At 45.4% G+C, this 68,006-nt stretch overlaps 7 protein-coding genes, 1 long non-coding RNA gene and 2 pseudogenes across 35 annotated transcripts in view; 6 read left to right on the top strand and 4 right to left on the bottom strand.

Annotated features, from left to right (window-relative positions):
• Positions 1–2,332, top strand: part of LOC120643685 (F-box/LRR-repeat protein At3g26922-like) — a 4,164-nt gene extending 1,832 nt beyond the window's left edge. The window contains exons 4-6 of one of the 6 annotated variants that reach the window (XR_005663113.1): positions 513–591; positions 870–1,114; positions 1,774–2,332. Coding sequence is in view for 4 of the 6 variants with exons in the window: in XM_039920141.1 (XP_039776075.1) it covers positions 513–550 (38 nt within the window). In the remaining 2 variants the exon portion in view is untranslated. Of the gene's footprint in view, positions 1–512; positions 592–785; positions 1,394–1,773 lie in introns of those variants that run through there. The other 5 variants (XR_005663112.1, XM_039920141.1, XM_039920137.1 and 2 more) reach the window with 5 other exon arrangements.
• Positions 2,333–29,388: 27,056 nt separating this feature from the next.
• Positions 29,389–33,758, bottom strand: LOC120646112. Its single transcript, XM_039922821.1, has 3 exons — positions 33,329–33,758; positions 32,858–33,075; positions 29,389–29,951 (listed from the first exon to the last, which is right to left on the bottom strand). The coding sequence occupies exons 2-3, from the start codon at positions 33,011–33,013 to the stop codon at positions 29,400–29,402; spliced, it is 708 nt and encodes a 235-aa protein (XP_039778755.1). The 5' UTR covers positions 33,014–33,075; positions 33,329–33,758; the 3' UTR covers positions 29,389–29,399.
• A 426-nt stretch (positions 33,759–34,184) lies between these two features.
• LOC120643682 lies at positions 34,185–43,364 on the top strand. 15 transcript variants are annotated; one of them, XM_039920133.1, is made up of 7 exons: positions 34,185–34,321; positions 34,405–34,529; positions 34,716–34,762; positions 35,773–35,825; positions 37,572–37,681; positions 37,772–40,478; positions 40,594–40,907. In XM_039920133.1, the coding sequence occupies exons 5-6, from the start codon at positions 37,581–37,583 to the stop codon at positions 38,934–38,936; spliced, it is 1,266 nt and encodes a 421-aa protein (XP_039776067.1). In that variant the 5' UTR covers positions 34,185–34,321; positions 34,405–34,529; positions 34,716–34,762; positions 35,773–35,825; positions 37,572–37,580; the 3' UTR covers positions 38,937–40,478; positions 40,594–40,907. The 15 variants fall into 15 exon arrangements, 9 of the variants coding, with proteins under 9 accessions (XP_039776067.1, XP_039776065.1, XP_039776063.1 ...); XM_039920131.1 differs by having other exon boundaries at positions 34,716–34,785; XM_039920129.1 differs by having other exon boundaries at positions 34,716–34,790.
• A 257-nt stretch (positions 43,365–43,621) lies between these two features.
• LOC120643684 lies at positions 43,622–44,884 on the bottom strand. 4 transcript variants are annotated; one of them, XR_005663110.1, is made up of 4 exons: positions 44,732–44,884; positions 44,453–44,587; positions 44,023–44,192; positions 43,622–43,880 (listed from the first exon to the last, which is right to left on the bottom strand). It is a non-coding gene; the product is annotated as an uncharacterized LOC120643684 (long non-coding RNA). The 4 variants fall into 4 exon arrangements; XR_005663111.1 differs by having other exon boundaries at positions 44,453–44,583; positions 44,732–44,872; XR_005663108.1 differs by having other exon boundaries at positions 44,673–44,833.
• A 768-nt stretch (positions 44,885–45,652) lies between these two features.
• On the bottom strand, positions 45,653–47,013 carry LOC120645351 (annotated as a pseudogene).
• Positions 47,014–47,495: 482 nt separating this feature from the next.
• On the bottom strand, positions 47,496–48,550 carry LOC120645350 (glutathione S-transferase T3-like). Its single transcript, XM_039922149.1, has 2 exons — positions 48,485–48,550; positions 47,496–48,374 (listed from the first exon to the last, which is right to left on the bottom strand). The coding sequence occupies exons 1-2, from the start codon at positions 48,548–48,550 to the stop codon at positions 47,496–47,498; spliced, it is 945 nt and encodes a 314-aa protein (XP_039778083.1).
• Positions 48,551–49,764: 1,214 nt separating this feature from the next.
• Positions 49,765–52,506, top strand: LOC120643681 (proline-rich protein 13-like). Of its 5 annotated transcripts, XM_039920126.1 has the most exons (5): positions 49,765–50,344; positions 50,384–50,436; positions 50,930–51,111; positions 51,239–51,983; positions 52,244–52,506. In XM_039920126.1, the coding sequence occupies exons 1-4, from the start codon at positions 50,078–50,080 to the stop codon at positions 51,262–51,264; spliced, it is 528 nt and encodes a 175-aa protein (XP_039776060.1). In that variant the 5' UTR covers positions 49,765–50,077; the 3' UTR covers positions 51,265–51,983; positions 52,244–52,506. The 5 variants fall into 5 exon arrangements, 4 of the variants coding, with proteins under 4 accessions (XP_039776060.1, XP_039776059.1, XP_039776058.1 ...); XM_039920125.1 differs by having other exon boundaries at positions 49,766–50,436; XM_039920124.1 differs by lacking the exon at positions 50,930–51,111 and having other exon boundaries at positions 49,782–50,344.
• Positions 52,507–52,943: 437 nt separating this feature from the next.
• LOC120643680 lies at positions 52,944–54,344 on the top strand (annotated as a pseudogene).
• Positions 54,345–57,937: 3,593 nt separating this feature from the next.
• Positions 57,938–64,234, top strand: LOC120643679 (protein-tyrosine-phosphatase PTP1-like). 2 transcript variants are annotated; one of them, XR_005663100.1, is made up of 11 exons: positions 57,938–58,048; positions 58,153–58,350; positions 60,585–60,666; positions 60,762–60,829; positions 60,931–61,065; positions 61,174–61,296; positions 62,256–62,398; positions 62,491–62,632; positions 63,061–63,144; positions 63,636–63,987; positions 64,124–64,138. XR_005663100.1 is itself a non-coding variant. In XM_039920121.1 (10 exons), the coding sequence occupies exons 2-10, from the start codon at positions 58,177–58,179 to the stop codon at positions 63,831–63,833; spliced, it is 1,149 nt and encodes a 382-aa protein (XP_039776055.1). In that variant the 5' UTR covers positions 57,938–58,048; positions 58,153–58,176; the 3' UTR covers positions 63,834–64,234. The 2 variants fall into 2 exon arrangements, 1 of the variants encoding a protein (XP_039776055.1); XM_039920121.1 differs by having other exon boundaries at positions 63,636–64,234.
• LOC120645349 lies at positions 64,082–66,073 on the top strand. Its single transcript, XM_039922148.1, has 5 exons — positions 64,082–64,142; positions 64,234–64,814; positions 64,922–64,974; positions 65,048–65,111; positions 65,439–66,073. The coding sequence occupies exons 1-5, from the start codon at positions 64,082–64,084 to the stop codon at positions 65,754–65,756; spliced, it is 1,077 nt and encodes a 358-aa protein (XP_039778082.1). The 3' UTR covers positions 65,757–66,073.
• Positions 66,074–68,006: the final 1,933 nt, after the last annotated feature.

Here is a 68,006-nt window from a genome sequence, read left to right as displayed (position 1 = left end):
ATTTATGCAAGCATTCATGTTGGCAAGTATTGTCCCATAAGCAGTCCATTTTGATTGAATTGGTGCCATCAGTTCCTGCTCACACAAATAAATATGTGAATATCTGATTCTTTAGTGAAGCCTTGTTTCCCTTTGGGAATCTTGAATATTCTTCTCATGCTTTTTCTATCTTACCCTTTTACTTGTATCTTTTATGTGTGCCTATATATGCATTTTTAGTTCTTGTACAAACCCATTGCTCCTTATATTTGTTTAGATAATCTTATTTCTCAACTCACATATCAAAGAAACAAGGTTTATTTATTTAAAGTAGACATCATATGTTGGTAACATCCATCTCAGCCTGTGGTATTTCGATACTGTTGCATGCTGGAACATGGGCGCCTGTTACTTTGCAAACACCTTTCAGTACTTATGAATTGCTTCTCATGTCAGTTTTTCTTTTCAAAAAAATTATCTCTCCAAAATTTCCTCCCCAAGTTAACTGTGCTGTCATTTCCCCTTTTGTTCAGGCTATAATTTTGTGAGTACTGAAGTCGAAATGGAGTGAGAAGTACTGGGATCCTGATGGCCCTAATAGATTATCTTAAGGTAAACAGAACATTTATTAGCTGCCATTTGTCCATCATGTCCTGTTATTCCAGTGTAGTTTACCTTGTTTCACAACCTAGTTTCTTTCATCGTATCACTATTAGTGGCTTTGCAAGGTAACTTATCATATTGAAGTTGCATTGTTGATCTGAATCTTTGCATTATTTTTCACTTTTGGAAATACCATTTTTCAGTACCACTGAATGAAACCGATGCTACTGTTAAGTCTGGCACCTTCCTTATTTCCTCCCTTGGGCATTGACATTGGTCTGCTGCAGCCAGATACAGAGACTGGCAACAAGATGTACAATGGTGGTTTCATGCCAACTCCCCACAGTTGTCATAAAACCACCACCACCCACCACTGATCAGATAGACTTCTTTTCTGCTCTGCTTCAACTGGTGACAACCTCACCACCATCTTCACTTGGGGCACAGTTCTTAGGAGAAAAAGGAGAGGTTATGGCTGAAGAGTCCGGAAGTTGGTTCTGTGTCCTGGTATTAAGGATGAATCTCTACTAAGGTAGAAATAATAGTAATTTCCTTTTGTTTCTACTAGGATGAGTATTCAGGCGTGTCCACTTTGTAGAATTCTTCTACATACTCGTTCTTCATGCACTCATTAGTCAGTAAGTTGGGACAAGTAGACCTATATCTAAGGTGATTCTGATAAGATCTTGTTTATGAGCACCTTAATATGAATCGAGGTCAGTTAGTGCAATGTTCGTACTGCCTTTCGAGCAACTATGCATGACTACCATGCCTACAATCCCATGACTGAACTCTTTTAAGAGGTTAATTTAAAGGCTATGATTTATGGACGTTCATGTACTCCATGTTTAGGTTGCGTTACTGCTGAGCCTCAGAGAGAAAATGATATAGGACATGTGATCCAGAGAGTAAAACCATATCACATTATGTACCTACCGAAAAATTCACCATTATTACAAGACACGACCTCTGTAGTCTATACAATGCTTCCATTTCACTAAGGTGCATCCAACAGTAGCAAAGTAGCAAAGCAACTTCGGGCTAGATGGAAAACGTGAGGAAACTAGCTGTTCGGAGTTGCGTGTATTGTCTCATGGGAATAGGAGGCAAGAGGGAAGCAGCTAACCTGCTTCTACGCATGCAAAGTAGATTTTCCCAGTTACCCTAATGCCTTACTCCTGCGTGGCGCAGGGCACCAACGCTGAAGCTCATCAAGAGAGGAAGAATGTGGAGTGATTTTGATGACTGGAGAGTGTTGGGGAAGCAAGGGATGTGGATTTGGATCTTGATGACAGTAGCTGCCACTGCCACTGCTCAAGGGTGGGCTTAGGGAGCCACTAGAGATCTTGATGATCTCGACGAACCCGGCTGGCATGGGTGGCCTTGTGTGCTCGTCCCCGCTCACGAACTTGTGGGTGTGGTTGACGCAGTACACAGTGAGCTGCTGGAGATGCAGGTGATCTGAGCAACAAGTTGATGGAGTGGCCAACTTCGTCGAGAATTCGAGTAGATGGCGGAGCCACTAGCTCCTTAATTGGTGCTCCATCGGCCTAAAGATATAGTAGTTTCATCGCATTTCCAGGATTAGGAGTTTATTAGGAAACATGATTGTGTCTACTTAGCAGAGAGCTACTAACTGCTGGCTGCTTATGCACTCATTAGCCCTCAGTCTGGGATAACACAGGACCTTATCTAATTTTATCAGCATTTCGTGTGATTGAACTTTTCCAATGATTATTTTTTTGCACAAGTACTGTATTTATGTTATATTGTCAAGCCACAGATATCAATGCTAAAGAGATGTACAAATAGACCCATCTGAAAAATAAAAATAAAAACACAGAGACAGAGGGGTGTATATGTCCAAATCTTTCCATTATTTGTTATTGGCGACACGAGACTTGCGATTTGTGACCTGGAGGGTAAATGCATGCCTAATGTACCTACCAAAAATTTCGCCATTATACTGGCATGCCCTCTATATAAGGTTTCTTTCTCACTGGCAACCCAAGATGAAAAATGCAGGATATTATAGGTGAAAAAAAAAAGAAAATGAGAAGAAATGACTAGGGTCGGGAAGGTGCTGATATTTTGTCTCTGTGGGAATAGGAGGCAAAAGGGTAGTAGCTAGCTGTCAGCACCTGAAATTATTTTGCCAGGTCAAGGAGTAGTGATTGTGATGACAGGGCACGCATAGCTACTAGCTAACACCAGCGACGAGAATACGCTTCTGTGTTGGATAGTCGATCCGGCAAAGGAAATAAATACACTGCAGGGCTCCGATCATGGAGTGACCTCCGATCGAGTTGTATAGTTCGTACGCGTACCATGAGTAGCAGCCATTATATTATCGAGCAAGTCGATGGACAATTGCAAGGTGACACCTATATATATATATATATATATATATATATATATATATATATATATATATATATATATATATATATATATATATATATAATCTTGTTTTTTTTGCGGGTACTTGTTTGATCAGCACTTTGTATATGAGTCCGATCCATGTTTGTCATCAGTACAATATGTGTAGATGCATTCGAGCAACTATATGCATGATTAGTTTTATTTTGTATCATGCCTATAATTCACCGAATTGCATGCACTTCTCCAGTGAAAAAAAAAGTGCTGTATCCCTACTGTATTTATGTTGCATTGCCGCGCCGCAGAGAACAATGCAAAGGACACAAGTACAAATAGATCCATCTGAAAAACAGATCAGATGGAAGAAAAAAAGACGAGAGGGTCTAATTCCAAAGCCTTCCATTTTTATTGTTAGCCACACAAGATTTACGATATGTGACGACCCGTTGAGTAAATACACAATATCACAATGTGTACCTACTAAGATTTCAACATTATTTACTGGAATGGCTGTATGCATAAAACTGCTTATTTCACTATGGTACACCTAACAGTACCAAATCAACGAAGTTACGTCGAAAACTACTAGAAGAAATGGAAAAAGGGATGTATCTTCCTGAGAGGAGGCAAAAATACACAGGTTAGGCATGGAACTGAGAAATAGTTATTACTCAAGAAAAAAGGTGGGGTAGAAAAAAAGAACAATGATAGTTTCTGGAGGTGTCTGGCTGTCCAACTACAAGTAAGCTTATTATGATTTCAGTTAAGAACATGATAATAGGTAGGACTCGACTGTCACAATTATGAGGTGAAGAAAGAAATTTCCATGTGAGACAAGAGTTGTGGACTATGTCTTCACCGTGGAAATGAGAGGCAGGCTGAGGATGCCATATGCATGCATCCCATGGACAATTAACCCAATGCAATATCTAAACAAACTCCCCAACATGTGAATTCGCCCCTAAACACCCCATTCCTTTTTCGCATTCTTTAGCTTGAGGGAGAACTCCTGGACAGGACCAAGAATAATGCAATTAGAACAGCATTAGTGCCTGGTCGTACAGTACCATTGTCCATTGATCAGGAGAGGGACGTGTCTGTTTTATTTACATTGGCTAATAAGTCGAATAATTGCCTCTAGTCACAACTTGTTCATTCCACGTACATTCCTGGAATAGGATAACTACTTGAGCTATCCACCATTGTATTGGTTGTTGATTGTTCCACGCTAGCCATTATTGGTGTTAGAAATTTACACAGTGCAATTGCATCTTCCTCTGCTAGGCATTCTAACACAAATGTTGGCAAAAATAAAAGGAAAGGAATAATACATGCATGTCTCAGTTCAGAAGAAAAGTATCGCCCTTTTTAACATTGTTATTACACTGGTAGTATCAAACGTGGGGGGGGGGGGGGGGGGGGGGTCGGACCCACTGTTTTTCATTAAGAGGAAGCAACACGGCTTCTCCCGGCCGCGGAAAAACCTCCAAACCCTAAGCCCATGGCCAAGCCTTGCGATTTGAACTTGCGACCTCGTAAGGGGCGACCATACCTCAACTCTTCTAACCAACTAAACTAGAGGAGCTTTGGTTACACTGGCAGTATCTATTGCAGTATCTATTGCTGCAACTTTTGTGAATGTTGTGCATCTATTTATGCAGCAACCAACCGGATACGAACTTTGGCAGCAGGGTGTATACGTACAACACAATTGTGGGATCGTGCATGTCAGGTTCTCCTGAATGTAGTGGTCACAAATAAAGCCACCATCACCACCGATCAAATAGACTTTATCACTGCTTTGCTTTGCTTTGACTCATCACCTCCCCCACCACGCCCTCATCAGTCATCGCTGTCAGCATTATTGTCCTGGGGGGGGGGGGGGGGGGGGTTGTTTATACGTAGTCTTGTACTAAGGTAGAGATGACAGCTGGCGCCTATACATATAAGATCTTTTTTATTAGCACTTTATATATGAACTGATATTATTTGTTAGTGCAATGATGTTTACGTGCATCCATTCTAGCAAAGTATGTAGAAATTTTCAGCATTAGTGCTTACAAATTTTCACATGTTCTTTGTTTAGGTTCCATTATTACTGAACCACATAGATTATTACTGATCTAGGGAGTATTATGTATGTGATATAAAGAATAAATCCATATTAATTAGAAGTAACAAACAATATAGTTACCGTGTTTTTCTAGTGTAACTATAAGTTTAGTATTGGTCGTAACTAAATGTTTGCACCTACCGAATTTCCAACATTTTCGCCATATATAATGTTTCTTCCTCACACATCTCACACCAAACAGTAGAGGAAGTAGCACGCAAGGGTGCGAAGAGAGAGGGATCGGTGGTCACTCACAGGCATGGGAATAGGAGGCAAATGGGAATCAGAGCATAGAAGGAACTATGGCTGTGCTACTTTGTTGTCCAAAGCGTCAGGATACCTGGACATCCGTAGCGTTCAGTCGGGGTTCCATCCACCATAAGCGACATGCCACAGCTCACCTCCCTCAACTGCATTCACAGTTGAAGTGCATCTAGGCCCATAGATATTAATGGTAAGTTTCGGTGATTAATGACAACCGTATGCGACTAACGTGTGTTTTAAAGGAAAAATTAATGTTTGATTTAGTCACATATGAAATGTGAAAAGAGACCCCTCAACTCGAAACAATCATGCGTGCCAAGGACTCAATTTCAAAGATTAAGGACCTTTCTAGTCTCAAGTGTCACAAGGAGATGAATGACACTTGATTTAGATAGGGTTTATAGTTTTTAGTTCTTGACCGTACTATTAAGAGGGGTTCATGAGTTAGTAGCTTGATCAAAATTGAGTTGGCCTTAGAAATCTTGCACACTCAAACGAAAACAGCTCAAGATAGTCAATAGAAGTTAACACAATACTTGGAAGAAGAAACAATCGAAGTAACATTGAAATCCAAGTCAATTCAGCTGAAAACCAGGAAAAACAGCAGCACCGGTTGAACCGGTGCCCTAGCATCGGAGCATCCGATGCTTGCCGGAAGGACCGATGCCCTGTCGGTCTATCTTCTCTGGATGAAGGTTGAAATCAAGTATAGCACCGGTTGAACCGATGGTCAGAAAAGTAAGCACCGGTGCAATGAAAGTTCTTTGTTCCAGAGAGCATGTTTTGGTGGACTTCAACTTCTTTTCAGCACCGGTTGAACCGACGCTTCGGAATCAAAGCACCGGTGCATTGAGCGTCCTATGTTCCAGAGAGCTTGTTTGAATTAATCAGTAAACCTCTTCAGCACCGGTTGAACCGATGCCTCTACGGAGCGTGCACCGGTGCATTGAAGCAAGCCTGGACACTGTGTCAGAACTCCAACGGCTACAATTGGGACACAGAGAGACCGGTTGAACCGAAGCCTCAAAACAGACACCCATCGGTTCAACCGGTGCTCACGGTTTTTTTCTGCAGTGGACTTCCAACGGCTATGCAACTCCTTCCACTCTATATAAGGGCACTCCATGGCTCATTTCAGTTGCCTTTGACACCCTGAATACTTGAGGCCACCCTTGAGAAGAAGAGAAAGTGCTTTGAGCAAACAAGAGAAGATCTAGCATTTTGTTTGTGCTTCAACCTTGAAGAATCCATCCTTTGCAAGTGTAGCAAGTGTGCTTGAGCTAGGGCCAACTGAGTGTAGGTCAAGTGAAGGCTTAGGAACTTGTTACTCTTGGTGTTTGACGGCACCTAGCCGGTCTTGGTGATCGGGAGGTTCTTGGTGAGCTCTTGGAGTTTGTGGGAGCCCCAAGACGAGAAGTTTGTACACGGTGTGAAGCTCGCCGTTCCGGAGATGGAGAAGGAGCATTCTTAGTGATCACTTGCTTCTTGGTGGAGCAAGGGAGCTATATCCTTGTGTGGGTGCTCCAACGTGGATTAGGGGGGAGCGTCAACTCCTCGATACCACGGGAAAAATCTGGTTGTCTCATGTCCTTTACTTTTACTTCAAGCATTTAATTCCTTCCGTTGCTCTTCTTGCTTGTAGTTTGACTAGGACAACTTGCTTGTTAGCGTGAGCTCTTACTTAGGATTTGATCTTGCTAGTGTGCATCCATCTAGGCAAAATGATCATGATAGTGTGTTTACCTACCTAAGGACCCTTTGCTAGCATGCTATAGTGACTAGGTTTCGAATTTATAGATTGGGCAATACTAGTCTAGGTTAAGGACTAGTTAGAAATTCGAAAAAGTCCCAATTCAACCCCCCCTTCTTGGGCCACGATCCTTTCAATTGGTATCAGAGCCCGGGCTCTCTTTGTGGCTTAAAATCCTAGAGAATGGCCGGGGGAAGTGGTGGTCCACCCAAGCTCGATGGGAGAAACTATGCTTATTGGAAAGCTCGCATGGCGGGTTACCTTGAGGCTATAAATCCCATCGCTTGGGCGGTCACGGAAAAACCTATTGTTGGTCCGTGGAATGAGGATCAAGTCAAATATGGTGCTAGAGCTAAGAATGCTTTATTTGATGCTCTTAGTGAGGAGATCTTTGCTCGTGTTCATAGCAAGAAGACCTCTCATGAAATTTGGGAAGCACTTGAAGCTATCTATGTTGGTTCTAAAAAGCTTCGTGAAGAAAAATATCAAGTGCTTAAGGAAAAACTTAATGAATTCAAAATGCTTCCAAATGAGTTGGTTGAACAAATGTTTGCTCGATTAAATGTGCTTATTGAGGACATTAACGCTCTTGAAATTTCTCCCTTGTCTAACAGTGACATCATACGGAAGATCCTACATTGTCTACACAAGCCCAAGTACAACATCGTCACCTCATTGCTCTATGAGAAGGATCTTGAAACCCTTGAAGTGAGTGATGTTGTTGGGAAGATTCGATCTCATGAGATGTTTCTCTTGGGAGAAGTTGATCCACCGCAAGACAAGAGAGATCTTGCACTCAAAGCTAAGAGTGATCACAAGTCCAAGAAAAAGAACAAGTGCAAAGTTCCATCACCAAGCTCAAGCGAAGATGAAGCTAATGAAGATTCAAGTGATGAAGATGGTGATGTTGAGCTAGCACTTCTCATGAGAAAGACCTCCAAGATGATGTCAAGGTTGAACAAGAGAGGGTACAACTATGACCCTAAGAAAAACAAGTTTCGTACCCGGAAGAGCAAAGACAATGTCAAGAAAGTTTGTTACAATTGTGGCAAATATGGTCATCTCTCATATGATTGTCCGGAGCCTTCAAAACTCAACAAGAAACAAGAAGATGGTGACAATCAATACAAGACTTCAAAGAAAAATCATGAGAAAAAGGACCACAAGAAGAAAGGGTCTTTCACAAGATAAGAGAAGGTCAAGGCTTTCCTTGGAGAATGGATCACGGATGGTGAATCCTCAAATGATGACTCAAGTGATGAAGAATCAAATAAAAAGATTGTGGGGATTGTCATGCATAATGATGAAGATGATGGTGATGAGGCATCTCTACCTCCACCACCCATGTGCTTAATGGCAAGAGGTAACTCCAAGGTAAGTGATAATGATGACTCCTCTAGTGATGAAAGTGAACATTGCTTATCTCCTATTGAAGTGCAAAACATCCTAGAAGAGTACCAACAAGTGATCAAGAAGTACAAATCAAAATGTAAAGTTCTTGAAATTGAATATGCCAAGCTTAAGGCCTCAAATAATGAGTTAATTGTTAGTCACAATGAGATAATGGAAACTCATGATACAAGCATTGTTCCTAGCAAACAACTTAAAGAGGAGCATGACAAGCTACTTGTTAAGCATGATGAATTAAATCTTAAATATGAGGAAGTAGTTGTGCTTAACAAGTCACTTACTTCATGCAACAAAAAGCTTAAGCTTGATTATGCTAATTTAAATATGAAGTATCAAGAACTTGACCTTGCCTTTGATGCTTTGGATGAAGAACTAAAAGAAACTCAAACAAAAGTCATCAAAGTCAATATAGCTACTTCTTGTGATGATCTTGTGAAGTTGCCTCACCCTACTACTTGTCATCATGCTTCTCCTTCTTGTTCAAAGACTAACCATGATAGGGAGAAACAACTTGAGGAGGAACTTGAAAGCATGAGCAAATGCATGTTCAATGTGACAAGAGGAGAATACTTGCATAAAGAAATTCTCTTCCACAATGCAAGGCACTATGGGATAAATGGACTTGGATCATTTCCCAACCCTCCGGAAAATTGTCCCAAGTCGCCGGAGCTCATGGCATGCTTCAACAAGGAAGTTGGCTCATATTGTCAACATTGTCAAGTCACCGGGCATCACACAAGGGAGTGTCCAATTCCTACACGTCCACCTCCTACCTTGCCTCCTAATTACAAGTCTCAATTCAATGAAAATCATTTCTTGTTAAGCAAGCTTAAAAGTGGCAAGGTTAAGGCAAAGTTTATTGGCACTCAAATTAAGGGAAAGCTACCACGCCAACTATGGGTTCCTAAAGCTTTAGTAACTCATGTCAAAGGACCCAAACTTGCATGGGTTCCCAAACCTCAAAAGTGATTCACTTGTGTGTAGGTGAACTACAAAGCCGGTGGCAAGCATTGGGTGCTTGATAGCGGATGTACACAACACATGACCGGCTATGTAAAGATGTTCACCTCACTAGATGAAGATGTGGGCGATTATGAATATGTCACCTTTGGTGACAACTCAAAAGGAAAAGTGGTAGGTTTGGGTAAGGTAGCCATAACCAAGGAACTCTCTATCTCTAATGTGTTGCTTGTTGAGTCGGTTAGTTTTAATTTGTTATCTATTGCTCAACTTTGTGATTTAGGACTAATATGCACCTTTAGTGATAGCGAGGTTGTAGTGACAAGCAAGGAGGACAAGAGCTTAATATTCAAAGGATTTCGACATGGTAACATCTACCTTGTTGACTTCTCATCTAATGATGCAAGCTTGGCGACATGTCTCTTCTCCAAAAACTCCATGGGTTGGCTTTGGCATCGCCGCATTGCTCATATTGGCATGAGTCAACTCAAGAAGGCCTTCAAACGAGGTATGGTGGTTGGTGTTAAAGATGTTACATTTGACAAAAACAAATTGTGTAGTGCTTGTCAAGCCGGGAAGCAATTTGCATCATCACATCCCATGAAGGCTTATTTGTCAACATCAAGAAGCTTGGAGCTACTACACATGGATCTCTTTGGACCAACCACCTACAAAAGTCTTGGCGGTAATCTCTATTGTCTTGTAATTGTTGATGATTATTCTAGATATACTTGGACTTTCTTTTTAGAGGACAAAAGCAAGACTATGGGGATCTTCAAGATTTTTGTCAAGCAAGCTCAAAATGAATTTGAGTCAAGTGTTGTGAAGGTCCGGAGTGACAATGGCACGGAGTTTAGAAACACTCAAGTAGAAGAGCTTTGCAACGACTTGGGGATCAAGCATGAGTTTTCATCAACATACACACCCCAACAAAATGGAGTGGTGGAGAGGAAGAACAAGACATTGATCACTCTTGCAAGAGCAATGTTGGATGACTATGGCATCTCACAAAGATTTTGGGCGGAAGCCATCAACACCGCATGCCATGCGTCCAACCGAGTTTATCTTCACCGCTTCTTGGGAAAAACACCCTATGAGCTTCTTATTGGGAGGAAGCCCAACATCTTCTACTTCCGGGTGTTTGGTTGCAAGTGCTACATCTTCAAGAAAAGGAAGCACCTATGCAAGTTTGAAAGTAGATGTGATGTTGGTTTTTTTATTGGTTATTCATCAAACTCCAAAGCATATCGAGTATTCAATAGTGCTACAAGCAAGATTGAAGAAACTTGTGATGTGGAGTTTGATGAGACTAATGGCTCCCAAGGGGAAGTTTTCTCTTGTGATGATGTAGGTGATGAACCACTTCGAGAAGTCATGAAGAACATCACTATTGGGCAAGTCAAGCCAAAGGAGGAAGTAGAAGAGCTACAAGCCTCATCCACTCAAGTGGAAGCCACTTCCAAGGATGACTCAAAAGATGAAGACAAGTCTACATCATCACATCACCATGATGAGTCATCCGATGAAGAAGATGAAGCCTCACCTCCTTTCCAAGATGCCCAAGATGAACAAGTGGTTGAAGAACAACTTCCATTTGATGACACACACATCACAAGTGAACAAGCCCAAGCTCAAGATCAAGATGACGAATCACTAGAAGAATCAACGTCACAAGCACAAGAGAGGCATACAAGAACTTCAAGGAATCATCCCATTGACTTGGTCATGGGTAACCCCTCTAGTGGAGTAAGAACTCGTAGACGTCAATATGCCTCTTTTTGTGAACATTACTCGTTTGTTTCTTGCTTGGAACCCACAAATATAGATGAAGCTCTTGAGGACCCGGATTGGGTGATGGCCATGCAAGAAGAGCTCAACAACTTCACCCGCAATGAAGTTTGGGTTCTTGAAGAACGTCCTCAAGACAAGAATATCATTGGTACTAAGTGGGTCTTCCGCAACAAACAAGATGAGCATGGTGTAGTGATTCGCAACAAGGCAAGACTTGTGGCAAAGGGCTTTGCACAAGTTGAAGGGTTGGACTTTGGTGAAACATTTGCCCCCGTTGCAAGACTTGAAGCCATTCGTATCCTTTTAGCGTACGCTTCACATCATAACATGAAACTCTTTCAAATGGATGTGAAAAGTGCGTTCTTAAATGGCTTGATTAATGAGTTGGTATTTGTTGAACAACCTCCCGGGTTTGAGGACTCTAGATATCCTAATCATGTTTATAGGTTGCACAAGGCGCTCTACGGGCTCAAGCAAGCGCCAAGGGCTTGGTATGAACGCCTCCGTGACTTCCTTATCAACAAGGGCTTCAAGATCGGGAGGGTGGATACAACTCTATTCACAAAATTCATCAATGAAGAGCTATTTGTATGTCAAATTTATGTTGATGATATCATTTTTGGTTCAACTAATCCAACTCTTTGCAAAGAATTTGGAGAAATGATGGCTAGGGAATTTGAGATGTCCATGATCGGTGAGCTCAATTTCTTCCTTGGGTTTCAAATCAAGCAATTAAAGGAAGGGACTTTCATCCATCAAGAAAAGTATACAAAAGATATTCTCAAGAAATTCAAGATGGATGATTGCAAGCCGATCAAGACTCCAATGCCAACTAATGGACATCTTGACTTGGATGAGGAAGGTAAATCGATTGACCAAACTCTTTATCGTTCTATGATTGGGTCACTTCTTTACCTAACCGCATCTAGGCCCGATATCATGTTTAGCGTATGCATGTGTGCCCGTTTTCAAGCTAATCCTAAGGAATCACACATTAGTGCCGTTAAGAGGATCCTTAGGTATCTCAAGCATACGCCTAGCATAGGCTTGTGGTACCCCAAAGGTGCTAGTTTTACACTCTTGGGGTACTCGGATTCGGACTTTGCCGGATGCCGTGTGGATCGCAAGAGTACATCGGGTGGGTGCCACTTGCTAGGGCGTTCCTTAGTCTCTTGGTCGTCAAAGAAACAAAATTCCGTGGCCTTGTCAACCGCGGAGGCGGAATATATTGCCGCCGGGGCTTGTTGTGCTCAAATCCTCTATATGAAGCAAAGCCTCTTGGACTATGGTGTAGTATTAGATAGGATCCCACTCCTTTGTGATAACGAGAGTGCCGTTAAAATTGCTAATAACCCGGTTCAACACTCTCGCACCAAGCACATAGATATTCGCCATCACTTTCTAAGAGATCATGTGGCAAGGAATGATATACTACTTTGTGGTGTTCGTTCCGAAGATCAATTGGCGGATATCTTCACCAAACCTCTAGATGAGAGCACCTTTTGTAGGTTGCGAAGTGAGCTTAACGTTTTAGATGCTTCTAACGTCATATAATTGCCTTGTCATATAGATGCATTTCATTTGTACATGTGCTAGGGGCTTGTCTAACCTTGTCAAGATAGTGATGAACATGGGTCTTGCATGAGCCGGTGGTCTTTGTTTCGCTCATGGCATGAAGAATGGTTCATCATGAAGAAGCTTGCCGAGGGTTCAAACTTGACAAGATAGATTTAAAATTTTTTTTTGCAATGTATGTGCTTGTCATATAGAATGCATTCATGCTTAATCTCTCGCTTTGCATTGGCATTGCATCACGTTAGTAGCATCACAAGGGAGCAAATCACACTTCGAGAAAGATATTCATGCTAAATATGATATATCATCTCCACAAGAGTGATAAGATCAATTTTGTGCTTTCATGCCTATTGAGTCACGTCCTATCGAACTTAAAGTTTCAATCTCTAAGTTCATAGGCAAAGTGGCTCATACATTTGGCTTTTGAGTTTAAACCTCGCTTGGATCTTAATTTGCCTAAGTTTATATAAAAGCTTGCGAGCACTTAGTATGAGTGTTTGAGGGGTAAGGTTGTCTCTCGAAAATGGTCCAAATTGAGTGTTTATGGCTTTGATTTTGCAAATTTGGATCAGAAGTAGAGTGTGTTCTTCAGCAGAAAATTTCCTTAACCACCGGTTAAACCGACGCTTGGTTTCTCCACTGCATCGGTTCAACCGGCGCTTAAAGTCTTCGTGGCTCGGTTTCTGCATCATCTCTGGAACAAACTCCGCAAATTACACCGACGGCCACCGGTGCATCCGATGATTGGCGGATGAACCGACGCCTCAGCATCGGTTCAACCGGTGCTACTGCGTGGAGTTAATGGCCCTTGCATAGCCTCTGGACCTTACTCCTGCCAACGCACCGACGCCCATCGGATGTTCCGGTGACTCATTAGCGGATCTTCCGGTGCCCCTGTTGCCCACGCTTTCAAATTCATTAAGATCTGGTCAATATTACACCGGTGGATACACCGATGCCTTTTTTACCGAACCATCGGAGCTTCCGGTGCTTTAGGGTTGGCGGGCCCGCACATCCTGTTTCTCTTAACCGTTCCGCGGGCCCCGCGAGTCAGTCTCACGCTCACCTCCCTTCTCCCTCGCGAACCGGCGCCCGTGCCCTCGCTCCGCCGCCACGCGCCCACTCGCCGCCGCTGCTCCACACGCTCCGCCCCTGCGCCGCCGCACGCGCATAGCTCCTCCTCGCCCGCGCCTCGCCCGCGCCTCGCCCACTCCGCGCCTACGCCGCCTGCTTCACGCCCTCGCCGCGCCTGTGCACCTGCGCTCCGACTGTTCCTCGCCGCGCCGCCGCTCATCACCGTCGCCAACAGACTCCTTTACGCGCGTAGCCCCTCCTGCTCCATTCCTTTGGAGTTTCCACCGCGATTCGAGCCCTGATTTGAGTTCCTTGCACCTTTGGTTCAAGCGCGCTCAAGGTGTTCGAGCTTTTGCTCCAAAGGGGTTTTCTTCGATCTTTGTCGAGTTCTCTTCTCTAATCCTCCAGGGTATGATCTACACATGTGTCATGTTTCACTTTTCATATCTATCACACATGACCATACATGATCTTTGCCTCTCACTCACATAGGCTCTTTAACTTGATGAGATCTATATTAGTGTGTTCTTTCAGAAGTTATCCACTAGAATTCGTGTCATAGGCTCAAATCGAATTCTTGTTTTGCCTCTCTATGTCAGATGGCTGGTGACAAGAAGGGCAAGAGTAAGATGGTTGTGCAGAAAAAGAAGAAGCGCACCCGTGAGGACCGCGAGCGAGAGCAGGCTGAGGCAGTGGCAGATGCAGCTGACAGGCAGGGCTCACTCAGGATCAGGGATCCTCAGGCTCAGGGGGAGCCACAGCAGCAGTTACGTCGCTCAGGACGTACTCAGACAGCTCAGGCCACACCTGAGTCCTGCTCTCGTCCACGGACTCGAGGTGATGGCACTCAGAGGGGAGCAGGTCATGCACAGCAGCAGCACACTGACAGTCAGACTCAGTCACGAGGTCAGGATAGTGGTGAGGAGCTGCCCGAGGTTGAGTTGTTCGATCTCAGGGGTATTCCAGGACCTAGGGTCAAGAGACTGCGTTATGTGACCCCGGAGCAGTGGTTTCCCGAGCAGAGGGATGTCGGAGTTGATCGTCGTTTTTACACTCTGCTTCAGGAGTCTTTTTACCACACCTACTGCCAGTTGGACATCAAGATTAGTGAGCACAAGATGCTCCACTGGGTAGCTATGCGTGTAGCAGCAGGTGGGACTCCAGTGCTTCCTCTCTTTGAGAGATATGTTGGATTGCCTGCTCTACTCAGTGAGAGGTCCAGGTATATTCGAGAGTGGGTTCGAGTCTTCTACGCCACTCTGTTTATTGAGGAGGACCGGCAGTTTATTGACTTCATGTTCCAGGAGAGGCACTATCGCTTGACCCGAGCACGACTGGCCACCTTTCTTGGAGTTCAGATTGCCGAGGAGCCACACTTCGTACACTATCAGGCTTATGGCAGCACGGTACCTCCTCGACGTCCTCATGAGTCTCATGTACCATCTGACGAGGAGATCAGTATTCTTTTTCAGCAGCCCTTCCTGCCTGGCACACCGAGGACTCCGGACAGGCTGACTCCCATGGCGCACTCTATCCACTTAGCTCTTAGGAAGAGTCTGTTGTTCTGGATTGGATACAACGAGGGGATCACAGCTCTGCAGCAGTGGCTTCTACTTTATATCATGACAGGTCGTGACTTTGACCTAGTCGACTTCTTTATCTGCGAGCTAGAGGATGTGATTCTGGATGGCATGACAGTTCACCGTCGGCATCCGTTTGCTCATTGGATCTGTTGGATTCTGGCTCAGCTAAGTCAGAATGAGCACATGGATGAGCTGGAGCACTCGAGGACACAGTTCAGTTTTTACTCACCTGCTACTCCTCGAGACGGTCGTCGTGGCTCGAGAGGCCAGCGCCGAGCACAGCAGGTTCTGGATGAGCGTTTCTTGGCTGAGGGCAGAGTTGCAGATGATCCGACAGCAGCCGAGGACGCTTCACTAGCAGCAGCAGAGGCCCAGCTCCCACACTACCTGATCACAGACTCGGAGGACTCGGAGGATGACGAGGATTTCATTCCTACTGTTACCGTCCCTCGAGGAGCTCATGATGATGAGGCAGGATCCTCTGGTGCAGCACGAGCCCCTGCTCCTCCAGTCACCACTGCTCAGGTCACTCAGCCCGATGCACTTGCTGCCATTCTTACTCGGCTTTCAGACCAGCAGGACAGATTTGCTGCAGCTCAGCTGAGCATGCAGGCCGAGCAGGCTCGTCAGCAGGAGGTCCAGACACTTGTACTTGAGGGCATTCGGCAGCAGCAGGAGGCCATGAGGCTACAGCTACAGCAGCAGTCCCAGATACAGCAGCAGATGTTCACATTCTTCTCGGGATGCTTCGGTCAGCTGTATCGTCACACTGGACTACCTGAGCCTCAGCTCCCTACACCCCAGCAGCTACAGTTCGACCCTACTGCTCCCGCTCCTCCTATTGGCGGATTTGTGCAGACACCCTTATCATCTTTCCCGCTGTCACCATTTCTTCAGACCGGGTTGTTTGCCAGTCCTGTTCCTACTGCTGCTCCGGCCCCTGCTCCACAGCCTAGTGTTTGGACTGCCGAGCAGCGTGCAGAGTTTCATAGACAGCAGCAGATCCTACACCAGCTCCAGCACCCCTCGGCTCAGTCACTCACGTTCGAGTCACCTTCACAGCCTGAGGTGCTCCGTCCATCCGTCGTACGCGTCACTCAGTCAGACCTGACTCCCGTCACGTCTGCTCCTCCGACGGACTCCACGATCGTCGCCGCGCCAGCTTCTACCGCTGCTCCAGCTACTTCTGCTGCTCCGACGTCTCCGGTCGCGCAGAAGTCTTCTTCGGTCGACGACGACTGGACAGACGACGACGCCGACGACTCCGCCGCTCAGTATTCCACCGGACCCAGCAAGAAGACTCCGCCTTCTCCAGCTCAGGATTAGATCGCCTTTCTTTTTGGTGCTTTGTTGCCAAAGGGGGAGATAGATAGGGGGAGTAGAGATAGGGGGAGCTTGGTGGTTTGTGGCGTGATTGGATCTTCATGGTTTTTTGTGTATGGACATGTTATTTGGATATTGCGTATGCTCTGTGTTATCATGTCCCTACATGTGCTTTATTTCAAGTAATGCATGCTTGTTTATCGCTTTCATTTTCATATCTTGTGTATCTCTACTTTGTGTTGTCATCAATCACCAAAAAGGGGGAGATTGAAGTGCATCTAGGCCCATAGATGTTAATGGTAAGTTTCGGTGATTAATGACAACCGTATGCGACTAACGTGTGTTTTAAAGGAAAAATTAATGTTTGATTTAGTCCCATATGAAATGTGAAAAGAGACCCCTCAACTCGAAACAATCATGCGTGCCAAGGACTCAATTTCAAAGATTAAGGACCTTTCTAGTCTCAAGTGTCACAAGGAGATGAAGGACACTTGATTTAGATAGGGTTTATAGTTTTTAGTTCTTGACCGTACTATTAAGAGGGGTTCATGAGTTAGTAGCTTGATCAAAATTGAGTTGGCCTTAGAAATCTTGCACACTCAAACGAAAACAGCTCAAGATAGTTAATAGAAGTTAACACAATACTTGGAAGAAGAAACAATCGAAGTAACATTGAAATCCAAGTCAATTCAGCTGAAAACCAGGAAAAACAGCAGCACCGGTTGAACCGGTGCCCTAGCATCGGAGCATCCGATGCTTGCCGGAAGGACTGATGCCCTGTCGGTCTATCTTCTCTGGATGAAGGCTGAAATCAAGTATAGCACCGGTTGAACCGATGGTCAGAAAAGTAAGCACCGGTGCAATGAAAGTTCTTTGTTCCAGAGAGCATGTTTTGGTGGACTTCAACTTCTTTTCAGCACCGGTTGAACCGACGCTTCGGAATCAAAGCACCGGTGCATTGAGCGTCCTATGTTCCAGAGAGCTTGTTTGAATTAATCAGTAAACCTCTTCAGCACCGGTTGAACCGATGCCTCTACGGAGCGTGCACCGGTGCATTGAAGCAAGCCTGGACACTGTGTCAGAACTCCAACGGCTACAATTGGGACACAGAGAGACCGGTTGAACCGACGCCTCAAAACAGACACCCATCGGTTCAACCGGTGCTCACGGTTTTTTCTACAGTGGACTTCCAACGGCTATGCAACTCCTTCCACTCTATATAAGGGCATTCCATGGCTCATTTCAGTTGCCTTTGACACCCTGAATACTTGAGGCCACCCTTGAGAAGAAGAGAAAGTGCTTTGAGCAAACAAGAGAAGATCTAGCATTTTGTTTGTGCTTCAACCTTGAAGAATCCATCCTTTGCAAGTGTAGCAAGTGTGCTTGAGTTAGGGCCAACTGAGTGTAGGTCAAGTGAAGGCTTAGGAACTTGTTACTCTTGGTGTTTGACGGCACCTAGCCGGTCTTGGTGATCGGGAGGTTCTTGGTGAGCTCTTGGAGTTTGTGGGAGCCCCAAGACGAGAAGTTTGTACACGGTGTGAAGCTCGCCGTTCCGGAGATGGAGAAGGAGCATTCTTAGTGATCACTTGCTTCTTGGTGGAGCAAGGGAGCTATACCCTTGTGTGGGTGCTCCAACGTGGATTAGGGGGGAGCGTCAACTCCTCGATACCACGGGAAAAATCTGGTTGTCTCATGTCCTTTACTTTTACTTCAAGCATTTAATTCCTTCCGTTGCTCTTCTTGCTTGTAGTTTGACTAGGACAACTTGCTTGTTAGCGTGAGCTCTTGCTTAGGATTTGATCTTGCTAGTGTGCATCCATCTAGGCAAAATGATCATGATAGTGTGTTTACCTACCTAAGGACCCTTTGCTAGCATGCTATAGTGACTAGATTTCGAATTTATAGATTGGGCAATACTAGTCTAGGTTAAGGACTAGTTAGAAATTCGAAAAAGTCCCAATTCAACCCTCCTTCTTGGGCCACGATCCTTTCAACAGTATTCCAGATCCTCTCTAAGTCCATAGCAGACTAGAGGATCGGAGAACATGAGCGCCTGCTTTCGATGCAGGAATCCCGATGTCGTGAAAACCTTTTTGCTTGTTAGTAGATCACCCTTCGAAGTTTAGCATGCTGTCTGGTCGCGTCTAGGCTTAGCTTGTGGCTTGTGCCGTGCATGAAAGCTATGGATTATTTTTCCTATCCTACTAGAACAAATCAGCATAAACGTTAAAATGCTCAGTTAGAACATCGTTGTGTGTGCACACTATACTACAAATATTCTAGTATAAATTTACCTGCTAGCTGCTTTGTCAGCTAGCTGCTTGTTTGGTGTTTTTGCTACTGTAGGTCTGATTTCCAGCAATAAGGATCTGCATCGGCAGCGGAAATCTGCTACTCCTTCCAAATTGCTTGATGTGATGTTAATCATATACAGTAACAATATTGATTTTTTAATATTATAACGGAATTTAGCTAAATATACTCCGTGTATCATTATCCTTTTTTTACAAAACCAACATCTATTTTTTTTGAAAAGCAACCGACTAGAATATGCCAGGCATGTTTTAAAAGAGAAGTAACGTAAAAAACATCAACACACACTAAACAAACAGGGAACATATCTAGTGCAAACCACAACTTTGTGAAAACTCATGCAAACCACGACAAAAAAGTCATCTAAATTCACCAAACAAATCACACATATTGATGATATGATGATACACAACCTTGTAAAACATCTTGTACAAACTCGACTTCGTTTGTGAGATACAAAAATAACAAATTTCAAGCCAGAAAACTGTCCAGATGATTTGTTAGAAATTTGTTATTTTCATATCTCACAAAGGAAGTCGAGTTTGGACAAGATATTTTACAAAGTTGTGTATCATCATATCATCTATATGTGTGATTTTTTTTTTGTGAATTTAGATGGTTTTTTTGCTGTAATTTGCACGAGTTTTCATGAAGATTGCGGTTTGCACCGGATATGTTCCAAAAAAAAAAGATGCCCACACGAAGAAAGCAACAACAAAACAGACATCAAGGAACAAACTAGCGTGCCCCCCAAAGCATTAGGCCCCAAAACGCCACCCCTGTACATTGCAAGAAACAAGCTAGTGTGGTATGGAGGGAGAGGAGGTGTTGGCCGGGCACCTATACCACGGGTATAGAATATCAAGGGCACGTAGGTGGAATTTGGAAAACGGCCACTAGTAGAAAACACACCAAAGATCCACCCCAAAAGTATCATAATGAAGATGAACCAGTTACCAATGCTAGTATTGGTACCGGTTCATCTTGGTACCGGTACTTTTGGGGTGGATGGGACCTATGGATGAGCCTTAGGTACCGGTTGGTAACACCAACCGGTATCCAAGGCTCTCCATGGGTACCGGGTGGTAACTTTTACATTAGTACCGGGTGTTACCACCAACCGGTGCCTATGGATGTAACACCAACCGGTACCTAAGGCTCTTAAAGTACCGGTTGGTGTTATCAACCAGTACCTTAGGCTCGTCCATGAGTTACTTCAAAAGAAAAATATCTATCTTCCCATCAGATGTGATGTGTAGGCGAGATGGTCAGAAAAGCACACGCGAGGCAAGTGATCTTGAGTTTGAATCCCGGCCAACTATTTTTGCCAAAAAAATATAGCCTTAGGCACCAGTTCTTTTACCCGATACTAATGAACGCGACTATTGGTCTCTGTTACTGGGTACCGGTTCAAAAACCGGTACCTAAAGCCCATACTAACCGGTGCCTATAGGCTTTTTTTTTTCCAGTAGTGGGCCTTGCACCTAGTGGCCGAATGCCTCTACCGTACCCCAAACAGGTCTGTAGTGCTACCTCGGTTTGGTCAAATTGCCCATCGCTTTCTCCTTTCCAACTGTCCGGCCGACATCGACGCGCTGCAATCTTGGTTCTGCCAACTCTTCAACTCTCCAAGCCAACAACAGAAGGGGTTGGGCTCTCTGATTCTGCTAACTCTTTGGTCCTTGTGGAGGGAACATAATAACAGAGTTTTCAGGAACGAAGAGGTATGCGTCTAGGTTTATCGCCCTTTTGAAGGACGCTATCAGACTTTCGGTATTTGCTGGTGCAAAACACATTGACTCTCTAGTTGACCCTTTCTTGCGTGGGTAGTAGTTTTCATTGTTTTTTCACCTTCCCAGCATCCTGCCTGAGAAGGAACTTGTTTAAGGCACCTCTAGCGTCTTTGTAACACCTAAATTTCTAGTTAAAATGAATTTATATTGTGTCTATCGTTAACTGACAATATATATATTTTATTACCGTGATTTTTTTAGTGTAATGTATAAGGTGATCGTTGTAACTAAAAATGAAGCAGTCACATGCATGGGAATACCATGTGAAGTAGAACCACCTTTGTTTTGGAACTTAAATGAAGTAGCATGCATGGAACAAAATTCGGGTGTAGCTAGTAGAAGTCAGTACCCAGTGTGCGTCTGCTCTTTTATCTTTAGTCTTGATATAATTTTCTGTCAGAGGGTTTTCCTCTTCTGCTGACAACCTCCTATCACTTATATGCAGCTACCGAATTTCCAATATTGGTGCCATATATGTATAACGTTCCTTCATCTCACATTGAACACCAAAAGGGCGCTTAGCAAGAGTGCAAAGAGAGAGGGATCGGTGGCTAGAGAAAGTTGCCATGGGAATAGGAGGCAAATGGGAATCAGTGCATAGAAGGAACCATTGCTGTGCTATTATGTAGTTCGTCGTCCGTAAACACATATTGTTCATCAGCGTCTGGCATAGCACATCGGTTTCCTTCTGAATGAGGAGAGGTACCTGCTGCACTGAGAGTGGTGCTTTACTATTTGCTCTAAAAAATTATCTGCATCGTTGTAAGCTTCACGACACATATATGATGATCTCAAGTCATTCCATGAAACTTGGATTCGCTGCCTGACCAATCATTATTGTTACCCCCCATGCCTCGAGTCGTGTTGCCATTCCAGATTGCGTGAGCCTTGGAACCCTTGACCGCTGTAATCTTTGTGCAAGTCTGAAGTCTGAACATTACTTTTTCGCCTATCTGAATATTAGTAGTGCCTGATGTAGCTCATTTAAATTGGTCATGTCCACACTTTAACCAATGCTGGTGCAAGTATAATGCTTGAATGAATGCATGCCCCCAAATGTACGCCGTGTACAGGACAGGACTGTATGTCTAGGTAACATATGTTTGTTGCATGAGTTATTAGTTCTTGGGCATGACCACACGCGTGTTCTACAAAGTTTATTCGATGTGTTCCTTATCAGATCGGCCATTCAAGATATATGAGGACCAATGTTGGTCACTCTTGGATGTTGAGTGATTGACAATATTGTGTGTATTTGATGTATCTCTTGGCTCCTGATGTGCAGTTGTAGAATGCGGCATTGCGGTCGATAGCGCGAGGCGAAGTCAGGTGAAAGATTCATGCTGAAGGACCGTGGTGAAGGATGAATGCGAGTAGGCATGGTGAAGCGAATGGTTCATACCGAGGGACCAAGACGGTGAACAGTCAATACAAGTAGGCTTAGACCGAGGGACCCGATGAGGCCGGGCGGAGTCATGTGAGGTCCACACGGCGCAGGAAGAGCAAGAGTACAAGGTGATGAAGACGGCGTCGGCCAAGTCGGCGAGGACGATGACGAGTCTAGTAGGCGGCCCGTGCAGCGGGCGCGCGCGAACGACTCGAAGGCGTCGGCTCGGGAAGAGGTCGGACACGCGTCGACATCGGTGTTTTGACCGGTTTGGCCTCAAAATCGGGGAGTCAGTCACGTCGTGTAGCGGCGTGCGAGAGAGTTTGACCGGTTTGGCCTCAAAACCGGAGGAGACATGTTTGACCGGTTTGGGCCTCAAAACCGAAGGCGGACTTGGTGTGGTCAAGGTTTGGGCGTAGGGCACATGGCAGCATTGTGAAGCTTGTGTCGAGACGAAGCGAAGTCGTGAAGGCGGCGTGTCCGTCCGATGCTCCTACAAAAAGATGGACCATTTTGCCCCTGCGTGGATAGTTATCGTAGTTATTAGTATAGGGGTATTTTTATCTTTCGCCAGATACCTTATATAGATAGGTATGGCTATCTTTCCCCTCTCTCATTTTCATTTTTTCCTTGTGATTTTCGTGCTAGGGTTTGTGTGAGATTTTGATAGGAATGGAGACCCTAACCTCTTTTTGTCCTCAATGCGTCAAAATCTGAGTGATTTTTGTGTTAATCCTTTTGTTCTTTGTGTGTTTTCTTTTTCTGTGATTTTTGGGTATTTTCGTGCGAATTTCGATTCCAGAGATTGACTCAATCTTTTCACAATTCCTTTGTGGATCTGTGAGATCTAGTTGCTGCAAACCTATGTTCGAAATTTCACTATGATTTGAACCCTAGTTGCTTTTCCCTTTGTTTTCTCACTGTTCAACGGATTCAAGCACGAGGAAGAGGCGTGCACGGAGCTAGGCTTGCACAGCAACGAGAGCACACGAAGGGCTGCTGTGCTCGAGCGAGCGCTCGCTCGGCCAGAGGTCTCACCTCGCTCGTGCGAGGTTCCTCTGTATTTTCGTGGAAGATGGATAAATTATTCATCTTTAAAATCTATTTGACCCAATTACTTAATATAAATTTCTACAATCATGTTCGACACTTTGTATGATTAATTCAACATTTTATTGAATCGGTTCAACATTTGATAATAAAAATGTTAAAATTATACAAATAAAATGTTGAAATTAGAAGTATAAAATGTTTAAATGTTGAATGGCGACCGGACAAGCTTCCTCTCCGGCGAGCGGCGGCACATCGCGGCGGTTGCGTGCTGCATGCTGCAGGCAGCAGCAAGCGCCGGCGCGCGGCAGGCAGCGGAAGGGGGCAGCAGCAGGCATCGGCGGCGGTGGCAGGGGGCAGTAGCAGGCAGCAGCGATGGGGCAGCAGCAGGCACGGCTGGGAGTGCGGGCGCGAGCGCGTGGCAAGGGCGGCCGGTGGTGATGTCGGCGGGGAGAGTCCGAGAGAGGAGCTCAGGGAGAGAGTTGGGGTTTGGATGAATTAAGAGTTGTGATTGTTTGAAAGGTAGAGGAAAAAAATTGTGTGGAAAATGGATAGGATTGGCGGGCTCGTGCTGCCTGGGCGAGCAGCTCGGGGCTCGCGGGCGCTCGGGGCGCAGGCCCAGCAGCAAGCAGGCGGAGGGACTTGCGAGCCAGCCCAGGCGGGGCATCCATGCATGGCCCAAGGCACCAGGTCGAGGCCAAGCAGGCCGATCGGAGAAGCAGCTGAAGGAGCAGGCTCAAGGTGAGCATACTGCTCTTTTCATTTTTGTTTTGCTTCTCTCGCATGCGTTTAATTCATGCACATGTAATTAGCTTGTGTTAATTAGTTCTTGCTACGTATTAGCGTGCGGTGGCTTTTTGCTTGTTTAGTTAGCTTTTGTTAATTAGCTTTTGATCTTGCTAATTGCTTTGAGACCCTTGCATGCTTAGTTGTTTTGATTAGTCTTAATTATTTGTCTTTGCATACTTAGCTAAGCGGACTCTTTTGAGGTGATTTCTTCTAATCTTTTTGGTGAGTCTCTTGATCGGCTTTTTGGTCAAGCTTTGCTTCCGCTTATTTTGAACTCAGTTATTCATTGTGAAATCTTTGCATGCTCTTTGAAGAAAGTTCTTTTGCGAGTCTGATTGGAAAAGCTTTTTTGATGTTTTGGCTCATCGGTGCTTCAGCTTTGTGTTGTGCCTTGCTCGACTAGATTGCTTTGAGTTTGCTTCCGCTTTGCGTCGAGATTTGCCTAATCGTTCCTAGGATAAGCGTGTCACCAGTTGACTCGTGTTATCTTGGTGATTAGAAGAGAGGGCTTCTGGGCAGCGAATTGGAGTCTACTTTTTCGCTGAGTTTTTGAAGGCTCACATTGCCCCCCCCCCCTCCTCTCTCTCGTTGCCTGTTCCGGTCCCGCAATATGATCTTTAGAGAAGTGACTGCAGTTTGAAAATACATCTACCATCTTAGTTCCACTGCCACTGGCCTCCTATATATAATCGTTTATTTTTGGCACAGTACAACGACTCAAAAGGAGATAGTAATATAGGCAACAGAAGGAGGAACATACGAAGAAGATAGGATGATTAATTATTGAGCAGTTTGGAAGGAACAGGACACCAATAATTTAACAGGATTAGGAGAGAACAGTAAGCAGCTGCAAAATTAAGTAGTAAAGTTAAACGTGAATATAGTAAGCAGCAGCAAAATTAAGTAGTAAAGTTAAACGTGAATCACCATTGCATATAGCGCAATTAATTTTAAACATTCTTTCTTCCCCCAAAGTTTATTGACTGAATTTGAATTTTCCATTTGGGAACGCGCGGACATGCATGCTAATGCTGCAAACAGGTATGCTTAACTACATATATGATGATATCACACCTAAGTATCTCGTGAGGGAAGTTACCAAAATTTTCTTGTGCAATGCATGTTCCTTTTATTCTAATATTTTTTAGCTCAATCGTCTTGCTCACTCACTAATGATTTATTTTACAGTGCAATATATAACAGTTTGAATGATTTTGAACTTCGGTTGTTACACTTACATGAGCTAATATATATTTCTCTTGGATGTCTCTATTATATTCTTAAGAATCAATATATTTCCCTAAAGAAATCACTTCTGCATTACCTTTCCCATCAAGGGGATACAAAGTTTTGAAGGGTCAAAACTCAAATTTAAACTTACATCCATATATACAAATCTAGAGAATGTATTGCATAGAAAATATCTGCACCTACTCGTATCATTAATTATTGGCATTGACAAGGTGCTCCTATATATGGATATACAGCCCTGGCATTCCGCGTGCTAAAGAAAGAACATATATAAAAACAAAATCACCAGGGAATGGTGAGAGAATTGCTAGAAAGTTACTTTAATTTGTCTGTCCTGAACTCCTGATGGGAATATATGGAGCAATAGAAGGGAAGAAGCTACGAGTAGCCTACAACCCCACGTCCCCACAGTCGTCCTAGCTTCGTGATGGACAATATTAATTTAAGATGGTAGCCCAGAACACCGATAAGCTGCATCAGGTGGTATACAGCTAGAGCTCCGAATTTTTGCAGTTAGCACTTCATCAGTGAATAGTATTCCCCTTCTGAACAGCTTAACCCTAGTTTGAGATGAACTGGTATCCATTATAAATCTTTATCACTGATAAGTACTGCTGAACTGATAGTGCCACAGCTCAACACTAGGTTAAGCTGACATGGTAACGATGTTCCTGGGCTTATGTGTGTTTAGGCTGTCGACAAGAGGTTCTGCTCCTGTATGAATTTTTAAAAAGAATCAATGTAAATCTTGTATTAATGCCATGTGCCCAATTGGGTTTTATTAATTTTTTGAGAGAAAGGAGGAGCATGCTCTTTCTGTGAGGAGAGAGGTGCATGTAGGATATAAAGATAAAGATGGAGTCATAGTTGTGGCATCAACCCTGGCATGAACTGGCAGTGATGTATCATTACTGCCGGTTTAAAAGCAACCGCGGCAGTGATAGGTTTTTGTACTATATTGAGTAATTCAATTCCATTGACCCCTATGCTGGTAAATAATTAGTTGTGAAAGTAATTAGGCTTCGGATCTCGACTACTACGAGGATTAATTATGTGTCATCCTCATCTACTGAGAGGGCAATAATAACCTTAATATGCCACCTTGCATGTTCACCTATGTGAATTTCATCGTTTCCTTTTTAATCTAAGAAAAAATCTATATGAACCCCTAAAAGTATCGAGGGTCGACTACATCACCCCTCAACTATACATTGGAGGGTTATGTAGACTTTTCCATAAATCTATGGGCTAAATAGCTGGAGCCCATGGTATGGTTTTGAAATACTTGAACTGTTTAAGCTGTGCAACTTTAAAACATTGTAAATTTATAATATATGTATGTTTTTATGGAGCGGAGATAATCACATATAGAAGGCATCCACCACTTGGACAACGTACAAGGCAGGATATGTGTGATCACAAGTGTAAAAGCACACAATCACACTATAAAACCTCTACCAGATTCTGCCATCATTAACAAATTCATGCGGCCCTCCACCCCCTACATATAATCAGTTGTTTCCTACGTTGTACACCAAGCCCCAGGAAACTTCTGGTAAACTAAACAGCAATCTAAAGACTAAAATCCAACACGGAGAGGAGAATGGGAGGGAACGACTAGAATCGGAAGTCCTCCGTGAGTGGCCTCATGGGAAATGGGAATAGGATGCACATGGAAACAAGCAATTAGTAGCTTCAGGGGCCACCGTCCTTCACAGTGTTGTTAGGCTAGTCTTTGCGAGGAGTGTTGTAATCCTGAGTTCCCGCTCATGTTTATTGTTAGTTCTGTTAGCAAAAAGTCTGGGGCTCAGTTCGGATCAGCATCCTCCTGAGCGCATTTTGTATGTCGAGGCCACAACATGCTGCATCACAGCGTCATGGCTAGCGGTGCCCCGCACGATCTGCGTGTGGGATGTCGCATGCACTGGGGGCGTGGAGGGCATGATGGATGGGGTGAAAATAGCTCTGTTCCTTCTCTTCAATTGTGGAAACCAACAAGGTGATGCTTCTGTGATGATGAAAATGTAGATGGTCTGTATAGCGATACTATCACTGCTACAAAAACGATTTGTATTAACGCCTCAATTTTTTTAGGAGAGAATAAAAATGTGACCCGTTGCTACAAATGGTGTGGAGTTACAATAGCAACTAACTCATCCCTGAAAATGTATTTTTAGGGACAGGTCACCCCTCACCTGCCCCTAAAAATAATTTTCAAATTTATTCTATTAATTTGTTTAATTCAAAAATAGCAAAACACATCAAAAAGGTGAAATTTGTACCATAAGTCTATTGTGATTTATAGTACTAAAAATATTAAAAGTATATTTCAGCGTACCTATTGATCAATTGATCATGAGTGTGGAGACCACAAAGTGAGCCTTAAGTTATATAAGAGAGTACAGTGAGTGAATTATATATTATGGTTTCACGCTCTTAATCATTATATACGCTGAAATATAATTTAAGATTTTTTATAAGTTCTACCTATTACAATAGGTTTATGACAAAAATTTCAATTTTTTTATGTGTTTTGCTATATGTTTTCATCTAAACAAAATTTTAGAATAAAATAAAAATTATATTTAGGGGCGGGTGGGGGCGTCAACCGCCCCTAAAAATCATTTGTTGGGGCGAGTGGGGGTGTCACCCGCCCCTAAAACGAGAATTTGTAGGGGCGGGTGTTGAAATGTGCACATTTGGGGATCTGCGTGGAGAACAGATTTGCAAGACCCTTGGCTAAATCAAGTGATTCACGATCGCAGGGCCCACTAGCCCTCTCTCTCTCTTCCTTATATATTCCCTCCACTTCCCTATCTTCTCATCAGCAGTATCTCTTCCCGTCATGCCCCTCCACTTCTTGCCACTCCAGCTCCCTCGCCTCCAGCTCCACTCCCGTCTCCTTGTCTATGGCGGCCAAGCGCGCGAGGCGACAGCTGTAGGGGCATAAGTATTGATAAAACTTGTATTGATAAAGTAAGCAACAATAAAAGAAGTAATATTTTGTGTAAATTTTTAAATAAAACGAGTGGTCAAACTTGAAGTAAGAGAAGTTAAAGGACCTATAATTTGAAATGGAAGCAGTAAAAAGAAATGCTGGGCACAACTGATGCCGCGGTGACTTTGGCGGGAATGGGACAGTTCCCCGCCATCGGATGAAGTGGGCCGTGGGCCAGACGAAGAAGAGGAGTGGTTGCGTGGGCTGGTGGCCTGTGAAGTTAAAAAAGTAAAATAAAAAATAAACAAAAAGAGGCGCCATCCTTTTCTCTCTTCAACTAGTATCAATAGAGTAGTTCATTCAGTTCAGGACTTATCAGATCCGTGTGTGGTTTTAGGACTCTACTCGTGTGGTCCAGTTTTACCCGAAATTTTCAGATCAGTTGTGCTGTCACCATGCCCCCGTGATTGAATCCAAGTACACTAACATGAAAAGCCTAGCACATTTGTCGTCCAGTGATTGAGGGCAGTAGTAATAATTCAGCGCTATGACTTATGAGAGTTTCTGTCCTTGTCTCAAGGCTCCAGCTAGCCATCCAGCGGCGTCCGGTGCTCCTCTGTCACCTCGCATTATATTGGTGACTGGTGAGCGGCAGCAGACGTTTGGGGCAAATTGCACTACAATTCTGTTCATGAGCCAATAAAATACGGAGGGAGTACTGTGCATAAGAAATTCAGTGGTTCTACACTGCACAGGCTTGCTCGATGGATCGGAGAAGCCAAAAAAAGGAAGAGGGAAAAAAGAGAGCCAAAGCTAGTGGAGTGGGCGTTATATTATTCGTGGCGCGTGGATTCATTCATACTGAAACCTGGGGTTATTTGCTGCTGCTGCTGCTGCTGCTTTGTTACAACAACAATGCACAATGTGGTATGGGGCAAAGACAACGGAAACTATTTGAAAAGAATGAATTAATATCTGAATCTGACAAAAAGTAAATCAAATAAAAGACAAATCAGTTACAAAAACAAGATCAGACTGACTTATTACAGCAGTCTCTGTTGAATTTCCGAAAAACTAAATACTAGCAGCCGGCCAAGTCACCTTCACAAAGATTGAGGCGAACTTGGTCTTTATTTGCTGACTGGCGTATCCATCGTCCATCACTTTGAAGGAACGGCAATGTTCTTCCTCACAAGACACTGGACCTACCTTCAACTTCAAATCCAAACACTCGTATGCCGTAACAGCAATCACATGCCTCGTTAAAGCTTGTGACCCCACAATCATACCATCAAAGAGCCGAATCTCCTCATGTAATCCACCGGTAAAATAGCTGACACACAAATCAAAACTACTCTGCACTTTGAACACAACAACCTCCACTGTCGCATCCACCGCGTAGTAAGCATGCATGTTAGTCACGTCAACTGCGCTATTATTTCCATGTATGCGACATGCCACTGGTTCACGGTATGTGATCAGTGGGTCCAAGAGCGATGCCCCATCAATCAGTTGTTGATCATCTTCTTCTCTATCTCCTGTCTTAATCCTCACGTCATATTCAATTAGAACGGTTTCAGTCAAATCAATCCCTCTCTTAGGGCCAGTCATTGGAATGAAGGAACACTACAAAAATGTTTCCATTGTTTAATAGCTCTTCATTGCAAAGTAACAAATGTCAAAAAACTAAATACATCCACCATAGTTACTTATATTGTGAAACGAATCAAGTAATAATCTGAAACAATTCTAGGTACAGTACTGCACCTGGTCCACGGTGATGGGATCATCCGTGCTAATATTTTTTTTTGAACGAACGGGACTCGACGAGTGCGTTTCTATTGATATAGCAGAAAAATACAAGACTACGGCCCTGGGAGGCCATAGGCAGGAAACAAAGAGAAAAGAAAACAACAAACTCGTCCGGTTGGATTGGGACGTCAACACATGTTACCGCTCAACTATACTCACTGGCCGGTTGGATTGGGACATCAACACGGCCAAACTCTAATCACAACGATAACAGAGGAGAAAAGGCACAACCACAGCTTCCACCTACCATCGCACTCTTGCGGTTATCGAAACAACTGAAGTGTTCCAGCATTGGTAGAGGAGCAGAAGGGGCAGACATCACCACACCAGGAGGCCACTGCCGTGCAGGACCCAACGCCGCAGTGCTGCTGCACCCAAACCGACCGCCCGACAGCATGAAAAACACCAAGTCCAGCAACCCAACGCGCGGGGACCAAGGCACTTCCGCCATTGGACACCACTCGCGTGCGCGGGGACCTCCAACCCACCACTCAGCACGTCTCTCTCGTGTGCGGGGACCTCCAACCCGCCACACGGCATCACGCTCCGTACTCGTTTCAGGGATTGCCGTAGAGGCAGCAAGAAGAGGTGCCCCGCGCCCCTGGGAACTGAACCAAGCCGCCAGACCACCTCCATGGTTTGAAATCATCACGTTGCTTTCCCCCTCGCACGAAGACGCCGCCCTCGAGCCAGAAGACCGAAGATGTCGCCCGCGCCGTCTTCCGACGTTGTACCGCACCAGAAGGGTTCAGCCGTGCTGAACACCCCGCCGCGATCCGCTGCAGGCCAAGTCGTCACTGATTGTCGTTGCCGCTAGCGCCGTCCTTCAAATGCTGTCCTGCACCGCACTGGAGACTGCCACGTAGCTCCAGGCGCCGCGGAACGCTGCAAGCAGGCGAACAACAGCCGAGTGATGACCCCCGGCCACCAACAGAAGAGCAGGCATCTTGGCGTGAGGTAGGCAACCCCCTTCTCCGCACGCCCTCCGACAGATTTGTCACCACCGGCCGAAGAAAATCGCGAGCAGCAAGCCGGCCAAGTCGCCGAACGGTGTCTCTAGAGACGACGCCTCCAAGGAGGTCACGACGCCCACAGGCGCCGCCGTCGCTCGTCCAGGAGCTGGACCGGATTTTCACCCAGAGACCTCGTGTAGGAGGGTTGCAACTCCAAAATGACGCCCTCATCAGGGAGAACGACGCCCGGAGGCGGCGCCGCCATTTCACTAGAATGAATCTAGCGAGGGCTTTCGCCCGGAGTGCCGGCACCCCACTGCATGTGTTCGTCGCCTCAAGCCGGCACCATCACTGCGGCCGCCCCAACCGAGGGACGCCAGTGTCACAGCACCAAAAAGCCCACTGCCGAAGCTCCATCTCCCTCCGCCGTCCTCGCGACCCGGCAACGCGCCGGCGCCACACCGCACCACCGCACCTCCTCCCAGCATGCCGCACCACATCACCTCCTCCCGGCCGGGCAAAAACCGCTAGCGCGGGCGACGCGGCCTCGGCCCGCGCCGCATCTCCTCCTCGCGCCGCTACCCCACTGCCGCGCGCGTCGGCCACAGCCGCTGCCGCGGTCTGCTCCCGGCCGTGCCGACCGCCTTCGCGCTCCCTCTGCTGCTCCTCGTCGCGCACATGCGCGCGCTCGGCCGTGCGGCCGCGGCCGCGGCCGCAGCAGGTGCAGGTGCACCCGGGCTGGATCGCGAACGCGGCGCTCGTGGCCACGTCGGCGGCCCTGCTCGTCGGAGCCGTGGTGGGTCTCGTCGCCGACTGAACGCTCGGCGGCCGGCCGCCGCCGCAACGCGCTTGGCCCGCCGGAGGGCCGCTCCGCAGCAGCAACGCGTAGATCCACCCCCGTAAGGGCCGGATCCGGCCACCAGGATGTCGGATCTGCCTGCCCGTGGAGCAGTCGCCGTCGCCGTCAAGGCCGGCGCTGCCGCGCCGCCCAGCTATGCGGGAGCACACCTGTCGACGAAGAAGCCCCGCCGCCGCCTTCATAGCAGGCCACGGACTTCCGGAGCCCTGCTCCAGCGGCGGCGAGGTGTGGAGGAAGTCTCGGAGGGAGTGGTGGCGGCGGACGGTGTGGTGCCGCCCGAGTCGCTTCCCAGGGAGAGACGACACATCACCTTGATGTCTCTGACGAACAACCGAGCAAGCCGCCACCGGCCACTCCACCACAACGTTGCCGACACATCTCAGCGGGGGCAGCACAAACCGCCGAAAGAAGCGGCCAGGCGCCGCCACACCGTGAGGCACGGAGCACCCGGGCGCCGCCACCACCGTCGCCGTGCGCCGCCACCTGGACCTATGCAGAGCAGCCGCCGTGTGTAGGCCTCGAGCTGCAATCGCCCAGGGCCCGCACGCCGCCGCCGCCGCCCAAGGCCACAGCCAGCCGCTCACCACCGGATCTGGGTGGAACCACCTGCAGAGAGCCAATCCAGGCTCCGCCTGCACGGATCCGGCGGCCAGGCCCGCAGATCGGTCACCAGCTCCAAGCATGCACCTACAGCCACCGGAGCAAGAAGAAAGGAGGGGAACGAATGGAGAAGGAAAGGAGAGGGCAAAAGCCAAGAGGGAAAAAAAAAGGAGAGGGCCCGCCACCGCCATCCTTGCTGCTCGCCGGGCTTCCGATGGGCAGCTCCGGCGGCGGCGGAGGCAGGAGGCAGGCGGCGAGGTAGCTGCGGCGGGGAGACGGGGAGCCACCCGAGTCGCCCGACGGACAACGCGGGGGCGTGTTCTTTTGCTCTCATCCCTGCTAATATTGACGATATAATTAAGTAATGAATCCACATGATCACGCGCCGCAATGTATCCATACAATTCCACAGGGCCACCATCCACGGGAAGTTTAACCAACTTAATTGAGAAAACTTGCCACATGTTACCTGGTCTACACAATGCTTCAGGGTTCTCAAATCCATTGTTGGGTTCTTCCAAGGAAGCTTCAAATTAAAGAGGATTACAGGATAAGTTGGAATGGGGAACTAAGAATAGATAGGTATAACGAAAAGTAAGGAAGAAGAAAGTCCATTTTACTCATTGGAGTCATTGATCTGTTTGGATAATCAGCTAAAAATATTTGGAGGGAGTATTTATTTTCTGTCTGACTTTACTGTCACGGTGACTCCTACAGCGCTTATCAAATGTTGTAAATAAAAGAGATAGCAAATAGGAAAAGAGATGTTGATCACTTACCCTCGTTACGGTCGGCAATACGAAAATACTTTTGCCAGTGACGGCAGCCCGTGTATATAGAACCATCACGGTGGCTGCTGTACTCAAGTGTCCTCAGACTGATAACACAGTTGCAGGGGTAACAAGTAGAGATAAGTCTTTTGTGCAGCTTTCTTGATCATCGTCACTGACCTCCCCGGCGCTTGCGTCCTCTGTCGTTGCCTCCCTCGCATCCTCCTCACCATCGGTTATTGCCTCACATAGATCTTGTTCGCCATCAGTGACCTCCTGCAATCTATCCTGGTGCCAAATTTTAGCAACAGACGGAAGGCGCAAGCTTTTGGGTTGGAACAGGAAGGCGGTACCGTGGTAGACGATGGACAGGAGGATCGGGTGCTGACGCCATGACTCGAGCGCCTCGTCGCGCCGGCGCTTGTGGGCACCCGCGAGGCGGAGGGGAGCCCCTGTAGGAGAAGGGATGGGAGTGGCGGCGAATCGGGGCAAGAGAAGTGGCGCCGGGAGGAAAACAATTCTAGGGACGAAGACCACCCGAGGAGCAAGGAAGGCCAGGATCTTTGTGGTGGACTGGTGGAACGTTTCTTGGGAATATTTTGCATACAAACCCACAAAGAAAACCCCCAATCGCATGAAATTAATTGTCTAGTATAACAAATGTATTTAAAAGATATCATGCAAACATAGACAGATGTGATCTTAAAAGATGTTTTATTTTACTCGGAAAATACAATCAAATTTGAAAAGCCTGCTGGGAAAACGAAATCAGTAGAAGTGGAACAAACCAATCGGAAACGTATCTCAGGTTCATTCAAAAAGTGGGCTGAAAGTGAGGGTTGGTGCGCTTGGGCCACGTTTTGAGCCCAAATCCCCGCCATCCGTGTTCCGGGAGAGCAACCGTTCCTGGGCTGAATCGACCCACCCCCATTCCTCACCAATCTCTACCGTGCGTGCGCCGCCGTGGCCGGCGACTCCGACGACGGCGCCGCGGATCCAGAGGTGTACCTTTCCCAACTCCTCCGCCTCCTTGTCCCCTTCCCTCCCCCTTTCTCCTCCTCGGCTCATACCTGCCTTCTCGCTAGGGTTGGAGTGGCGTGGCGGCTCCTCCAGTGACCAGGTGCGCCACTCCGCGGCGATGGCTGGGCGAGCGGCGCGTCCTTTGCTGAGTCTCCGTCGGGGCGCGTCGCCCGTGACGAGCATCGGACTGGTACGCCCTTTCCTTCCCTTTTTTCAAATGGGCAACCAGATCGATGGTCCTTCTTTCCATGTGCGGCATAGGATGCCCGTTGCATTGGAGCTGTAGATCTGGCCTTCCTCAGCCAATTCCGGTGTAGTTTTTTTTTCCCTTCTCATAAACGTTGTAAATCTGAATGCATCTTGTGCTACCGTACAGTTTGGAGTGTACTTTCTCAGCTATGAAGGTTTGGTGAATTGTTCAAGGTTGTATTTTGTCACCTACGAAGGTTTGGTGAGTTGTTCAATTTTCCTCAATAATCCATTGGTTCGCTTCTGAATCCTTATTAACTTATTATTTAATATGTAATGAGTCACAGGCAAATTCTTAGTTAATTTTATGATCTGGTGTAGTCAGACATTTTAACGACTCATCGACATATCATACTTTTTAACCTAATGATGTGCAGTGTCACTGACACTAGCAGCATCTAGTGTTAAGGTGTAGTGGTGTACTAATTTTGAACACAGATATTCATTTCTTTTTTCTTTTTTTGGAGAAACAAGTGTACTGAAGCAGCATCTGGAAAAGAATGCGAGTATCAAATTGAAAATATAAAGACTTAATCGAGCTGAACCAAATGGGGGGCATCGAAGACTTGTATTCTTGTAATGGTTCATTTGGTTGTGGATTGTATCCAAAATATCGCAGATATTTACTAGCATATGGAGCTATTTCTTCTGTGCTTTCCAAGTACTGTGTGTTACAAGTCCAGCAAGATCACCAGTTCAATCCGTATTGTTCATTACAAATGGATACCGATTTGTAACAGATATTTGATTAGTTGGGAATGTGTGGCACTATTTTTGTAACCTATTTGCATAGGACCCTACAATTTTTTTGGATTTTATTCAGTTTTTTTTCCAGTTTTACATAAAAAATGGGTTCAAGATGCTATTTTCCCATTTTCAATTGCTTCTGCTCAAACAGAAGTAGGCTTGAGACTACTATTTTTCTGTGATGTTAGTGTTTCCATTGTTCAGAAAAAGGAGGGTAGTGGGATTATAGCTACCTCAATTATTGTTTAAAACATGCTCACTAGCAAGGATGCAATTAGTTTTTTAATTGGGCTTGTCAATTGAACAGAGCCATCAGTCAGCCAGCTAGCCACTAAGTCATCTGTTTAATATTACTTGTTTTCTTAGCTCTTTGCCTCTTTTCTTATTTTTCATTTTCAGCATACTCTGACATTTTGCCTAATCCTTTCCATATACAGAATCAGAGCATGATATAAGCAATGTCGAATGCAGGCCAGAGACAACTTAAGAGGTAGTTACATCTCCACTCACCAGTTACGACATTAATTACATCTCCACTTGCTTTTTATATTCAGATAGTGACAAATAATAGACCAAAATGGCTTTATTTTACTGCATAATGTGTGCATAGAACCAGAATAGTCTAGTTTTTCTTTAATTTGTTATCTGTAAACATCTTGGTTCATGGTGTCATCTGTAAGCACCTTGTCCAGTCCTCTGTTTAGTTCTGCACTACTTTGCTCAGTTCTGCTTGACTAGCTAGCTTAGTAATTTAGATCATGTTAGCAGTAATGTAGTAGCCTTATGCATTTCAATTGGAAAGATGACGTATCTCTTTATGCAGTTAAAAACCTTTGGCATTCCTATGCATTTAAATCTAGAGCTACTGTGTCTTCTCATTTAAAAGTCATGCTAAAGAGATACTGTGCTTCCAATACAAATCTATGTATGCATTTAAAAATCTGAATAGCGGTGCTGCTCCCTATTCAGGTACCATTTTTTTGGTACTAATATGTACCAGGTCCATACCAGCTAAAAAGGCTTAAATTTTTGTAGTACAACTCATTGCTTATTGCTACGTTTGAATTTTTGCGGCTCATCGCATGTATCTTAATTATTTGTCTTCTTGTATCTTCTGCATGTATCTTCTGAGTTTTTAGCATAGCTACATATCTAGAAAAGTCATAATTTGGAATGAAGTGAGTAATATTTAGTTAATGTACAGTCCAAAACTTCTGGGGCTACTTATATTATTTTCTCTCTTTTTTTTTCCATTCCTCTCTTTTTTTTCCAGAAGAATTTTGTACATGTTTTATAATTTGGGTTTTTTGTCTACAGGACACTGCGAAAACACTATTTTGTGCGCTGCACACTCTCATTGTTGAAATAGTCTGCAGCCCATCGTGACTTCTAAATTTTGTGCGCTGCACATTACTTCTATTAAACTAATCATTTGCAATATGGAAGGAGAGAGAACAGACCCTAAAAAGACTAAAATGCCCCCTGACCGTAACCCCTTATCCATTCGTCTCGCACACGGACGCCTCTGCTCCCCACCCCACCCTGACCCTTATCTCTTCGCGAGCTCACGCGGACGCCTCGTCAACTCCGCCCCTGACCCGGCGGCGGCCAGCACGCCCGCCCGTGGGTGCGCGCCCGCGACGGCCACCACGCACAAGCACACCGCGCCCCTGGGCCTGCACGCGGAGCCCGCGCGCGCGTCCGCGGGCGCGTCTGGGACGGCGGCGGTGGCCTGCACGCGGGTCCGAGACTGCAGCGGTGGCCAGCACGCGGATCCGGAGCCCCCGCGCGCGTGTCCGGGTCTCCGGGACGGCGGCGGTGGCCTGCACGTGGATCCCGCGCGGCCCCCTCGATGACGCAGTCTGCACCCCCTCGCTCGCAGGTAGTGGTGCTCTGCCCCTTCCGATTCCGCGTCTAGTTCTTTCGTGATTTTGTGGATTCCGCGCCTAGTTATTTTGTGATTCCGCGCCTAGTTCTCGCAGGTAGCTCGCGGTAATGCAGATTTTGTGGATGCGGCGTTAGTGGCCCTGATTCGATCGGTGGATTTTTGCGCTAGGTTTGATTGCTCTCGATTTTGGGGGCCGGGATTATCGGCGATTTGGTGGATTATCGGCGATTTGCGCTAGGTCTGATTGCTCTCGATTTGGGGGGCGGGGATTCGATGGGTGGATTCTACTTAAGGCCATGAGAAGTTTACTCACCTAAACATGAACTGTTCTGGTGGCTTTGTTTACAGCTTAGTCTGATGTCGTCGCATCGATCCCCAATTTCCCGACGTGGTGTGGGGCGGCTACACAGCACCGGATCTCCGACGAAAGCGCTGGATTTGTCATGGGTTCAAGATGGGTAAGTTAAGGTCACTCTTGCTGTCATTGAGGTTGTAGCATTCATGATTGCTGTTGGGGTCATCCTTGTCTGTTCTTTTTTGTTTTGTAGGATGGACCGCAACACGGCTTGTAGATTTGCCATCCGCATCCCTAGCTATCAGGAGCATGGTACACATGTGATTCATGCCACCTGCAATAAGAACTGGGTTCGTGATAAGGATACAATTTCATGGATGGATTTCTATACTGACTTAGATGCTGAGATAAAGCGAAGCAGTGCCCAAACTTTATCGGTGAGCTTTTGGGACAAGGTTGCATGTGAGTATAGCGACATTGATTCTGATTCCTCATTGCTTGCTGCAATTGATATGTATGGGGACATTAGACGGCTTCCTGTGGTAGTTTCAGTCATTAACCAGCCCAATCATAATAGCAGTTTATGTAGTGAAGTTGATATTGTTGATATGAAATCAAATCAGCTTTTGATATGCAGCACTGAAATCAAATCAGATCTAGTTGACAGTGCACCTGATCTTGTTACTAATGAGACTAATTATCCTGATTTTCGTACCAATGATCCTTGGGGTGAAAATGATGAAATAGAGTACGTTGGAGTAGATGATGAGCCTGTTGAGCCTGCTGAACCTGCTTCTAACATTGGCTTTGATTACATTCCTGACACTGATGAAGAAGATAATGATGACTGTGCTATTGATGATGAGGAAAGTTGTGATGTGGTTGAGCATATAACTGACTTAGAAAACCCCAAGATTGCTGTTGGGGTGACATTTGAAGATAGAGACACTTTCATGAGAGCTATTAGACAGTATGCTATTCTGAATGAGGTTGAAATTGTAGCTCGTTATAATGAAGCAAGGAGGTATAGAGGATATTGTAAAGTCAAGAAGTGCAAGTGGAGAATACATGTATCACAACTGCAGGATGAAAGGACATGGCAGATTAAGAAGATGCCTAACAAGCATTATTGCAAGAGCACTAGTAAAGTACAGAACAATTGCATGGCTAATCAATTCTGGGTTAGGGATAGAGTAATCCAATGGTTGAGACAAGATCCCACAATTGGAGCTTCTGCTTTGAAGAACAAGTTGGAGGAGAAGTACTTGATCAAGTTGTCATACTGGATTGTCTACAATGGCAGGGGGTTAGCACTTGATGAGGTCTTGGGCAAATGGGAGGATAGTTTTGACTATGCTTTTGCATTCAAGGCAGAGATAGAGAAAGGCCCCTGGCAGCATAGTAGAGATAGATTGTGAAAAGGTTGGGTCCAAGATGAGATTTAGTAAGATGTTTGTTGCTTTGAGGACATGTATTGATGGATTCAAAAATGGGTGCAGACCATATTTGGGCATTGACTCCACTGCTCTTACTGGAAGGTGGAAGGGGCAGCTAGCTGCAGCTATAGGCATTGATGGACATAACTGGATGTTTCCCGTGGCATATGGTGTATTTAGATCAGAGACACAAGATAATTGGGGCTGGTTCATGAACAAGCTTGCAATGGCAATTGGATCTCCACCTGGACTTGTCATTTCAACTGATGCTGGGAAAGGTATTGACATAGCATTGACAAAAGTCTTCACCAATGGTGTAGAGCATAGGGAATGCATGAGGCATCTTTACAAAAATTTTAAGAAGCGATATCGTGGAAAGATCTTTGAAAAGAACCTCTGGCCAGCTGCAAGAGCTTACAGGAAGGACATATTTGACAATCACTATAACATCATGAAGGCATCATCCACAAAAGCAATGAAATGGATTGAGGACAATCACAAGCACTTATGGGCAAGATGTTATTTCTCTACAGCTAGCAAGTGTGACTATGTGACCAATAACATTGCTGAAGCCTTCAATAACTGGATAAAACATGACAAGTCACTGCCTGTGATAGAACTGATGGATACAATTAGACAAAAAATCATGGAGAAATTGTATCAAAGAAGAACTCTAGCCATGAAGTTGACTAGTAAAGTGCTGCCACACATAATAAAGTCTCTCAATGCAAAGAGTAGAGGACTGGTTGGATATTCAATCCACAAAAGTGTTGGTCACATGGCAGAGATCAGTGGTGTTTATAGGGATTTGACACCTTGGAGACATATTGTTAATCTGGAACAAAGAACTTGCACATGTAAGAGATGGGAGCTCACTGGACTCCCATGTAATCATGCAATCAGTTTGATATGCTCTTATAGGGGTCTAGAGTTGGAGGATTATGTCGACAGCTGCTACTTTGTGTCAAAGTTCAAATCAGCATATGAAGGTTGGATGGAACCAATACCAGACAAGAGTATGTGGCCTCAAGTACAACTAGAATTCAAGCTGTGGCCTCCAGTACTCAAGAGGGCAGCAGGTAGACCAAGGAGTAGGAGAATAAAATCAGTTGCTGAGGGTGGTAGCAAGAAAAGAAAGAGATGCAAGAGATGTGGTCAGTTGGGACATATGCAAAAAACTTGCAATGAGACAGTGTATGACTCAGATGATCCACCTCCTGCACAACCAAAACCAAACAGTAACAAAGCCAAGAAGGAGAAAGTAGCAGCCAACACAAGCACACCTAAAAATAAGAGGACCAAGAAGGAGAAAGTAGCAGCCAGCACAAGCACACCTAAAAATAAGAGGACCAAGAAGGAGAAAGTAGCAACCAGCACAAGCACACCTAAAAATAAGAAGACCAAGAAGCAAGTGAACACAAAAGTAGGAGCCAGCCCAAGTACACTAGAGAAGCTGCTATATGCACCATCAACACCAACTAGCCCATTTGATCTAAAGTGTAGTCCTGGAGCACTAACTAGGAGGTAAACATCCAGACTTTATTCTCCTACTCCTCCACTGCAATGCACAATCTATACCATTTTCTAATATCAATATCCAGACTTATGTTTTTTCCCTAATCTTTGTTTTCTTTCACAGCCGAGCTAGGAGAATTGCAGTGGAGGAGGCTGAGGTGCATGGAACAATGGCACTTGCCTATCTAATGAATGCCTGATGCGTGTGGTTGTTTGTTTGTAATTTTTAATGGCAATTAGATCCCTAAATGGACTTGTAATGGCACTGCAACTTGCATCACGAACTTGCATCCAGTCAACGTCTTTTGGCATGCCAAATTGATGTAATTTGGGACATGTTGTCTCCTCAAATATGTTGACTGGACTTGTAATGGCACTGCAACTTGCATCATGAACTTGCATCCTTACAATTATGATATGCTAGTCAATTATTGTACATATATTGTCTCCTCAAATATGTTGACCGGTTGCTGTGGCTGCAAGACGGGGTAATGGCTTCAGAATGCTCTTTTAGACAACCAGGGGCATTTTAGTCTTTTTAGGGCCTGTTCTCTCTCCTTCCATATTGCAAATGACTAGTTTAATAGGAGCAATGTGCAGCGCACAAAATTTAGAAGTCACGGTGAGCTGCAGACTATTTCAACAATGAGAGTGTGCAGCGCACAAAATAGTGTTTTCGCAGTGTCCTGTAGACAAAAAACCCTTATAATTTTCTGCATGTTTAATGATGTTGGAGTGACTTAGCAATATGTGCATCTTATGCTAGACTAGAGTAATTTCTATGCTGAAGTCAATGCTTGCACATATAATTGTTGCACCGCAGCAACCAGCGAATCGAAAGCTAATCAAGGTCGCTTCCAAATGAGCCACGGGATTTTGGTGATTAAAATCACCAGGTGGATAGGGATTGGGTGAAGGGAAGGGTATCAACCCAATCCCTGCTTGGAAGATATCTCACGTGGGTTATGCCCCCTTTTTGCCAAATGAAGCCTAAATACAGTCAGGGAACAGCTCCAACTGTTTTCAGTCCTGATTTCACCAGATTCTGGATTTTTTTTACTTTTTCTGTTTTTCTAGAAAATACAGTACACAATCAGTATATACTGTATACGGTGCCGGTCAGGACAGATTTTTTCATCCCTATGTTTTGGGGTCACACACATGTACAGACAGTCCATATATGTCTTATCTCCATTACAGAGGTGTTACATTTTCTCAAACAAACAGTCCACCACAGCAATTGGACAGTCCTTGAGAGCACCAAGCCACAATTCTACACATGTCTTGATTTGTTCACGGACGGTCCGAGGTAGTTCACACGGACAGTCCGACCATACACTCGGACAATCCGTATGTGATAGCTGACAATCTATTACTATTAGCTCATGACCTACTAGTAGCGTTACCCTAACTGTTTATGTTTGTTTCATGGTCATATCATAGCAACTCATGAGCATCATGTTACTTATGTATGGCATTTTATTCATGTAGGAGTTGAAACAACTGAGGACGTGACCATTGGGTCTAAATCCGAGTACGTTAATGAACCCAAACCTGTTGAACCCATGGAGCACCAAGGTAGGCTCTTAAGCATCTCTCCCTTTTATAATTGCGTAACTGACTATGTTATACCTCTATGCATATGTATGTATAGGATATTGTGACTACACTCCATGGCGCACCTATTTGAGCTATCATCATTATTGTTCACAACTTTACCTTGAAGTATTGATTACACCTTCTAGCACGAAATCCCTGCTTAATTGCTTAGACACTGTAGAATTAGGACTTGTGATGGGTTTCTCACAGTTAGCGCGAGATAGGAATTGCTTGCTTAGTAATGAATAATTTAAAACATGGTCAACTTCATGAACTTGATGCAAGGACTGGCAATGGGTAGACTCATAGTGAGACAGGGTCTTGGATGGTATAGCTCACTTGGGTCATTTAAGAACCGTCACATCTGTCGTAGTGTGTCTTGAACACCCTTGAACAGACCATTTGCCATGTATGAGAATGGTAACTCTAATATTATGTCGCGATCTGGTAGCTCCGTGGATTCGGCGCAACTTGGGGCATGGGCTAGTTAGGATTGCTAGTATACCGGCACATCTCAAACTGCTCATAGGCCACTGGGTCGGGTGTGAGAAATGTTGAGGTGGTGAGTTACTCGTTGCAGATTTTGATGGGATCGTATGGGCAATAGCCTCGGTCTTTGGTGGGTAGAACTTGTACCCCCTCTGCATAGTTGACTTATTTTGATAATTCGTAATACCGCACTATTGGTTACTAGCATATTTATAACTCCTAGCTTCAGAGTAGTGTTGTCAATGAAAGGGCTCTTGGAAGATGAAGCTTCACCTTTGGCACCTAATGTTCATGTTTGTTAAACCTTGCTATGCTTAGAGTAGGATAGACAACCACGTATTTGTTGCACAACTGCTTTTAGGCAAACCAACTTGTATACCTTGCTACAATCAAATGCATTATCCTATGTTTGTTATATTAGGCAAGTCCTATTGATTACACTCATGTGCTCATGGTGCTCCGTCTAAGTTTTTGCAGGAGAGACGGGCCTGGTTTATGGTTATTGCTACACTGCTCACCCTTCGGTGGATTGGGAGCGATGGGTTTAGCCTATGAGCGGTGGTGTAACTCGTGGGTTGTGGCATTGGCCCCAAGGGCGTGTATCTTCCAACTATCGTATTGTAGTTTCTGCTGTTGAACTCTGATGTGAACCAAGTGCAATGAACAACTTGTGTTGTAACTTGAACCACTCTTTTGTGTAAGTGAACCTTGTGAGCTATGTATGCATCATCACCATATGTACCCAGGTGACTGGGTGCATAGTGGATTAATTGAGTTAAAATGGTGGAACTATGGTTAATGGTGACAGCTTGGTTAATCGGAAGGTCATGATTCTAGGTGAAATCACATTATTCAGCCCTGACGTATATAGACATTCTCAACCTAAATAAACTTATTTGGATGCATTGAAGCTATTTTATTTCATTGGTGTCTTCATTGAGGAGTCATTATATGCCAATCGATCACAGTTCCACTTCACATAGTAGTACGGATTGGCACAACGAGAAATTAGCTGTATCTGCGGTATTCTTCACATGCAACGAAATCTGACCTGGTGCTTGTAGTAGCAATATAATCCGTACTTTTTTTTCGTCAATAAAATCGGTAGAATTGAACGGATATTACAAACATATAGTAATCTTTTTATAAAAGCTGGGTTTTACTCCCGTTAGAGTAATTGTGCTGTCAGAGTGACAGTTATATGAAAATGTACAGTCCACCTTCGATCACAAGGCTAATTAAGCATGAACTGATTACAACAGTCTCCTACTACTCTGCAGCACAAGATGGAGCACAATTCACAACCGTGTCCTCCCTCCCTTCCTGTGGAAAAGATATAGCCGGGGGAAGATCAACAGGTGCGCACAATCATACGAGGTAATTTACAACACGATGACATTCCAAATCCATATAGTATAACGGATTAGCAAAAAATTTCGAGAAATAATGAGCAGCTTTTGTTTACCCCTCTGCATCTTGAAATTTTCGGAACATGATCACCCAAAGCATTGGTGCTGCGACAGCAAGGATGCAGAGCGGCAGCATCTGCAGCTTTTCAATCCAGCTATGAGCGTACATGTCGGCCACGTCGAGAACGACGGCAGCATAAGCAATTGACAAGGCAAGTAGAAATACCTGCAAATACAAGAGAAGATGTGCATGGAATTAGATCGGCTAGTTAGGAAAGAGGGCACAAACAATTGAAAACATCACTCATCAAGAAACCAAACCTAAAATCATGGGTTCGCAAGGGGTTTGTGTTGTGGGTAATTAAGTTTGTTTCTATTATTATTATATTATCATTGATTGAGCCCAAGGCCCAAGCTGAAGTCGATGGAACTTGCAACCGTGATGATGGGAGAGGCGAAGATAGATCTGGTGCGAGCCAAGTTTACCGCGACCAAGTAGCGAGTGCGATGTGCTCCTGTCGCCGCCGCCGCCGGCGGCGTGTGCTCCTTCCCTTGGCCGACATCTAGCAAGCGGCCTTCCATCGCCGGTGAGGTGGTGTTGTACTCCCCCGATAGATCTGTCTGAGCAGGGGCTAGGTTTGTATTCTCGCTCTCGTTTTTAGCTTTTTAGAAAAGAAAAGAAAAGGAGCGTAGGCAGTGGGCTAACCTGGTGCTGCCCTGGTGAGGGAGAAGGGAGGAGACGAAGGGAAAGAGCTCTGGGCTAACCTGTCAATGGAGCGCCTCGCCAGTCAACAATGGAGGGCGGTCGGAAATGAATGGCTGGGTGGGTGGAATGGAAGCCAGCAAAGCGGGCTCAGCTCGGATCAGCTCAGTTCAGCTCGGACCAGCGCAGTTTGATCTCTTACCGAGCCGAGCAGACAATTCAGCTTGTTAGAGCAAGGGCAATGTATATCACGAAATTGGCAATAGCCTGGGGTCCACCTTCAGCCATAATAGTTAAGACCGATCTCTCACAATGGTTCTCCTAAAAAACAAAGATAAGGTGGGTCCCACTCAGTTAAAAAATCCTCGGCCGGGCAACTGCTTCGTGTTCCTTCGCGCGAGATCCATCCCCAATTCCTTCTCTCGATTCCACCGAGCCCCCGTCGGCGCCGACGCCCAAATCCCCTGATTCCTCCCTCCTTCCCGTGACCGAAGCTAATTCTTGCTGGTGCTCGTACGTCTCCTTCTCCGGTGAGGACGGCGGCGCGGTCTGCGGGATCTACCGGGTGCGGCGGACAGCGCAGAAGAATCCAGGCGTGGCGCGGCGGTGGGCGAGCGCAGCCTGCGGCGGTTCGCGGAAGAGTCGTGCCCGCGGCGCGCGGCGGGCGAGCACAGCCTGCGGCGCTGTGCGTCAGATGGAAGCACCATGCGTCGCAGGAAGGAGCAGGCGCCCAAAACATGTGGGGTGCGGCTAATTTGTAAGTTTGGATTTTTTCCCCGTTCAAGGTCAGTTCCTGATTGTCGTGAAGCTAGCTGTCTAATTGATTGACGAGATATGCATACTGATAGCATGGCATGGTACTAAATTATTCATGAATATGAGACAATAACATTATGATAGCTTGGTACAAACTCGTAAACTACAAGTAATTAGCTACTGAGAATAATACATCCAAATAAATCTCAGTATATGTGTGACTGATTCTAATTTTGATGCTGTTGACCACCATACTTGTCCCACAAGTGTTGTATCAAATCCTCCTTGAGACGGCGGTGAGTTGTATGATCACAAATTTTATCGTTTTTCTCTAGGACATCAGTAAATCCATAGACGGGGCCTTCGGCAAGCCCTGCCATCTGAGGAGAAAATTGGCCTTGTTCATATGTGTTTTCATCTGGTACTCCATAGGAGCCTCTCTCATCCTCAACTATCATATTGTGCAAAATAACACATGCATACATAATATTTGCTAGTTCATGTTGTTCCCAAAGGCGTGCTGGATGGCGTATGATGGCCCAACGTTTCTGTAGAACTCCAAAAGCTCGTTCTACATCTTTTCTTGCTGATTCTTGATAATTGGCGTATAACTTATGCTTAGCACTTTGAGGTCTACTGATTGTTTTCACAAATGTTGCCCATTCTGGATAAATTCCATCTGCTAGATAGTACCCATGTTATATGCTTTCCCATTAACTGTAAACTGAACAGGTGGTGCTCTCCCTTGTAGAACATCTGTGAACAATGGTGACTGGTCCAACACATTAATATCATTGTTTGAACCAGCAGCACCGAAAAAGGCATGCCAAATCCATAAGTCCTTAGAGGCAACAGCTTCTAGCATGATAGTTGGTACTCCATAACAACCACGTACATATTGCCCCTTCCAAGCAACCGGGCAATTTTGCCACTCCCAATGCATGCAATCTAGACTACCTAACATTCCAGGAAATCCATGTGCCTCTCCAAATTGAAGTAAACGCTGAATATCCTGCTCATTAGGCCTACGAAGATATTGCTGACCAAATATATATCTAACACCATGAACAAAGTTAATCATGCTTTCCATTGATGTGCTTTCCGCAACACCAAAAGTTTCATCCATAAGATCAGCAGGTGTACCATACGCTAACATTCTAATGGCAGTCGTGCATTTCTGCAATGGTGATAGACCCACCTTACCAAATGCATCTCGTCTAAGACGAAAGTATGGGGACCAATTACCAAGAGCTTCAACAATGCGTAAAAACAGGTGCCTTCGCATGCGAAATCTCCTACGGAATTGATCATCGGTGTACAAAGGATTATCTGAAAAATACTTATCAAATAGCCTTTGGTGGTCACCTTCATGATCTCTTCTGATATACCTCCGATTGTAGCCCCCACGTCGGCTTGTACCTCCCTGCTGCTGCGCTACAAGTTGTGCTTCAAGTTCAGCTTCAATCTCAACATCTATTTCAGCTTGCATTGGGTCATTGATTCCTTCCCACATCATCTCTTCTAGCTTCTCACTATCAGCTATAGAATCATCTGAATGAATGGATTGATCTTCTATGTCGGAAGACATTTTTTCCTGGTGGAATAGGATGTTGGGATGAAGAATGAGTGTGTGTTGTTCTGATGACTCACTTCCCCTATTTGTAGATGTTGGATTCCAACGGCTAGTTGCTGCTTTTGGCAGTACTCCAACAGCTAGTTGATTTGGCAGTATTCTAACAGCTATATTTTGCTTTTGTCAGTATTGTAATAGCTATTGTTTTATTTCAGGTTATGGTAAACACAGGAATCAGCAAGCTCCATGGTTAATAAATATTACTATTTTGAGATCAAGTAAAGATGTCTCCAACACAACATTTCACACAACTTCGACACTACTTATTATAGATTACTCATTACTTGCTGATACAACTTTGACACTAGATACTACTAAATACTACAAACTACAAAGAACTCATTACTTGCTGATACAACTTTGACACTGGATACTACTAAATACTACAACTTTGACACTGGATACTACTAAATACTACAACTTTGACACTGGATTACTCATATTTCTTTGAGTAGTTTGTCTACAATAGCTTCATGTCTCTTCAGGTCTGCTTCGTTGTAACCTGATGTGTCTTTCTCTGACAGTTTTATGTAGGCAAGTAACTTCTTCGTTCTAGCTTCTTCTATTCTGGCATCTGCTGCTTTCGCTGTTGCTTCTGCAGCTTTGATTGTAGCTTCTGCTCTGAGTGAACTGGCTTGATGATAGAGCACCATGTTCTGAGTTGGCTGCTCCCCCAAAGGAGATGGTGAGATATTTTTACCTTTCGCTTTCAACTTTGCTTTTGCTTTCTTCTGTCCTTCAGGACGTTTCAACTGCTTGCCCACTGTTTCCTCCTCAGTGTCATGGTTAGATGATGAAGTGTACGCTCCTGATTCTGAGAGTTTAGTCCTCTTATTCTTGGTTTCTTCTTCTTGTGCCAGCAGTCTACGCCATTTAGGTAGATCTTTGACATCTCTCCACAAATACTCTAAAGTGAAAGGTTTCTGCTTGTTTCCTCCTTTGTACCACTGATGAGCTTTTTCCATAACCATATCCTCAGATTGCCCACTGACATAGGTATTTCTAACCTTAGCATAAGCTCCACAGAACTTTGAAATATCCCTCTTCAAACCACCCCAGTGTGTCTTGCATTGCAGGGCTGTCCTTTTGCGGCTCTTTTCTGGTGTGTTATTGTTGAACTCCACTGCTACAGCCTTCCAATAGTGTTCAGCCTTCTGATCAGTTCCTTTAACAGCATCAATAGAGTGGTGACACCAAGCACTAAGCAGTCTTTGGTTCTCAAGTTCTGTCCAATTGACCCGTGTCCTCCCTGTAACCTCCTCAACCCCTTCACTGCTACTACTTGAGTCATTGAGGTTCACTGGTTGCTTGTCTTGCTGTGTTGCAGGTCATGGAGAAGTTGATTCTGATCCATGGGAAGAAGTGTTGCATGCAGCTCCGAACACTTGATTTGGTGAGTGCATAAAACTTTCTTGAGATCCAAAACCTTGAAATCTGATTGGTGTTGCATGTGGCCAATTCCCTTGCTGATAACTCGGAGGAGAATGTCCATAGGGTTGAGAACTCCCTGCTGGACCAAAAGGGTGGAAATTCTTAAAATTGGGGGCTACATATTGAGGAAAATGAGATTGTGGGAATGCTGCGGTAAATGGGGAAGGAGGGGAGCTTTGGCTCGAACTGCCTGGGTGTTGGTTTTGAGAGGATGGGTTAAACACACCCATGAAATCTCTTTGCGAAGGATCCATTTTGTTTGTCTGTGACTTGAAAATATGGAGTTGTGCTTTGATTCATTTGCCATGGGTTTGTTTTTGTAGGAGTTGAAGCAAGGAGGAGCAACGGCTACATGCCTGGTGGGCAACGGATAGGAGGTGGGGCCAGCAACGGCAAGGATGCGAGGCGGGGGCAGGTGGCCGTTGGAATCTAGAATACTTTATTGTCTATACTGTACAGATATTGTATTTTACTTTTCTACTACCGGCCATAGCACTATTATCCGATATTAGCTATTGCCTCAGCCGACAATGTTTATGACTGGCTGGCCCACCAGCATTTATTGCCTATTACCGTTTTTTCCATACATTGTGGTTGCCCTTAGTATAACGAGCCAGCTCGCGAGCTAAACGAGCCAAAGCAAGCTAACTCGAGCTCCCTCTCCGGCCTTCCCCATCTCTTCCCCAATCCCCATAGCGCCGCCGCTGCCTGCCTCTAACTGCGGTCGCACCGGCGCCGCTCCCTCTGCTCCTACCTCGGATTCTAGAATAATGGCTATCTCCTACCGCCGCAGTCCATAGCAGAACACCCTGCAAATCATCTACCGTTGCTTGCTAGCTGCGCGAGGAATTGATCTCGGAGAACAAGGCGACCATGGCTGAGGCTTTATGCAACGATGTAGTGGCCATCTCGTGGTGCTGCAGGTCAAGTAGTGGGCATCGTTGCCGTTCTCGTGGATTCATATTTTTCTTTTATCTGAATGGTGTTTCCTCAATTCCTTTGTTCTGCTTGGAATTGCTTTCTTGCTGCTGATTGTGCTGAATTAATCCTAATACTAATACTAATACTTAGGCAAAATTTGCTGGTGGGCACTAAAAAAAGATGATTTTTGTCACGAGTCACTAAAAAAGGTCTTTGCCACCACACAGTATAGTTCAATGTCAATTGCTGGTGGACATTAAATCAGTCTCAGTGAGAATTTTATAGCATTAATTAGATGGACACCTTAACAAAAATGCTGACATGACTGGCAAATTAATAGGAGAGAGATGGGAACCGTTTCTTCCCCACGAAACGAGTCGGGCGCTGTTTCCAAGTCGAAGAAACGCCGACGAAACGCGCACCGAGGCCAGCGACGATTTCATGGCGGATCCCGTGCTCCCTCCCCCCGCACTCCCTCCTCCCGCGCTCCCGCTTCCAGCTTGCGCGCCAAATCCATCCCAGCTCGCGCCAAATCCACCGCCGCCCCTGCCCTTCATCTTCCTCTCCTCCCAGAGCCGCCACCGCCCCTGCAGTTCGTTTCCTCCCAAGCCGCCGCGGCCCCTGCCCTCCCAGATCCGCCGCATCCCGTGCCATCTGGGCGGGCGAGATGTCCCGCAAGGGGGAGCTGCCCGGCGGCGGCACGGCAATATGCGGCGGCGGCGGCGGCCCCGTGAAGGCCCGTGGAGGTGGCACCGAGAAGGGCCGCAGTGGTGGCTTGGTGAAGGTCCGCGGCGCCAGCACAACGACAGGCGACGGCGGCGGCGGCGGCGGCGACACTTCGCCGGCTGCAGCTCCTCCGCCGGCTGCTGCTCCTCTGCCTGCTGCATCTTCTCCGGCGGCACCTCCCCCATGTTGGCCCGGATATGCAGCTTCACCGACGCCGCCCCCAAATTGGCCTGGATTTGCAGCTTCTACGGCGCCGCCCCCAAATTCTTCCCCACATGGAAACCAGTGCTCAAATCCATGGTAAATATGCTCTTTGTTTCTTGTGAGATGTAGTTTTGATTCAATTCTTTGAGACTGTGACCCTGTAGTTTTAAATTTCTCCTCATGGTAGATCACTTATGTAGTTACTGGATGCTTTTGCATATATGAGCTAAACATGCAGTTATCATGGCCTTGCCTTTAATCACATATACACCATATGCAGATCAGCAGATGAAGTTTGATTTAAGTTGAGTTGGCATTTCATATTTCTTAGTTTGAATTGCTTCAGAGTGTGCAGTGTGCTAGCCGCTAGCATTTTTTTTTTATGTTGTCGTCTTCCTTCATTTGGTTGAAAAACATGCATATTATGTTGCAAAACATGCACCTATGATGTATATATTCTATCATCCAGGACATACCTGCTGTCAATTAAACTCAATCCTTTTGTATCTGGAATTTGTTATGTTCAGTTTTAGTTGTGCTTTCCTGTTATTTCTATCTAAGCAGTTCTTGCACCACTGATCCATTGTAGGGGTGGTTATTTGAATATGTTAAAGCAACCATATTTTCCACCTTTGCAACCTTTTGGTGAAAATTCCCATTATGTTGGAGCTGCAAACACCTTCCAGCCACCATCGCCTGCACACCTGAACCATATCCCAATGAAAGGGCCAGCATTGACCTTGATGAAGAAGATGGTGTTGAGGCAAGTAGGTCAGTAAAGAAAAGATATTGGTCACATGAAGAGGAAGTGAAACTGGTAATCACGCTACGTAGATCATATTAATATGATAACCTAACTTAAGTACTGATGATACTTTCATAAACTTCAATTGTGCAGGCAAGTGCTTGGTTGAATACTTCTAAAGACCCTATTCATGGAAATGAAAAGAAAAGTGGTTCATTTTGGAGTCAAATCACTAAGGAGTTTAACCAGAACAAGCAACGAGAATATCATAGAGACACCAACAGCCTGAAGATCCATTGGACACGCCTAAGCAAAATGATAAATGAATTCAATGGTTATTGGATTTCAGTTTGTAAAATGAATAAGAGTGGATACTCCGACGACCAACTGATGGATGAAGCACAAAAGAGGTATGAGAAAAAGAATGAAAAACATTTCACATTGATCCACTGGTGGAAGATTCTAAAAGATGAACCGAAATGGTGCACATTTGTTGCTCAATCAGAGAAAGATAAAAGCAAAAAAAGCAGCCAAGCCATAGATGGTGATGACATAGCTGAACAACGTCCTATTGGGAGGGAATCAGCCAAGCAAGAACGCAGAGGGAAGAGGAAGGTAGATCAGGTTATGGACGGTATTGAAATCCTTGGAGAAAATATAAATAAAATTGTTGAAGTTACGCAAGAGCGTAAGAAGGAGCGTGAACAAACGACAGAGGCACAACTTGAGATCTCTACGATGAATTTGCAGACTGCAAAAGAGCATAAGGAAGCAAAGTTACTCGAAGCTTATACTTCTTTGCTGGCTCGGGATACAAGTCAGATGTCGGCCGAAGAGAAGATTAGCCATGGCAAGACATTGCTCAAGATGGAGAAGATGATTTTTCAAAATGATTGAGGTTAGTGATTTTGCCTCATCCTAGAGAATTTGTTCTGTGAATATAGTCTGCTCTCAGTTACTAGTGCTTGGTGCATGTCCCTAGTGCTCTGAAAATCAGTTAACACAACGCTGCTATTAATAGTGTAGTACTGAATTGAACCCTGCTATGTGCCTGTCGAGTTGCATCTAGGAAGTTCTTGGTGACACATTTTTTAGTTACCTTGTGCTGGTATTAATTGGTGATCTTGTAAGCTAATATGTTCCATCTTCCACTAACAGGAGCATCTGTGCAAGGATATCAATTGGGAGGCTTGTGCTTTTGGTCAGTTATTTTGGAAGGCTGCAATATAGTGGAAATTAAGTATTATTTTTCAGTTATTTTGGTGTGAAACTGCTCCATTAGAATGTGAACTGTTGCTTTCAGACTGAAGCTCCTTTCGGCTTCATCTTTATTATGTGAATGTGAACTGGTAGTCCTTTCTTTATTATGTGAATGTGAACTGGTACTCCTTTCACCTATATATACATCCAGTACTAGTCCATCTCGGCAGCATCTCCTTTCTAGAGCACCATCTTTTCTCCTTTCTCCTGTAATAGTCGCCACCATCTTTTCCCTCTTGGACAAAGGAGGTGCTCATCGAGGACAGGCTACTGACTTTGCAGGTGAGTGCCACTGTCTCGCAGAGTTGGGTGAACTTTTTTCAAAGAGAAGGCAGAGGGTGTTGGTTATTGTTTTGGCATGTGCTTCCCACTGTCGAGCTTTCACAAATTGCTATGTGCCAACAGAATTTGATATGCATGTAAATGCAGATTGTGCCCACTGAATTTTCCTTGAGCCCTTCTAATGTCTTACGCCATCTGGTAATGATTAAATTGAACATATGATTGTTTTTAAGATGTATTTTACCATCAAACAGGTTCTCGTATCCACAAAAATGTCGGACCAAAATTCATCAAGCAACACTGTCAATTTGTTGGATGTGTTCATTGCAGAAGATGAACTCCTAGATGACTTAATCAGTGAAACAAGGGTGGTCCTGAAGGCAAGCGTAGAGGCTCTTTCTCAAGAGGCATCTGATCATTGATTTCTCCAAGGAACTATATCAAAAGGCCGCGAGAGGAGTATCATCAGCGTCTTGTGGATGATTATTTCTCAGAAAATCCTCTTTATCCACTCAATATTTTTCGCCGAAGATTTCGTATGCGTAGGCCATTATTCCTACGCATTGTTGACGAATTAGGCAAGTGGTCTTCTGACTACTTCACTACAAGGGTGGATGCTCTAGGTCAGCAAGGACTCACACCACTACAAAAGTGTACTGCAGCTATTCGCCAATTAGCTAATGGCAGTGCGGCGGATCATCTATATGAGTCTCTAAAAATTGGCCAGACAACTTCACTATAGGCAATGAAGTATTTTGTCGAGGGTGTTATAGCTGTATTTAGTGGACGATATTTGAGACGACCCACTATGGCAGATGCTGAGCGTCTGCTCAAATTTGGTGAGAGACGAGGTTTTCCTGGTATGTTCGGCAATATTGACTGTATGCATTGGCAGTGGGAGAGATGTCCAACTGCATGGAAGGGCCAATTTACTCGGGGTGATCAGAAAGTCCCGACGATAATTCTTGAGGTTGTGGCTTCTCATGATCTTTGGATCTGGCATGCATTCTTTGAGGTTGCAGGTTCTAATAATGATATCAATGTCCTAAACCAGTCTCATCTATTTATTGAAGAACTAAAAGGGCAAGCTCCAAGGGTCCAATACATGGTGAATGGAAACCAATATAATACAGGTTATTATCTTGCAGATGGGATATACCCGGAATGGGCTGTTTTTGTGAAGTCCATATCCTTGCCCATTTCCGACAAGGACAAGCTGTTTGCACATGAAAAAGAAGGGAAGAGAAAGGATATTGAACGATCATTTGGAGTATTGCGTCGACGATGGAGCGTCTTGAAAAAACCAGCTCGCCTATACGATCGTGGTCAACTTGAGAGAGTGGTGCTAGCTTGTATCATCCTTCACAATATGATTGTTGAAGATGAAAAAAAAGATGAGGACATTGAAGAGAATCTTGATCTAAATGAGGCTCCTAGTACAGTGACTGTGCAAGAACCAGAATTCTCCCCCGAAGATTATGTTCCATTTGAAAGAGTGCTAGAAAAAGAAGGTGATATTCGAGATTGTTCGGCTCATATACAACTTAAGGACTTGGTGGAGCACATTTGGAACAAGCACGGTCGTCGTCTATCTACAAATTGAGATCTACTATATGTAATCTTTTTCATGTATGTGCTCATTTAAGATCGTGTGGGTATTGAAGTTCAACAAAACATATTTTTGGATACATCAATGTTTATTTATCATGTTCTACTAGACTAATACATAGTTTAGAAACAATTGCAAAAAATTCTATAGAGTTCTCATGGTACATTTGATCACCACACAATGCACATGTTAAATACTACATCTTGCCTATGAAACTGTGCAATAAAACTGTGCACTGAGACTGACAGTTTAACGGTAGTTTCATCTCACAGAAAAGCTGACGTGGCAGTCTAGGTAACAGTGCCATGAAACCCCCACTGAGACTGGCCTTATAGCCTTTATAATAATATATTCTTCTCAAACAGGTATCGACATATTTATAAAAGACAAATATACACTTCCCTCTTCTATCAACGTTTCAGTACTCCTCCAAAAGCTTCCTCCTGCTGCCATCGGCGGTCTCCTCCTCCTCGGCCCTCCCCTCGTCGTTCCTGCACCATTCCTAGACCGCAGGGTCCCACTCTCGGTCGCGGACCTTTGGGAGGCTGTTTAAGAGCAAGTATTATAGAGCCACATCAGCAGGCTGAATGCATGTACACGTCACAAAATTCCTTGCTGGCAGAGAGAGAAACGCAGAGAGAGAAGGGAGCAGGCGTTCTGTAAAACGCCAGGCTGAACGCTGAGCTCGAGGAAAAAAACGTCCACTCCCAGCGTAGTGCGGGCGGCAAGGGCCGACTGTTGCACTATTCTGCAGCTCCACCGCCACTCCTATTGGTTCTAAGCTTGGGCTAGATAAGAGGAGCACCAAATGATGGATGTAGTGGATGAATAGAAAAAAGTGAAAAAATAAAAAAATTTACTATGCAAAGCTGACGTGGCATTTGGTTACAGCCGACTGCCAGCTCTTCCATTAGCCTTGCTCTAAGAGGCACTGGTCACGACCTCCTGCACAATGGGCAAGAAGCCGCTCACCAAAATCCACTGGTTCTTCGCGGCGGTGGCGGCGTCGATGTCCCCGACCTTGCCCATCTCCTCAGGCTCGCTCCAGCGCTCCGTCACCTTCTCTCCGGACCTACTCAGCTACTCTACAGCCCCCTCATCGCGGGACCGACACCCTCTGGCACTCGGATCCTCGTTCACGAGCGTCGGCATCTTAGACATCGCCGCCACTACTACAAAATTTTTTACTACTACAGAAATATTTACGATGGCGGGTAAAAACCATTAATCGTGGCCTTAATCGAGGCGGTTTTCCTGCCCGCCTCAGTAAATGTAATAGAAAACAAAAAAAAAGAAAAAAACCGTCAAGCCTATCCCAGGCCCGCCGAGCCCATCCCGTCACGCCAGCCGCCTCGGCAGCCACCCACGCGGCCTTGCCCTCCACGACCTCCATCGCCACATCCCGCCGCTGCCGAGTCCCGCCGTCGCTGCGTCCCTCTGGATCCGACTGCGTCCCCCTCGGATCTAGCCCTGGTGCTGCTTGATCCGGAGCCGCTGGCCGCACCTGAGAGGGACAGGGAGAGGAGGGGTTAGTGCGCTCGGGGAAGGAGGGAGAGGAGGGGAGGGAGGGCGCAGCGGGGAAGGAGGACGCGACACAATGGGCTGAGGGTGAGGGGCGAGAAGTGAGAGAGCTGAAACCTTATCAGTGGGTGATACCGGGTCGAGATGAGCTATCTAGGCTATAAAATGGGCCATTATTATCCGAGGCAGGCATTTTGAGGAGCCTGTCTCGATTAATTAATTTTACGAGGTGGTGTTTTATAACCACCTCGGTTAATAAAAAATGACTATCTCGGTTAATTCGAGACGATTAAAAATTATACCGGCCACCGAGGTGGTTTTCAAAAGTCGTCGTTAATATATTTTTATAGTAGTGCGCCGCGAACTCCGCTCCTCCCCCTCCTCCGAGGGCATTGACAGCCCTGGGAGCGGCCCCTACCTCGACGGCTCGACGACGACCCGTGCACAGCTCGGTGCCACCCTTGGTGCTCGGCTTAGCGCCGCCCTGGGCCCCATGGGACGGGCATATCTCCTGGCGCCGACCCGTGTGGCAAGGCCCCATGGGGCGCTCATGGGCGGCACCAAGGCTATGCCTATATTTTTTTTGGCATACTCAAGATTTGGAAAAAAATACTAATAAGAGCATTTCTAAATTACACTATCCAAATTATCATTTGGAGAGCATTCTGCATAAAATTTTATTTTGAGAGCCTTCTGCATAATTCTTTTCTATATATTTTCACTCTCCCATAGCTTTTCTATATTTTGTGTACACTCTATAAAGCCATTTTGTTATCTATTTTGGGCTAGGGAGAAATAGGGAATGGATAATGGATATATTTGAATAACCACTTAGAGAAACTGTTGGAGGGTATTGTTCCGTCAAAATCTCTATTTCTAGCAATAAAGAAAGATATAGTGAGTCTCTTGGAGTTGCTCCACTGTCAAATATATCTCATACGTCAAATACAACAAAGTTCACAAAAGAAGCCCAGAAATGCAGAAACTCTAGTCAATACTGTGATCGTTTCGTTGTTGAGTACTGTTTTGCGTCCTGCTCTGCAAGTCGGACCTGCTCTTGACGGTCTGACATCCCGTATCCGTCCAGTCGGCAGTCGGGGGGGGGGGGGGGGGACGGCAGCTCCCCGCTCGGGTGGCCCCCCCATCTCCGGCGATCGGCAACCTGATGCCCTCGCGTTCTCGCCCCCATCGGCCATGGCTCGCCTCCTCTTCTCTTAGCGCGAGTTGCGAAGGATGAAAGTTGGTGGCCACCGGCGGCCAGGCGGTGGGGCCAAGGCGGCACACCTTCTGCAACCCTCCTTCGACCGGTGGCCCTCCTCGGACCGTGTTTTTAATATTATTTAATTATTTATGTCTAGAACTTATACTTTGGTTTCTATTATGGAACTTAGGACTATTATAACTTATCATTCATTATATTGCGTATTTACTTTGAATTTTTTTATATATTGTATACCCAACCTCGAATTTTTGGCTAGCTAATGTGGCACCGTACGATGGAACCCTTGCGGCAAGTCCCTGTGCGGTGCGGTGCGGTGCGGGCCATGTGCCCCTGCGCCCGTCGAGGATGGCTCGCTGGAGCTAGGAGCCCAGGAGAGGAGGCGTTGGGTGGAGGTTTGGACGGAAGTGGAGGCGTAAGTTGGAGGAGTTGGTACGTTGATAAGAGGTATAATTGCCATTTCATATGACTATTAAAAACGAGGATAATAATAGGAGTACCACCGGGTACTTCAGTCGAAGTACTTCCAGGTACTTCCTCCCTTAGCTACCGTATGATTCCATCAGATGAATGACTCTTATTTTTTTTCAATCATTATAAAAATTCTCTAATAATAAATGTAATGTCCTACGCCAAACTACTCTAGTTTTATAGTGTGTTGTGACAAATGCAACTCCTTTTAGTGACCCGAAGCAAAATCCATGTTTTAACGGTGTTCTTGGACCAATTTTGCTTACTACTTATGCTTTAACACGCCTTCGCTAGACGCGCGATTTTCCTTCCTTCACCATCGCGTCGTCATGAGCTGAAACGAGCTGGCTCGACCTCCCAGCGAGCCGAGCCGAGCAGCATTTTTCTGCTCGTTCATCAGAACTTTAGATAACGGGCCAAGCCGAGCCAGCTCGTTATCTAAACGAGCTTGAGCGAGCTGAGCTGAGCCGAGCCGGCTCGACATCCACCCCTTCTCATACCAGTAGCGGGCTGGGAGCAGCACGCAAGCTCTGCTGCGTTTTCTTCTCTTGCTTTTGACTTGAGGGGTGCCCTGCGGACGGGAGACGCGCACGGAGTGAAGGTAGATCTGGTTCTTTCTCGTTCCTGCTAAGCTCTACCGTCTACCTTGTTCCTCACAAGTCACAAGCAGCAGCATCCCAACAGTCAAGATTTGCTTTCTTGCAGCTAAGCTAGATTGAGGGAACATAGATGAGCTCTCGGGAGAGGGAAATGGCGGGGTTCGATCCGCTCGACCCCGGAGCCGACCCGCCCGCCAGGGCGCTCACGGGGGACCAGGTCAAGCGCTGCAAGAAGGCGCTCAAGGCGCTCGAGAAGAAGCTCAGGGAACCCACCGCTCTCTCAAAGGAGTTCTACAGCCTCCCGGTAACCAAGCTCCTCCTCGGCCCACCTTTGTCCACCTCTCGTTGCTGTGGTGATAATTACGCGCGAATTTAGCATATTATGAGTCTTTGACTTCGTCTTCATTTCCACACCGCAAAAATGAGCACTACTTTTTTTCCCCCCGAACAATATGTGGGGGAAGATCCCCAACTACTTTTGGTTGATCGAGAACTTGAGCATTACAAGTTAAAATCCTTGGCATACCAAGGCGAGAGTACAGAGGCCCCCTCAAAGGAGGGGTGAAACGGAAAGAAACTAAATGAGATTTGAGAGCCAGAGCATCCAAGCTTGTAGTTGCCCTGAATGGAGCGATATCTGCAGCTCCATTTGTTGATGTCTGTTATCACTAGGAGAATGATGTCAGTCGGTCTAGAGTCGTGTTGATCGAAGATTTTAGCATTGTGTGCTTTCCATATGTTCCAGAGGAGAAGGATTACAACATCACTGCGGATGTCGTCCGGCAAGTGCGGGGCGAGAAAGATCACCTAGGGCCAGTGCAAATCAAGCATGCTCGAGCTGTGACCAAGAAGCGACCAAACCAATTGGGCGCGTGGGCAGGCAGCAAGAATATGTTCGTCAGTTTCAAGGGTTTGGTGGCAGTATTTACAGTAGGATTCCGCCAGAGGACAGATGTGTCGACGATAGAGCATTGCCCTGGTGTTGAGACGGCCATGATGCAGTAAACAGGCAAAGAATTTCACTTTGATAGGGAGACAAGTTGACCAATTTCTCATGATGCCCGTGGCTGACCTGTTTTCAACTTGAAGCAGCTGGTAGGCGTCCCTAGAGCTGAATGAAAACAGTAGTGTGCCGTCCAGGAACCGTCTGTCAGGGTAGTCCAGCAGATGAATGTTAGCGATGCAGTCGCTGAGGATCTGTCGCTAGTTGCGGCAGCTCCCGTGAGGCGCGGCCGGAGTTGGTTGTCTAGAGGGAGAGTGACTGCCTGTTGGACCGTCAGATTGGGTTTGATGCAGTGGGGAAACAGGACAGGAAAAGCTTCAGCAAGTGGCATGTTGAAGATCCAACTGTCGTGCCATGATGAGGTGAGCCTTCCGTCTCCAACCTGCACATTGGTCAGCTTCCTGCATCTGGGAATCTCATCTTTGATGAGGTGGTGGAGGTAGGTGTCGCCCCCCGGAACAGATCCAGAAGCAGAGAGGAACCAGCGCTTCCAAGGAAGCGGGGTTGGGTCGTACAGCTTGTGGATGAATTTCAGAAGGAGGCAATGATTCATGTCGGTAAGGTTGCGCACACCAAGCCCGCCGTGTTCCTTGTTCAGGCACACGGTCTCCCAAGCCAAGAGAAAAAATGAGCACTACTGACATCTAATTACTCACTTAACCATGGTTTTTACATTATGGAGGCTGAGATCGTTCGCTCATGAATTGTCTTGTCAAAGAATGCAGCTGGCGGACTGAACATTACAGTGGTTGGTGCTGTACGAAATTCCACTTCCACCGTAGGCTAGCGTAGTGTGACTTATACGTGAAGCGTCTAGAGAGGCAACTGGTGTACAGACACAATGATACGTCCTGGACATGATTGCACCACGCTATTTCGGTGCTTTGCTGTCTTTTGATGGGGGGAAATACTATTAGTCTGCAGCGCTATAACTTTCCTGAACTGCATTGAACATAGTGTGCAACATTATCTTGACTTACATGCCAGAATTGTATTGGATGAGTCAATAACTCAATACTGCTTGCTTCAGAATACGTTCATTGAAACTAGCACTTAGGCTAATGATTCTAAAACTTGGTGCAATTATACTCCACTCTCCTCTTCCACAAATCATTCATTCCTGTGGCCTGTGACTTCTCTTTTGAATAATCTCCATGCTTCTTGTTAACTTAGCACAAAGTGATGTTCGAGTTCGAATTCGAACAGGGTTTGTCCATCACAATTAGGTGATGTTTTCAACATAGCACTGTTGCTAGCCATTCTGAATTCTGCATAAACAGATGAATTGGATGCTGTTAGCAAAAAACCATTATGTTGAATTTCTTGCTGTTCCAGTTTATTTCAATGAATGGGAAAGACACAATTGCTTCGTGCATTTTTATGTTAAGTCCAATATACCAAGAGTTTGTGCACTTAGCTCTGCCATTTCTTATTATGCAAGCAATAATTTTTGTTGGAAAGTTCTATAAGTCATAGGAAATGCTTCTTTGAACTGAGCCAAGCAGTAGCAGCCATTGATAAATATCCTTTTTCAGGATATAAGAGTGCTTCAGTCGAGTACTGTTGCTCGGAGACCTGAAAATAGGGCAAGAAATTGCTATATTGATGTTTTGCCATGTAAGCATCATAAACTTGTATAGGGTTGCAGGTGTAGATAGGAAGATCCCATATATTACCATTAACTTTTATTTAACTTGATTTATTTTCTTTAGTTGATGAAACCAGGGTGCGATTAAACTCTTCAACAGGCAATGATTACATCAATGCCAGCCTTATAGAGGTAGAGTTGACATATTTCCTTCTGTTTGCCCTTTATGTATGTTTCTTTTTCTGACCAGTAACTCCAGTAGCCATCTGTCTCATGTCATATACAATTTGCAGATTGATGGAAGAGATCGAACAAAGTTCATTTCTACTCAAGGACCACTGACCAATATGTTTGAAGATTTTTGGCAGATGGTATATGATAATCGATGTCCTGCGATTGTTATGGTCACCAAATTTGACAGCCTTAAGGTGCAAAAATAGAACATAATCGTGTGGATACAATTTGTAATTTACTATCCATTTCCTTGCAATTTATAATAGGCTATTAAATAATACCCACATTCAAAATAATTGCAGTGCGATGAGTATCCCCCATTGAGCAAGAGCCATGATATTTTTGGAAAATTTACCATTGAGATCACAAAGATCAGAAAAGATGGTCAATTAGTGTTGCGTGGTGTGAAGGTGCAACGTGATGAGGTAACTATATATAAAAGCTGCTGTAGACACTTCTGTTCTAGGTGATGTGATAGGAAGGTTCACCATGTACTATACTATTCTGTTGCATCATATCGTATACATTTCAAGAGAAGAGTTGTTCTTGTGCAAAGAATCATAGAAACACATACTTGAGTTCAGCTCTTGTAGGGGTACTTGCCATTCACAAGCATTTCCTTTCTACAGGATAGATCCTCTATTATAATCTTGTTGCATAGGATCTGTCGTATATACTAGTCCTGCATATAATTTCTGGTTTAGATATGGTCATCATGCATACTTTTGTGGTAGTGAAGGTTTTAGTTGGGTATTTTTGGACATTAACCTATCATAGGCTATTGGCCAGATAGTGGCATTGCAAAGTTTCCTGATATCCATGTGTTAGTGAATGAGATCAGATGCCAAATCTTGCTGAGATAGTATTTCCTTTCTATAGGATAGATCCTCGATTATAATCTTGTTGCATAGGATCTGGCGTATATACTAGCCCTGCATATAATTTCTGGTTTAGCTATGGTCATCATGCATACTTTTGTGCTAGTGAAGGTTTTAGTTGGGTATTTTTGGGCATTAACCCATCATAGCTATTGGCCAGATAGTGGCATTGCAAAGTTCCCTGATATCCATGTGTTAGTGAATGAGATCAGATACCAAATCTTGCTGGGATAGTATTTCCTTGCCATCATATATAATGTATTATTGCTGACTGAGATGCCAAATCTTCTTGAGATGATGCAGAATGTTTAGCTGGTAAATTTAACCTCATTTTCTTCCTTGAATTCTTTTATGTTTCTTACATTGTTCCCCTCCCGTCTTTACCTTCCCCTGTGTGCTTACTTTCTTCTCTGTCCTTAAGTAAAAGTATTGAAATTGCCGCAACTTTTTGCTGAAGGATTGTATTACTGAAATTTTTTTCCTGGCTGTGATTCTTCACGTTGCAGTCAGAAGTAGTGCACTCACTCCTCCATATTGAGTATTCTGAGTGGCCTGACCATGGGGTGCCAAACAGCAGTACTGATGTACAAAGAATTCTAAAAAGATTGTATCACATTCCAAGACAGCAGCCAATAGTTTCACATTGCAGGTTTGTTTCAAATCAATGCTTTGTTTTCTGGTGTGAGTGTGACCTTTACCATATGGTGATACACGTAATACAACTGTTTTCTGTTTCTGCAGTGCAGGCATCGGAAGAACGGGTGCTTATATCACCATCCATAATACAGTAGAGAAGATTTTACTTGGAGAACTTGGTTCTGTTGATCTTTTTGAAACTGTCAAAAGATTTAGATCACAGCGCCCTGGAATGGTCCAAACAGAGGTATAGCTCTTTCCTTAATTTTTTCTCTAGGTCTCAGGTGCAAAATCCTCTCAAGGGCCCAACAGTTTCCGCATAGTATAGTGCTCTGCTGCTCGTGGAACGGTGATTGCAACTTTTGTAAGAACTAGTGGACAGTGGTTTCATAACTAGACATCAGAGTTGAAATTTAGCTGTAATTTTAGCTACTGTAGTACTTGATTGCTATGCAGAATCGCAGATAGGTTGCTCCTGTGGCAGATGGATATTGTTTTTACAGTTTGTCTGTCAATGGAAGTTTGCAGCTAGCTGTTGTTGTATGAGGGTTCTTTTGGAGTTGTCAGTTGGTGTGTCGGTGTTTGTCTTGATCAAGCAATCCCGAAGAGTAGCACATAATAGATTTGCTAGAAGCACTTGAGTTTAGCCTAATGGCATCCTTTTCTGCTTTGCAGGATCAATATAAGTTTTGCTATCAGGCAATTGCAGATGAACTGAAAGATCTAATATCAAAATCAAAACACCGAGTGGTTTTCGAGGTAGGTTTCTTGCATGACCATACGAGTGCGAAAATAGAACATAATCGTGTGGATACAATTTGAAATTTACTATCTATTTCCTTGCAATTTATAACATGCTATTAAATAATACCCACATTCAAAATAATTGCAGAAATAAGCATGACTAGTGTGTAACTAGTCTAATCATAGGTGAATAATTCATTCATGTTTTGTTCTTCTGAAAGGGGTCTTGTTGTCGAGCCTTGTTACTTTGAATGTTCAGATTCTTTTAGTTCATAATCAATACAAGCTAGTTTGTACCATTTCAGATGTGTATTTCTGACTAGATATGGTGCTTGATCTATGTGATTTCTCTGTAATCCGAGATGTGTGCATGATGTTTTCTGAGGTTGTCAGATTTCCAACAGGAGTGATAGATAGTACTGGAAATCGTGTTTCAAACTTTAAATATAAAATTTACACGCATCATTTGTAAACGACAACTAAGCTGATTTGCCACATCAATACAGGCCACCGTCTCTGTTGGAATGGACAGCAACCCCTCCGAAGCAGCTGGTTATGAGCGTCAGGGATTGGCTATGTATTCCCCTTCCTCTGGCAGAAACTTGTTGCCGCAGGAGCAGGAGCTTGTGGCGGCGCCGCCGCATTTCATCACTAGATCATCAGGCGGACGTGGCAGAAACGGCGGCGGCGGTGCCCCCCACTGATTTCATTGAATTGTTGATCCAGCATTGGTGGCGTGAATATGACTTGCGGTCACAACAGCGTCGCGAATCATTGCTGGCCGATTATGACTTGGAGGCAGGAGGACAAGCTCGTCGGGTTGGCAGTGGTGTTGCCACTCCAGTCCAACAACCACCCGTAAAATTCCTGCTCCCACTCCCGTAGCCTTTATTATCCTTTAATTTGGCACACATCTACATGTATACTAGATGAGACAGTAATTGAACTGAACATGGTTTTCACGGCGTCGCCTAAGCGTCGCCTTGGCGTCCAGGCGAGCTTCAGATTGGGGTGTCTCCTCCGCCACGCCCGTCGTTCGTATGGTGTCGCCTCGCGCGCCAAGGCGTCGCTAAGGCATCGGGAGGACGCCACATGGAGGGTAAGGCGGTCGCGCGCGCGGGAAAAAGGTTGAAAAAAACGCGCCGGTGCCTTGCGCGCAGGGGAAATGGAGCAGAGCGGGCGCGCGCGGGAAATCGCGTGCCTATACTCCCGCGCGGGCCGCCGCATCGCTTCAGCGCGGGAAGGGAGAGAGAGCGGAGGAAAGAGAGAAGAGGGGAGGGGGGAGAGAACAGGGCAAACCTGGAATTCAGCGGCGCGCCGCCGGCATCCAGCTCGCCGTCCGCCCGTCCGCCGATTCTGCTGCGGCCGTCCGCCCGTCCGCCTCTGCTCTGGCCGTCCCCCTCTGCTCCGGTCATCTGCCAGTCTGCGGATTGAAGCCCGAGCCCGATCTGCTCCACCCGTCGCCCCTTCCGCCGATTGACGCTGCAGATCGGCTCCCGCGCCACCATCCTCTGCTGTTACTCCACGCCTCTCCATCCTCTGCTGCTGCTCCTGAGCCCGACCTGCGCTCCGCCCGGCTGCCAATTGAAGCCTCCACCTGCAGATTGACGCCTCCATCGATTCGTGTCTGCTTCCTTCCTCTGCTCTGTCTCTCTGCCAACGCCCTTCCTTCACGTCAGCCAGAGGTATGTCTCCCCCCCCCCTTCTTTGCTTTTCGTTCATGCTGCTTGCTGCTTGCTATGTATTAGTGCAATGTGCTCTGCTCAGTGCTCTGTTTTTTGAACTCATGTAGCTTGCTGCTTGGGACAAGAAGAAAAGAGAAGTCAGGCTCAGGCCATCAAGAAGGTATTTCAGTTGATCCACATCCATATTTATTCAATTAATCATATTACAAAAATATTTAACTTGCTGTTACAAGGAACAAGGGCAACTGGAAGTGGGAGGATGTCTGCTACATGGGCTCCAAAACTTGCAGCAACAAGTTATGTTTCTATCACTCCATCTAGGTTAAGGTATGTGTATGGCGTCGCCTCGCCGCACGCCATACTCGCCTAGGCGTCTGGAAGGGGGTGATTCGCCTCGCCTCGCCTTACCACCGTAAAAACCATGGAACTGAAGCATCATTTTAAAGATAACATCTCATTATTGTTTTTTTAATAACCTGTTCATGTCGTCATAAAAAAACTTGCATTGTGCGGCTTCCTGATGAATTTGTTTACAGTACATTTAAATTCACCTCCCATCCTACAGTAAGAAAAAAAATCTCCTTTCACGCCTCATAAAAACTGCATCCTTTTTCTTAATAACAGGAGGTCGATACTGTTATGGTGCAAGCTTTTGCCGCATTCCTACCCGCATGCGTGACGGCGTACCCTCTCTTAAAGGATGCTCCTGACTACATCAAGTTCACAATTTTTGGAGGTCTGGCCTTCACCACCCTGGGCCTGTTCGTCGGGATCCTGTCCAAATCTGTGGCTCGTCGCGGGCTGGTCATCCGCTTGGTCTCTTTTTCGGCTATCGCTGTCCTGACATTCTGCACTGCTTGTCAGCTCTCCTCACATATCTACATCGGTCTCTCTGCACTTGGTGTGGTGCTGAACTTGATCGTTATGCTACTGCAGTTCTAGGTAATGTAGGACACGATCGACGTTCAATTGGAGGCCAATTACACAAATTGGAGTATCTGTTTTATGTGTGAAATACTGAAATCCATTTGCTTAACATCAAATTGAGGATCAACAAACACAAAGGTCCTCCTTTTCTTTTCTTTTTTTTGAGCAAAAAAAGTACTTTTCTGCTGCACTATCTTGTATATATTTGCAAATTCAACATCTTTTTTTTTGGTTCATGAAGTGTATGTGCTGTTTTAGTATGCTTGAAGCATGCTGGAAGCAATTGACAGTCTGAACTCAGCTGAATATTCAGAAAAACAGCCTGACCACTATCTGTTCAGAGCAATTTTTGGAATGGTTAGAGGCCAACTCTGCAAAGGTGCCTGAAACAAAAGCTGTGGAGAAATATCAAATCTACAACTTTGATTTTTGGAGATTTTTAGAAGAATTTTGAGAACAATGCCCTGCAAGTTCGGGTTTAGAAACATTCAGGTTTGACTCAATGGCAACAGCAGGGTTTGGAGCCTTTTTTTTTTAACAAGATAGAGCTCGAATCAAGCAAAGTGTAAAACATGAAAACTGTAGCTGGATGAACCCTCTAACTTTTTTTTTTACCAATTTCAGTGTTCAACAATGAAATCTGGAGAGATCTAAATCTGAATGTGGCAGGTTTGAGCACATTGACTGAAACTGCATTTTTGGCCTGAATTCAGGGAAACAACAATGTTCAAGACGGAAATTGAATGACTTAGAGGCCGAATTTGAGGTGGATCCCGAAAGAAACATTGTAACTAAATGTCAGAGCTACAATTTTTCTCTTGGATGATTTCAATGTTCGGTAGTGGAATCTGGAGAATCCAGGGCTGCAAGTTTTTGTTTCAGAGGGAGTAAACACAGAATTTTTTTTGGGTGCAGATTCAGTAAATTCAGAATGCTACTGTACCTCGCGTCCCTATCTTCTTCCTCGAGCAGGCAGGTGATTTCGCGACCAAATTCAAGGTACTCCACGCGTCGATTTCGCACCTCATGCACGTCCAAGCAAGCAGACAGCAGCTGGCTCAGGGATTTGGGGGGGGGGGGGGGGGGGGGGGTAAGGATTTGCATAAGAACCCATCCCTGACCGATTTATCTCCCCTTTCATCAGTTCATCCGTCCAGCCGAGCTCACCATTGCCGCCAGAAATTCATCGTCGTCGCTCAGTCTCCCTCAAATTCCTCGAACCAACAGCGCCACCACACACCCAGAAACCCATTTGATCCCTTCCCGAGACAAGCCATCAGCCGCATCCCCCGTTCCGCCGTCGTCCCCTTCCTCGGGCTGCTGTCGCGTGGACACGGAGGCCCGTCGGTGAGCGATGCCTTCCCGGCGTTCTGGGTTCTTGCTGGTTGGCCTAGGAGGGTCGAGGGGTTCTAGATGAGGGAGCTATTGTCGGATGGCCGGTTCCGCACCCGGCATGGCCGGAACGCGAGCGCCGCCGCGTTCCCGAGCCGCGGCCAAGGGCAGCGCCGTGGAGCTCCCTGCTCCGGCCGCCCAGGGGACCGGCAAGGGGCCGCAGGGTGCTCAGGAGATCGAGGCGCAGATATAGGAGTCGCTGGTTGGAGTCGGGAGAAGCTGTTGTGGCGGGTTGCCGCAAGCGGAAGTGCGATTACCCGCCGGCGATGGTGTCCGCCGCGTTGGAGGGGAACTTTTTCATTTAAATTTCACGGTGTGATTCTTCACCGTATTGAAAGCATTGATAATCGAATCCGTCGTGACCTTCATTGCCATCTCTCTCTCTCTCAATATAGAGCATTTATAACACTAGCATCTGAATTTAATCTCTGAACTTTGGGAGGAGCTGGAGCTAGATCCTCTTCTAATTCATTTTCTTCTAACCGAGGATTTTGATCAACCATATCATTATCATTTTGCTCTTCTTCATGTGCCTTCTTGTAGAAAGAAAAAAGTGTAACTTTTCTTTTAGGCCTCGCATTGATTTCCTATAGGGATTTTGGCATAATTTTATCCAAAAATTCTATGCTATTTTGAGACAAGATAATTTAGAGGACATGGATTAAGAAAATAGTTTCTTGCTTTTCTTACATTGGTTTGAGTTGGAGGACGAACGTGCTCTGCGGCGGATGCGACCTCTGCCATCTGCACGCCATCGCCTTCGTCGTTTGCTTCCATCGGCACTCTAACTCGGCGGCCGCAACTGCTTGCCGAGTTGCCGTCGTCGCCTCGTTGGTCGTCCCGTCGCGCATCGCGGCGTCGCCACGTCGGCAG

This window comes from Panicum virgatum, chromosome 8K, assembly GCF_016808335.1.
Source record: "Panicum virgatum strain AP13 chromosome 8K, P.virgatum_v5, whole genome shotgun sequence".
In the NCBI taxonomy this organism is placed as follows: domain Eukaryota; kingdom Viridiplantae; phylum Streptophyta; class Magnoliopsida; order Poales; family Poaceae; genus Panicum; species Panicum virgatum.
The sequence above is the reverse complement of the archived record's forward strand: the minus strand, read 5'-3'. Positions and strand labels throughout refer to the sequence as shown.

Bases quoted from the DNA above. Each gene is read 5' to 3' on its own strand.
- LOC120643681 (XM_039920122.1), top strand. From the start codon at position 49,852: ATGGCGGATCCCGTGCTCCCTCCCCCCGCACTCCCTCCTCCCGCGCTC. The intron at 50,437-51,238 runs GTAAATATGCTC...TCAATTGTGCAG, and splicing joins AACCAGTGCTCAAATCCATG to GCAAGTGCTTGGTTGAATAC.
- LOC120645349 (XM_039922148.1), top strand. From the start codon at position 64,082: ATGGTTTTCACGGCGTCGCCTAAGCGTCGCCTTGGCGTCCAGGCGAGC. The intron at 64,143-64,233 runs GTCTCCTCCGCC...ATGGAGGGTAAG, and splicing joins GGCGAGCTTCAGATTGGGGT to GCGGTCGCGCGCGCGGGAAA. The intron at 64,975-65,047 runs GTATTTCAGTTG...TGCTGTTACAAG, and splicing joins AGGCTCAGGCCATCAAGAAG to GAACAAGGGCAACTGGAAGT.
- LOC120643679 (XM_039920121.1), top strand. From the start codon at position 58,177: ATGAGCTCTCGGGAGAGGGAAATGGCGGGGTTCGATCCGCTCGACCCC. The intron at 61,297-62,255 runs GTAACTATATAT...TTCACGTTGCAG, and splicing joins TGAAGGTGCAACGTGATGAG to TCAGAAGTAGTGCACTCACT. The intron at 62,399-62,490 runs GTTTGTTTCAAA...CTGTTTCTGCAG, and splicing joins CCAATAGTTTCACATTGCAG to TGCAGGCATCGGAAGAACGG.
- LOC120645350 (XM_039922149.1), bottom strand. From the start codon at position 48,550: ATGGACATTCTCCTCCGAGTTATCAGCAAGGGAATTGGCCACATGCAA. The intron at 48,375-48,484 runs GTTTTGGATCTC...CCTGCAACACAG, and splicing joins AACACCAATCAGATTTCAAG to CAAGACAAGCAACCAGTGAA.
- LOC120646112 (XM_039922821.1), bottom strand. From the start codon at position 33,013: ATGTGGCAAGTTTTCTCAATTAAGTTGGTTAAACTTCCCGTGGATGGT. The intron at 29,952-32,857 runs GTTGTCCGTCGG...ACATTTTTGTAG, and splicing joins GCAAAAGAACACGCCCCCGC to TGTTCCTTCATTCCAATGAC.
- LOC120643682 (XM_039920127.1), top strand. From the start codon at position 38,953: ATGAGATTTAGTAAGATGTTTGTTGCTTTGAGGACATGTATTGATGGA. The intron at 40,479-40,593 runs GTAAACATCCAG...TTTCTTTCACAG, and splicing joins CCTGGAGCACTAACTAGGAG to CCGAGCTAGGAGAATTGCAG.